This window comes from Lactuca sativa, chromosome 9 (assembly GCF_002870075.4).
Source record: "Lactuca sativa cultivar Salinas chromosome 9, Lsat_Salinas_v11, whole genome shotgun sequence".
NCBI classification, from domain to species: domain Eukaryota; kingdom Viridiplantae; phylum Streptophyta; class Magnoliopsida; order Asterales; family Asteraceae; genus Lactuca; species Lactuca sativa.
The window spans coordinates 79,145,797-79,217,885 of NC_056631.2; the positions used below are offsets into that span (position 1 = coordinate 79,145,797).

The window sequence follows — 72,089 nt, forward strand, 5'->3', positions numbered from 1 at the left end:
CTTGTAGTGGCCCACCTCGCCACAACCGTAGCAAGTCTTCCCTACACCCGCACCGGGAACTTGAGTGATAGGTTTTGCAGGGTCTTTGCAGAAACGGGCTGTGTGTCCCTTCCTGTTGCAGTTGGCGCACTGCATTTCCCGACAAGGCCCATGGTGGTGGTAATTGCATTTGGTACACTTTGGGAGGTTACCTACATAAGGCTTTGTTGGGTAGGTATTTGTAGGAGCTGCAGTAGGTACAGTGGCAGCATTCACTGAAACCAGTTGTTTCTTTGCGGATTCTTGGGAAGACCCACCCTTCCCTTTATTCCACACTCTCTTTCTGCCATTGTTGTTGTTGTTGTTGTTGTTGTTGTTGTTGTTTCCTTTCTGTGGTGCTGGTGCAGAAGTGGTTGAGTTCTGATGACCTCCGTAGTCAATCAAAGATTGTGCCAGTTCTTTAGCACTTTCAAAGGTGTCAGGTTTAGAAGCTAACACGCTTGATCGCATTTGGGGCGTCAGTCCCCAGATGTACCTTTCTATTTTCTTGCTCTCGGGAGCAATCATATCTGGACAAAGGATTGCCAGCTCGCAGAATCTGTTGGTATAAGTAGCAATGTCGGTACCAACCATTCCGAGAGTCCATAGCTCGTGTTCAAGCTTTTGAATCTCTCCCCGTGGGCAGTATTCTCTCATCATCATGGCCTTCAGGCTCTCCCAGCTTATGGAGTTTGCCACGATTAGGGTAAGTACTTTAACGTGGCCATTCCACCAAGTTAAAGCTTTATCAAGAAGGGTGAAAGTTGCAAATTTGACTTTGCTGTGCTCGGGACAGGAGCAGATTTCAAAGACTGCCTCCGTCCTTTCAATCCACTGCCTCAGGGCCATTACACCACCAGTTCCATAAAACATCCGGGGCTTGGCATTAGTGAAGTCCTTATAGGTGCATTCTCGAGGTGGTCCATGACTCTCGCCATGGTTGGATAGGTGTGTGCCAGATCCCGAGCCATTAGTACTCGAGTTATTGATCTGTGACATGGCAGCTGCCACCGTTGCGGTGACTGCTGCTTGAAACATAACAGCATCAAATTGAGGTGGTGGTGGTACAGGTGCTTCCTCACCGTTGTTTCTCCTTGGATTCCTACGTGGAGGCATCCTTCAACTATAGGTTGAAAAGACAAGGATAAGAATTTCATAGAATAGAAAATGTATGTGTCTCATGAACTAAATCGCTATAGATCAACAACAGATGATAGTATGAGTCTTAAAATAGAAGAATGAAAGTTATTTGTAAGACTGAAGGTATGAAACAAGTATTTGGCTTCCCAAAGACCATTCAAGGTTTGAACGAAATACTTAACATAGTAGTAATAGTGTCACTTATATTAATATAAAAGTTGTTACAACGATCATGAAAATTTGACCCCTATAAGGGTCTCCGGTTACAAAGTTCGAGAAATTTAAAGACTTTTAGCCGAGGTCCTAAACTATAACAAAATTTGAGTCCTTGACAAGCACTACTTGCGTCGTAGGTTGCGCTTGGAGCTTGAATCCGCATCTGATTGCTTCGACTCCATTAGACGCCTATCAAAAGCGGCTTGTTGTTCCCTCAGTTCAGCGAGGGCTGCAATCATTTGCGCTTGAAATGCTTCGGTTTGGAGTTGAGCATTGTCTTGTATCTTGTCCAGCCTACGGATGTCAGAAGTGTGAACCTGCACTTCCACGTTGACATCCCGGAGTCGACTAGCTTGAACTCCAGACTGATAGGACTGATTGGCTAACTTACCCACTATTACCGGGAGTGCTCGATCAGCTGAACCTCCGCCTCGGACATCGTAGAAGTCCCGGCACATGCCGTAGGGAGGGCGTAGGTTTTGCTGTTGGCTCCAATGGTGGAGGTGACTTCCCCAGACGGGAGTTGGTCCTTGAAAGTTCCTTACGAAGACGGGAGGTTAAATGGGTGGTGGATCGATAACTTCCGGCTCTGAGTCGGTACCGGAGTCATCACCCACTTCTATAGGTTCCTCGTCCTCTTCGGGATCATCTTCGATCCATCCTCCGTTGCCTTGGTTGGGAAAGTAGGGGTCGCCAGGGTGGTGAAATCCAGCCATTTGACTGTACGAGAAATAGGGTTATAAGAATGGAATAAAGTTGAAACGTGCAAAACATGTAAGTTAAACTAGTTTAGATAGCAAATACTCCTATAGTATTTAAATTCTTGTGTTTGATTCTAGTAATGGTTTGGTAAGGTTTGACTTGTTGCTTACTACGATCATTCCTCGATATACGTTGGTCCAATCTCGGGCAAATATAGTTGATCACGCTATATTTGTCCAAAATCTGATTACATATATCGAGTCTCAATCGTAGTGTCAACTTGTCTATATACTTGTATAGTTGTATAACATGAAAATAATTTGTGGTATGCATGTAATTGTACTTAAATGAACTATCAATTTAAGTTGAACGCAAGGCTGCTTACGCGTAAAAAGAAAATTTGTTTTGTCAGAGAGTATTAGTCCCTTAAGCATTTATAGTTTGTATATCTTATGTGGTTCGATATACTTAGTTCACTATAAACATTGCTCTGATACCAATCTGTCACACCCCCAAACCTGAACGGCGGAAACGTTCGGGGGCGGATGACTTCATGTGGTAACGTAACAAATGAATACATAGTAAAGAAAGCAATACAACCATCACATATATAATTGAAAGTTTACATTTGTCAAAAGTTACATGTTCAAAACCAATTACAATATGATGTCAAAATACGAGATTAAACTGGCGCCGCAGCATCCCTTCATCAAAAGCAAAATGAATACCTGAAATTTACTGATTTCCTGGGACATACAAGTAATTTTGAAAGAGTAGATCAGCATTTAAGCTGGTGAGTTTCATAAGTATTTAAATGACAATGTTTGAATGAAATGAAATGTTTTGTCCTTGTTTGTTTGTGTTTAGAAAATCCTATATTTTCTACTAGTATAATAGTAGCCTTCACTCAAGACCAATGTTTGTTTCTAAAATGTATGTAAGTGTAAAATAACCAATGAGTTTGAAAACCTTGTAAATCAATGCATTTTTAATACCCCTTGTGAGTTTTATAACCATACTATCGACTCGGAATGCCTATACACAACGTTCTTCAGGCGTTGGAATGTTATGACGTTTGTCACCCCAAACGGTGGACTGCAGCTAACAGTCAGGGCGCGGGTTGTCAAGCCCGTATAGATCTATACACAAACACCACGCTCGCCCTCCAAGGGATTCTGGTATATAATACAGGACTTGAAATGTGTACTCGAACGTACATGAAGTTAGTGTCTCACAAAACCGTGGTATAAAAAACAGATCTACTTGTTAAAATGTTACGTTTTTTTTTCTTGTATACGAAAGTAAACTTCTTGAAATTCATGTTTCTAGTACATAAGAGTTAGAAATTTGTTCGTAAAACCATACCTATTATAGTTTTCTAAAAGTGTGTCTTGTTTGTTTAGAAATACCTAGAAAAGGAATCACTTGTTTATGAAAGCATAGATTTTTGGTGTAGAGTCCAAGATAGACAAGAATAATCTAAGAAAAGTTTAGTTTATACATGCATTACAACAAATTTATATTTCAAAAGATAGAATGCCATTTTAACATATGTTATATATATGAAAGTTCCTTAAAGGTTTATAAATCGCATGTGATTTGGATATATAACAGCATATAAAAGAGTTTCTTTATGTAACACACGATAATACTCGTGTGTTTTACTTGTAATCCCCCCCTTGAAAGCATATAAAAGAATTTATAAAATATTTAAAAGGTAAATTAAGGGGTATGAACTCACTTGAAAGTTTGAAGATAGCGAGATGGAAAACCGAGCAGAGTTTCGTCTCGGGAAACGGATTTTCCTCGGGATTCTCGGGAATCTCGCGAGTAAAATCGACCCTCGGGACTTGAGCAAAAAGACCAGAGCTTCGGGTTTGAACGGGCACGGAAAACGAGGCAAGATTGTGAGAGAGAGGAGAGAAATGAGCCCTTTTCTCGGAAGCCCTCGCATCCTATTTATAGGAAGGCTGAACTGCCTCGGTATGCGGGGCGTATACTCGTACGCAGCGCGTACGCGTACGTCATGCATGAACGAAGCCTCGACTGCCTCGGCTTCGGATGGGACGGATTGCTGGGGAGGCGGGTCGGATGGGACGGCGGGTCGGACGCTTCGGACGGGTCGGACGCCTCGGATAGGGCGACGTGGACGATCAGAGGCCAAGTCTCTTGGGTACGCAGGGCGTACAGGAGTAGGCAGCGCGTACCTCGGATGAGGACGCTGACTCCTCTTCGGATAAGGTCCGATTTTTGAATTAAATAAATATATAATTTATTTAATAAACTTCAAAAATTCATATCTTCTTCATACGAACTCCATTTTCGATGGTCTTTATATCCACGCGTAGGTGAGACTACGCTCTACAACTTTCATTTAGACTCCGTCGACAAATTCCGAAATTATTTTTTTTTATTATTTATTTTAAACTCATCGTGTTTAAGGAATTTCTTTGAAAATTCATAACTTCTTTATCTGATGTCGGTTTTTGCCAGACTTTTTACCGCTGGAATACCATTGTCGAGGCCTTCGATTCTCGTTTAGGTCATTCCGGCCAAAAGTCGCTCGATCTCCGATTCGAGTTTTTAGATGTCTGTTGCTAATCCGAACTTGGAAAAATCATAACTTCGCTATATGAAGTCGGATTTGGGCGTTCTTTTCACGTACAATCATGGTTCAAAGACATTTAAACATAGAAGGAAATTAAATAGAACTATTTGTACATTTTATTACTTAAAAGTGGTTACAATACTTGACCCTTTTTGGTCATTACAAAGAGTTGAAATATCGGGTTGTCACAACCATGAACTCCGAATTCCAAAAGTCCTATGAGGACATGTACCCGTACGAAATGCATCAAGACTTATTGGAGAGATACCACCAAAACGCGAGACAAGAGCGTTATGAGATTTTCACTAACATGATTTCCGCTAAGATGGGTCATGGAGAATCTCTTACCGTGCACCTGCAAAAGATGCAAAGGTATGTCGACCGCCTTCGCAAGTTAAATGTTGACTTTGGGGAAGACTTGGCGATCGACATGGTGCTTCATTCTTTGACTCCGATGTACAATCAATTTAGGATGACCTACCACATGAACAAAGAGGAGATCACCCTAAGCAAACTCCAAGGTCTCTTGAGGGTCGCTGAGAGCAACTTCAAAGACAAGTCTGTTGCACCAACTCCCAATCCACCCGCTGCTCCTGTCTTGGCTATTGGTCAAGGAAAGGGAAAGAAGATGAAAGCTTCGTCAAAGAACTATCGCAAGGTTAAAGCCCGAGATGGTGCCTCTTCTAGTGGGACCAAAGTTGATCCTGCTAAGCCCTACTCTAACCCTAAGGAGGCAGAGTGTCACCACTGCCATAAGATAGGACATTGGAAGAGAAGCTGCCCAGAGTACCTGCAAGCCATCAAGGAAGGAAAGATCAAGCCGTCTTTCGCAGGTATATACACAATTAAATCTAGCGATTCTAATCATGCTATTTCTTGGGTTCTTGACACCGATTGTGGTTATCACATTTGTTCTAATGTGCAGGGACTAAGAAGAAGTAGGGATGTGGAGCAAGGAAGGATCAATCTAATCACGGGGAACAGAAGATCGTCGCTTGTGACCAAGATTGGAGTGTATTCTTTAGTGCTTAGGAATAATTTATGTTTAGATTTGAACAATTGTTGCTATTCACCAGAAATGGCTAGAAACATCATTTCATTTCATGGTTTGTTTAGACAAGGTTTTAGATTTTCTTTTAATAACGAGAATGGTTCTATTTTGGCTTATCTAAATGGTGTCTTTTATTTTGAAGCTATACCATGTAATGAAATTTATGAAACTGTTATGATTGTTGATAACTTAGGAAATGATGTTTTAAACATAGATTCTTCCAATAGTATGGATAGAGCATCCTTGTGGCATTGTCGTCTTGGACATGTCAACAAGAAACGCATAGCCCAACTCCAAAAGGATGGAGTGTTGGAGTCATTCGACCTTAAGGAAGATGACACGTGCGAGTCTTGTTTGCTTGGAAAGATGACTAAATCACCCTTCACGAGTACGTACGAGAGGGGTGAGGGTCTATTGGACCTAATACATACCGATGTATGTGGACAGTTTAGATCAACCACGAAGGATGGGAACCGCTTCTACGTGACTTTTACCGATGATTATAGTAGATATGGGTATATCTATTTAATCAAGCAAAAGTCAGAAACCTTTGAAAAGTTCAAAGAGTTCAAGAATGAAGTGGAGAATCAATTGGGCAGGAAAATCAAGATGCTTCGATCCGATCGAGGAGGAGAGTACCTAAGTCTTGAATTCCACGATTATCTCAAGGAGTGTGGAATAGTTTCACAAATGACGCCACCTAGGACACCACAATTGAATGATGTGGAAGAAAGGCGAAATTGAACCTTGTTGGACATGGTTCGCTCTATGATGAGTCGTGCTTCACTATCAATCTCTTTTTGGGGGTATGCCTTGGAGACTGCGGCCCATATCCTTAACCGAGTCCCTACTAAGAAGGTTGCCAAAACACCTCACGAAATGTGGACATGGAAAGCTCCCTCGTTGGCACATATCAAGGTTTGGGGTTGCGAGGCTTTCATAAGACGAGATACTCACGACAAGCTCGAACCTCGAAGTGAGCGATGTATTTTCATCGGCTACCCACAGAAATCCTTTGGATATCTCTTCTGTAGATCAAAGGACAATGTTGTCTTCGTTGCGAGGAGAGGAGTTTTCCGAGAGCGAGACCTCATAGGCCAAGGAGACAGTGGGAGGCAAATCAAGCTTGAAGAGATTCAAGAGTCGATGGATGAAGGAACCTCTACCGCTGGCGCTCAACCCGAGGAGGAAACTCCGGTTGAACCGATTGACGAGTCCTTACCTCTTAGACGTTCCGATAAAGTTAGAGTTCAACACCAGTTTTATGGTTTTCATATTACTACCGATGGGGACACGTATATTAGTGACGGTATACTAATAAACCTTGATGAACCTAACAGCTATAAGGAAACCATGGCAGGCCCGAAGTCTGCAAAATGGAAAGAGGCAATGGATAGCGAGATCCAATCCATGTATGATAACCAAGTTTGGAATTTGGTTGATAATGTGCCCGGACGTAAGACCGTTGGGTGCAAATGGATCTTCAAGAAGAAGACCGACGTGGATGGAAACGTACACACATATAAAGCGCGATTAGTTGCGAAGGGCTTTACTCAAACTCCCGGAGTTGACTATGATGAGACCTTCTCACCAGTTGCGAAGATAAAATCTATTAGAGTGATGCTAGCGATAGCCGCAATTCATGATTATGAGATTTGGCAAATGGATGTCAAGACCGCTTTCCTTAATGGGAAGTTGGTTGAGGATGTTTACATGGCTCAGCCAGAGGGGTTTGTGGATCCGAAGTATTCAAATAGAGTGTGTAAGCTTGAGAAGTCTATTTATGGACTTAAGTAAGCGTCTCGCAGATGAAATCTTTGTTTCGATGAGAAAGTCAAAGAGTTTGGATTTGTACGAAGCGAAGATGAATCATGTGTATATGTCAAAGCCAGTGGGAGTATTGTTAGCTTCCTCGTTCTATATGTCGATGACATATTACTCATAGGAAACGACATCCCGACTCTACAGGAAGTTAAGTCCTGGCTCGGGAATTGCTTCGCTATGAAGGACCTCGGAGAGGCTTCTTATATTTTGGGAATAAGGATAGTAAGAGAAAGAAGTAAGAGACTAATAGGACTTAGTCAGAACACTTACTTAGAAAAGGTACTAAAACGTTTTAGTATGGAAAACTCAAAGAAGGGAGAATTACCGATACAAAGTAATGCCAAGTTGAGTAAGACTCAAAGTCCGAGTACCGAAGCTGAAATAGCATAAATGAGCCGAGTACCATACGCTTCCGCAGTTGGCTCAATCATGTACGCTATGACTTGTACTCGCCCTGATGTAGCCTTCGCTTTGAGCATGGTTAGCAGATATCAAGGGAATCCTGGCAGAGCCCATTGGATTGCGGTGAAGAATATCCTTAAGTACCTTCGGAGGACGAAGGAATGGTTCCTAGTCCTCGGAGGGAGTGATGACTTGAAGGTGCGAGGGTATAGTGACGCCAACTTTCAGACCGACAGGGACAACTACCGTTCGTAGTCGGGCTGGGTCTTTACCCTGAATGGAGGAGCAGTGACATGGAAGAGTTCCAAGCAGGAAACCGTAGCTGATTCAACGTGCAAATCAGAGTACATTGCAGCGAGCGAAGTGTCGAAGGAGGCAATATGGCTGAAGAACTTCATCAGTGATCTTGGAGTCGTACCTGCCATAAAGGAGCCCATGGAGATTTTTTGTGATAATAAAGGAGCGGTTGCCTTGACCAAGGAAACGAGGGATCATGGTAGATCACGACATATCGACAGAAAATATCATTTTATCAGACATCGTGTAGAAGAAGGACAACTCGTAGTGAAGAGGATATCATCAGAAGATAACCCAGCAGATCCGCTTACGAAGGGACTGAGTAGGGTTAAGCACTTGCAGCATGCTAGGAGTATTGGGCTGAAGGATGATATTAGCATAGATTAGATAGATAGTATTAGAAACGTGTAATAGATAAATGTAATTAACATTTGATGATTAAATAAAGGAGTTTTATTTATGAGTAATGTTACTATCTTATGTTAATTGTTTAACTATTGTTTCATTTTGCATGTTTTGACTTCCAGAATAATTGAATTTATTAAGAATAATCGAATTATTCAAATTGTCCACAATCGTTCATATGTTGGAAGTAGATATGAATGAAGATTGTCATGAATTGGTATGTAGATTGTCTAAATGGTGTTAGACATAGCAAAGGGTTGTTGCAACGTTCATGAGTGCTTATGAATTGGTTTTGAGCATTGGAACAAACCCACGCTTGCTAGAATCACCTTATGGAATATGATATAAAAGGGTGATCGCAAGACGATAATATCATATAGTCTTAAAACCTAGATATACGGTTTGTTATTTATTAATTGATTGTACATTGATAATGTGAAAACGCATCAGTAACTCGGTGTTATAAAACACATTGTTGTGTAGAGTTGGTTAATGAATAAGTAAATGCATATAAGTCGAAGTTTATCTGTAACTTTTATCCTAAGAAGGTAAAAGCGATATCTCGGCCGCTCGATGATTTGATTTGACTTATGTGTCGGGCCCGGTCAGAACTGAATTGATGTGTTCGATTAAGTTCTATGTCGAATAAATCAGAGATCGAGAAACCTAAATGCTTGACTAATCATTCCATTGAATTGTCAGCATGATATCTAACAGAGGACTGTACGATCCCTTATCTAAAGGACAAGATTGATTAGATCAGAGTTTGACAGCGTCTTTGAGAGCTACGATTGCAAATCGAATTGTACTTGTGCATATAGTTACTAGACTTATCCAAGTGGGAGATTGTTGGAATAATGTCTAAGGCTGCAACTATATTAGGCAAGTATTTGACCCGGTTGTGCATGGTCCTTTTGGGTTGCCTTCACCATAGCAACTTGATAGGATGATTTATTAAGAGAGAATAAATATTATTAATATATTATGAGAATAATATAAAGAATAATAATATTGTTATTTGATTAATATAAGTCATAGAATTAATTAGGTGACTTAAAGAGATTAATTAAATAAGAGGGTATAAACTGTCAATTGTTTGATAGTTAAACTTTAGACTGTAAATCCATATTGGATAGGGATGGACGGATTCTAGAAGCTAGAGATAGCTTCAAATCGTCCAAAGGCTATCTAAGGAATGGATTTGGATTGCTTTAAGAGAAGATTATCCAACTAGGGTTTAAGCTGTAACCCTTAAGGAGTCTACAAGTATAAATAGACCCTATGGCAAAGGGAAATCGGCACTTCAACTAAAGTAGAGAACCCCTGGCCGAATTCCCTCCCCTCTCCTATCTCTCAAATCATCCTCCTTGCTATTTGGTGTTTGTAAGCCATTAGAGGAGTGACAATTGTGACTCTAGAGCTCCAAGACAACAAGATCAAACAAGAGATTCAAAGGTATGATTCTAGATCTGATTTAGTATTGTTATTACACCTAATTAGTCATTAGAAGTCTTGGATTCAAAGCATGTTTAATTAGAAATCCTAGATCCAAGCAATAGAGTTTTGCATGCGCACATAGGAAAGTTCTTATGGCTAAAACCCATCAAACAACATCCTAACCAGGATACCGACCTAACCGGTCACTAACATAGCATCATCCTATATACCAGGATACCGACTTTAACCAAGTCTCTAACATACACCATCCTAATAACCAGGATACAGATATAGCAAGCAATAACATATCAAACAGATACCCGGATTTCAATCCGATAAAGGGCCAGCCTTGGTGCCTTAGACCCTGTTGATATAGTGAAGATAACTCACCTGCAACCGCCGACTGAAGAATAAGATCACGCTGCTCCGACCACCGACCCGAACTCCACCACTGAACATTACCAAATAACCAAATCCAATAAATACCAATAATTACCAAAATACCCCTGGAAGTCAACTGGTCAACACTTGGTCAAAGTCAAAGTCAACCTTCCTGGTTGACCCTACTCGCTGAGTCAACGCGTTGACTTGTCAAGTCCCTATACTCAGAATCTCCAAATCACGACTCAACTCGCCGAGTCGCCCCAAGACTCGTCGAGTTCAACAAGCTCTGAGTCCCTTCTTGCTCAACTCACCGAGTCATCCCTCGACTCACCGATTCACAGCTCAACCAGAAAAGGCTAGGGTTCCACGACCAGACTCACCGAGTCCAAGCACAGACTCGCCGAGTTCAAGACAATCTTTAACAGACTCGCTGAGTTGTTCTTCAAACTCACCGAGTCCATGCACATATTCATACAACTCGTCGAGCACACCCATGTGACCCGCCGAGTCTCTTCAGTTCTCATTCCATACAGAGGCTTTTCAAGCCATGCAGGGACTCCAATCCATAGATCCACTCTTCTACAGCCTAACCTTCACATAAAGTTGCAAACTTTACGTGAAAGCAAGGAGATATAAGCCCAAAACACTTCTAGGGATAGGGTTTAAGACAAAGGGCTTCACCAATGACTCTTAGACAAGAACTTTATGACCTTTTGGGCCATCACAAGTCTAGATCTGAAGTAGCAACTTCATATCTAAGCCTCAAACTCGAGATAGCTCCCAAACAAGCTAATGAATCCCAAATCAACCACCATTCATGAATCAATAATGAGATAGCTTAAGGAGGAGGTTCCTTACCCCTGAAATGTGCCCAAACAGAAGTAGATTCCAGATCTACCCAAGCCCCTTGATGATGGTCTCCAAATCCCCAAGTTTCTTACACCAATTTTCTCTTCCAAGCTCTAATTCTTCATCAATGGAGTCACACACATGAGATGAGAGTTTCTGGATCTCAAATGGGTAGCCAAGAGGCTGAAGGTGGGTTATAATGTGCTTTATATAGGGCATAATCCCCGGATTAGGGTTTTTCTCCCTTCAGCACCAACTCGTCGAGTCCAACTGCCGACTCGCCGAGTTGGTCACTTAACACTTGACCAGAACCGCGACTCGACTCGCCGATTCTATCCATCGACTCTCCGAGTCGAACTTCCTTATTTACACTAAGAACCCTGAACTTGCACTTCTGAACTCGGGGTGTTACATGGTGAAGGTTTCTTAGCCCCATATAGAGGTCAAAGATATCATTTTAATGATTGGTGTGCAGGAAACCAACCAACTATACCGAAGGAATTATTCAACATGAGACATTCTTCTGCGAGAAATGTTATAGAAAGATGTTTTGGTATTTTGAAGGCGAGATGGAGAATTTTAAGGGACAACTCATATTATCCTATTGATCTAAAAAATAAGATCATAATGGCATGTTGTCTTCTTCATAACAAGTATTTACTATTAGACATAAAGTAGTCATACAACAGTCACCATAAGATAAGTATAGTTACAAGTTGTTTATTTTTGCATAAATATTGTGTATCTTGTATACACACTAAAACAAGTTAATTATGTATCATGATTGTTGTTTACATTTAATGAGATGTTTAATCCGTTGTCATGATTCTTGTTTACTTTTGGTCACACATATGAAATTCAACCATCACCATTCACCACAAATTATTTATAATAACATTGATATTTTACAACTTGTATCGGCAAATTATAATTTATTTTTATTGACTATTGTTTACTTTTAGTCACTAATCAAATATTAAATCGTGATAATAACCCTTTGGTCATTCAAATAAATTTCCTCGGATATATACCTTACCTTTTGGTCATCGTTTTTTCATGTGACAAATTCTAATATAAGATTTAGTCATTTAAAATTAAACTTTGCCACCTTACATTCTTTACGTCTCATTTAAAAACTATCATTATTCTTATGTAAAACTGTTGCTAAGATATGAATTCATATTTGCCATTGTGACGTATTTTGAGTAAACCACGACAAAAAGAATTTTGGAAAATAATATAGGACCTTAAGTGACAAAAAATATGAAAACCGTCACCACCCTATTTTATAAAACTATCATCAAAAGTCATTTTTATACTAGTGGCATAAGTTAAATTGTTTCTTAGTTTGCTTACTACTCGAACATCCAAAATTTGCATAACATAAAATAACGACCAAGCACAAGAAATAGTTACTAAGAAAATATAAAAGTTCCTAAGAATGTGAATTTAGAATCATTGTTTGTGGGATATGAAATATGAAACAGAAGTTAGGAATCAAATTGACAGAAAATTGAAAAAAAAAATGATAATAAAAATTTGATTTATATAACGAAACCGTAAAATAACAATGTTTTTGATGATTTCGCAGGTCAAACAGTACTTTACTCATTTTTCAAGTTGACCTGCGAAATTTGTGTTTGTAAAAAAACTTTAATATTTTAGGTTGTATTTGGCGCGCCACAGCTAGCTGATAAACTAGCTTATTTTTCGAGCTTTTTTATGTTGTCGTGTTTGGTAAGTCAAAAAGTAGATTTTAAGCTAGTTTTTTGAAAAGCTACTTAGACTAGCTTTTCAGGAGTTTTTTTAAAAATTTTCAAATACACCCCTTAATTAATTATAGAAACACATACTTCCACATGTCCTTTTATGTAATTTTATATATTTCAGCTAGTTTTACCAAACGTTGTTTTTTATCAGTTAGCTTTTCAGCTATCAGCTAGTTTTTTATTTAACAGCTAGCTTTTCAACTAGTATGCCAAACATAGCCTTAGATTGGTTTTGTTATTTCTATTATTTTATTTCTCATTTTTAGCAAGCAAAATTAAAGCTAATTATTGTATTTACTAAGTCAACGACTCAAAGTCAAACCCAAAATTGATTTTCTTTTTTTTTTTTTTGAACAACAAGGCAAGAAATATATTAATAGGGGAAACTAGCAAGAACTTAGGAGTACATTACAGAAAGATCATTGAAAATAGCCTTGTTGCCGAATATCCATATAACCCAAATAAATATCAATAATTCACCTCATATAAATACGATGGGCCTCAAGTATCTCCTTAGTTGATGTGGGGTTGCGATTTTGATAGTGCCAAAGCTTTGCTGCTCTTTCCACACCTCTTTAGCTAATGGACAAAGAAATAAATAAGTGATTCTCATCTAAATGCATTACCCAAATTTTGATTATTTTGGTGATTAGAATTATGTTAATAAAATACAATAAAGTACGAGCAACTTGTAAATCAGTAAATGTACACAACTTCAACGGGGCATAAACTACTCTGGATGCTATCACAACTTGTGAATTAATAATGGATTTGTTTTCTTGCTTAGTCTTCTTTATAAGTCTAATCATACACTGCTTCTGTACATTATGAAACAAATTCTACCTTTTGTCTTCATCTTTATGGATTTGTAATCAATATTCAACGTGCAATCGTGCATGTGTCTGTGTATTCAGAGAAGAAACTAACCTGAAACTCTGAAAGAGAAGCTCCAACTGATCACTGATGGTTTCATACGGGGAAATTTTTGATGTTTCAGGACCTGTACACCTGCTAACTTCTTTCGATTGGTACGTATTGCAGTTTCTAATATGAAAATTTTGCTTCGATTAATCAACCCAATAACCAGTTGGATTCTGCTTTACAGGAGAAACACGTTTCATCGAAGATCCCTTGCTGCAAGCCTTGTTGAAGGTGTTTACCTTCTGGAAAGGGATCGTCAACGAGGAAGCATTCAACAGGATGCTCATGCTCCTCCATGGTGGGAACGATTTCAGTTTCAGTTGAATCGCGTTCTAGTAGACGATAGTGATTTATCCTACTTTGGGGCAATTTTCGAGCTCAAATATGCACATCCGTTCTTCTATCAATCAACTCCGCACCCTCCGAGATATGTCGTAGCGTTTCGAGGCACAATCCTGAATTCTTCAAGCAGATCTGACGATATGAAGCTAAATGCTAGGTGTATTTTTGATACACTCGAAGAAAGCTCTCGATTTCGTACAGCTTTTGATGCAGTTTGGAACACGGTGGCGATGGTTGGAGCAGCAAACGTTTGGATAGCCGGACATTCGTTAGGTGCGTCGATTGCAATGCTCGCAGGGAGGAACATGGCGAAGTCTCGATATCAATTGGAAACATATCTGTTCAATCCGCCGATCATATCGCTTCCAATCGAGAAGATAATCCCAAACGAAACGTTGAAACACGGCGTCCGTGTAGCTGGTAGTTTCTTAACGGCCGGAATTGCGGCGGCGATGAACCGGCGCCGTGAGGATCCAGAAGAAGATCCGTTTGTTGTGTTGTCCGAATGGACGCCGTATCTGTTTGTGAATCCATCAGATACGATCTGTGCGGAGTATATAGGATATTTTGAACACAGGGAGAAGATGGAGGAGATGGGAGTCGGAAGAATCGAAAATGTGGCGACGAGATATTCGATCGGAAGTCTGGTTTACGGCACAATTGGGAGGGAATCGGAGCCGTTGCATCTGTTACCGTCGGCTTATATGACGGTGAATATTAGACCGTCGGAGGATTTCAATAAAGCTCATGGACTTGACCAATGGTGGCAAGATCATTGTCAATGGCGATCGAAACTATACAAATTCAAGTAGTTTATTTTTTATAATTACTCTGTCAAATGCAGCGGTTGCAAGTTATCCTTTGTTTAATTATTTGTTTGTTTCATCGAAGTATCAATCATCATCTACTAATTTCCCTTTTGCATGTATGGTGAATTTGTAATTTGGCAAATCAACCACGTAAAGCCGTAAACCGTAAATTTGGTCCTTCTGGTTTACCGACTTATATGCTTATAGTCCCTGCTGCTTTATAATTACAAATTTTACACTTTTCAGCAATTTTAGTTCGATTTGGTCCTTCCATTTAACGGAATTTACATCCGTTACCATTGTCCCTCCATCCCAATGGTTATGAAATTTGATTTTTTTTTAACAAAAAAAGGGATAATTTCATATATGCTCTAAATAAACAATAAAATATCATCTTTGCCCTACCTAATATTTAATTATCATATATACCTTAAATAATTTTTTAAACTATCATATCTGCTCAAATCATATTTTTAAAAATTTTAACACATTTTTATAATCAATTTATTATTTAAAATCATTTTAATTATAAAAAGGAATTAAATTGGCCAAAATACACTTTTTGTAAAATATATTCTCCATTTGTATCTCCTTTAAGTAATGTTGCTACGTGGGCTTCGGGATGCTTGATAACTGGATGAAATGATCATCCTCTAATGTGCAATCTAGAAGACATGTTGCAAATGTGTACAACACTAGGTTAGAAAGCGATACCGATGGATGGACCCCGATATTGCTCTTCGATGTCTAGTTAGACGTCGTTTATAAGAGGTAGTAAATTTACTTGGGTTGTTCGAACTCTACCTTGTTGATGCGTATCAAGGGTATTATATATAAACGATATGGTCTTTTTTCTTGATTTCCTAAATAGGTGTTGCAGATGTCCCGGGGTTGCAAGGGTAGTACCCTTCAATACCATCATGTTGTCTTTTCCGTGTTTTATGGGATATATATTGCCTTGAAATCCATACGGATGATCTATTTTTCTTTTAATACGTTGTTGGCCTTTTTTTCAAGCTTGTTGACTTGATAGGAGAACTCTTGGCCTGCTAAGTATTTGGGCCTTTTGCTTGTTAATAGACCGATCTTAATATGTGATGTTCTTTCTTTGTGTGTGGGTTGATCCCTATACACCATTAAGCCCCCAACCTAATTGTTAGAGACAGTTGCTAAATCATTTGTAACGATTAGGGTTAAATGTGTTCTTGGGGGGGGGGGGGGGGGCTGGGTATCAAGGCGTTCAACGTTTGGGTATACGCGCTTGAGTACCTACATGGTTATTTAAGTCATCGATTGGTATACGCGCCTTGTTGCTCTTATAAATGTATGTCACATCAGTTGTTTCACTTCCACTACATTGTTAGTTACTTTCCTCTGGTATTCCTTGCTTCTTGTTACTGGTGATAATGTCGTACTCCATTATGCCTATCCTTTCATCTACCGTTACTCGCAAAATGTTTAGCCTGAGTGATGGAGAAGTATTATCTTATTGATGAAGATGGTGCTTCTATTCTTGGTCTGACTGCTACTATTGATCATCCTACCTCCAGTAAGGTTGGTTTTTATCTTTACTACTTCGAAGTCGGTTTGAGAGTTCCCTTTTCGCCCTTTTTTGGGCAGATTATTTAGGCTTATATTATTCATACATGCCAACTGAAACCAAACTCAATCTCAAAAATAATTGTTTCAAATTGATGTGCCATGATTCCCTTGTTATTCCTACTGTCGCATTGTTCCAGTACTTTTTTTTGGATTTGTAGCAGTGATTCATGGTTTTATTTTCGTTCTCGGGGAAAGAGTTTCATCGAGGGCTTGCCTGAATCCATCAAAGGATGAAAAAATGATTTTACCTGGCTTAATGCTTCTCGTTTTCCCTTTCGTAATGTCTTCCATCCCCGGATACGATTTCTGACTAGAGACCTCCTAGGACTTCAGACTTGGCACAAGACATAGGAAAAATGTAATGCCCGTTTTCCAGGATGGATTAATTTAGGGTTTCAAGGAGTCAAAAAGTTCGAATTTTGGAAGAAATGGAGCCTCACGACATGAGATTTTAGTGGTCACGACGTGAGATGGGTTCTTAAGGAAATTTTGTTCGGGACTGGCCTCACGACGTGACATATAGAGGCTCACGACGTGAGAACTGATGCAGCCCAAGCCCATGATCATTTAAGGTTTCCTTCGTATTTAAGTCCCTCTAAACCCATTTTAGGGTTCATTATCAACCTCCAAACCCTCTTTCATCTTAGAAAACCCTATCCTTCACTCCTTGCTTGATTCTTGGTCATTTTGGGAACATTTCTTGGTTTGAACAAGAAGAGAAATAGAAGAAGAAGAAGGTGAACTTTTGAAGAGGCTTGCAAGGAATCATCATCATCATCACCTCAAATTGTTCTCGGACACTTATAAGCGTCAAGTTTCCACCTATATTGGTTTTTGTGGCTAGATCCAAGTTTTTTCCCACTTTTCTCCTTGGTTGAGAAGTTTGAATGAATGTAAACCATAAAGTTGATGACTTTGTGGGTTATATGGGTCTTTAGAGTGTCATGAAGTTCAGATCTAGTGAGTGATTGGGTTTTCAACCTTTGCATGAAAGTTGGATGATCTCTTCTTCAATTTTGGTTCCAAATGAGAGCTTGACATGTATTGGAAATACATGCCCATAAAGCATCGAATTTTAAGTGTATTATGGAGTAATAAGACCTTGTTGAAAGTTAGAGTAAAAGGCTTAACAGATTAAGGACTTAAATTGTTGGATTTTAACTTCAGACTGTGCTCATAACGTTAGGGTTGAATGACAAATTTTTTTGTTAAGCTCATTGGAGTTCATGAGGTAAGAGAAGGTTGCTCATGTCGTGAGGACAACTCAAGTGATTTCCTTTGACTGGTTTAGGTTAAGATGAGTTGGAATCGGACCGCGTGGTGTCATACCCCAAACCAGAACGGCAGAAACGTTTGAGGGCGGATGACGTCATGTACAGTATCACAACAATTGTATAATAGTAATCAAAGTAACAACAACCATTGTATTGATAATATATAATTTACATTGTGTTCAAAAAATTGTTTACCTAATAAAAAAATTATAACAAAAGCTAAGACGTGATGCTACCATGCTCCGTCTTTGTAACGTCTGTTCCTTGAAAATGTGTCAACATTTAAGTTGGTGAGTTCATAAGCATTTTGTTTTAGAAAATAAGTTCTTTGTTCCTTGAAAATGTTTGTGTGTTCCTCCAGAAAATCCTATATTTTCTTAATAAGTAATGATAAGTAATGTGACCATACCAGTTCATTCTACGATCACTTAGTGAATACAAGCTATATATAATCCAGATCGAATGGACAGTTGAATGTATGGATCTACTCTAAGCCCACAACCAAACAAGGAATAGGAAATAAGGCAGAAATCACACATTCCACTATCTACAAGATCTTCATTATATACAACCCTAACATATTCACTAGGTAATCATAGAGTTAACAATAATGGTCCTTTTAGATGTGATGAGTGTGTTCCTTCAGAAAATCCTATATTATCTTAGTAAAATGGAATGTAGTCTTAGGCCTTAAGACCAATATATATATATATATATATATATATATATATATATATATATATATATATATATATATATATATATATTTCTTATGCTTAAAGAATAAAATATGACGCTTTGAATTTATATAAGTAATCGTATTTGTTTCCAGAAAGTTGAATTGTAAACTGTTTGCTTGTAAAATAATGATGTTTATCCTGGAAAATCCTATATTTTGCATAAAACCAAATTATAGTCTTAAACGTTCCAAGACCGAAAAGTATAAGTATAATTGTCATACTTAATTTAATGATACGTAGTTTTATTCATAAGTACAACTAGTTGAAGATGTGTTTGACCTGTAAACTAGATGTGATGTTAATACCCTCCAATGATCACTTAGTACATACGAGTTGTATATAATCGAGATCGAATAGACAGTCGAATGAGTGATTCTGCCCTAATCCCACAACCAAACAAGGAACAGGAAATAAGGCGGAAATCACACATTCCACTGTCTACCGGACATTAATTTTATATAACAATGATGTATATACTAAGCAATCACAAAGTTACTACCCCTTTAAGACTGTTTGAAAATATATCATTACGTAAATATTTAGTTAATGCTTATTATGAGAGTTCATTATAACCATACTAATATGACTAATGGCTTGCACGACGTTCTTCAGGCGTCGGAAAGTTTATGACATTTGTCATCCCAGAACTTCCGTTCCAACTGTAGCTAATAGTCAGGGCGCGGGATTGTGAGTCCCATATAGATCTATACACAAATTCACGCTCTCCCTCAAGGAGACTTTGGGTATAATTCAGGATTTTCACGGGTACCATGTTCGGTACATCGAAGTAAGTGGATCACAATCTCGTATTAACTAGTATATTTATATGAAATGAATAACCCTTTTTCTTATAACTGAAAACACAACTTTTTCCATAGAAATTGTTTATGATGATAAATATTGTAAAACATCCCAGAACTATACCTATTATAGTTTTAAGAATATATTTTCTATTGAAATAAAATAACCTTTGTCTTTTAACAACTTTAAGAGTTATAAGTTTAGTAGTAACATTATTTAACATTTTTACATAAGGTTGTTTATAAAGTATAAAAGAACGTAATAAATGATTTATATTTTTAAACACAATATTTCTTGTGTTTTACTTGTATCCCCCCTTAAAATATAGAAAAAGCTTGAAAAAGTGTGGGGGTATGAACTCACCTTATGTGCGTTTTTTACTAGATATCGAGATGAAAGCGGTGACCTTCGATTTAGAGTACATAATGATAACCGTATCCTAACATTTTTAAACACACAATAGTGTGTGAATAAGATGGTCTAATGGTTTAAAGTGTTGAATAACTACTAGATAAAAAGAAAAGAACTTACGATCCAATATGCAAGACTTTTGAAGAACTTGGTCTGTGGGAAATGTTTGAAGGGAAATGGGTTCGAATATTTGAGAGAGAAATATGAGATGAAGGTTTACTGAATGAGAGAAATGAAAATGATCAATATGTTGTATCTTAATTAGGAAGTAAAGGACAAGAGGTGAGGTGATGGTTATGTCGGTTACTAGAATTATCACATTGGGAAGTTAAATTGGCAAAATATCTAGATATTTGAAGGGGGTTTGCGGCCACGTTTACACCAAAAGAATTTGAGATTTCGATCCTATACCTATAGTGTTTTCTCCCCTAATGGGCTTAGCTTTAGAGATTTCGGTCATGTGTGACCAAAAACCCATGATTCCTTGATTTAAAACCGAAAACTCATCTTGGTTTAGATTCCTTAAACCGAAAATATCATGTTTCTTGAATTCTTGGACCGAAAACTAATATATGGTGGGTTATTTCATGGTTTTAAGTTTAATCTTTTGACTTATATTGATTTATACTAACCTAAATCAACTTAGGTTTAAATCCATGCTTAGTTACTAGCTTATAAACAAGCCTTCAAGGCTATAGAGGATACAATGCAACAAGGATTGCAATGTGGTTTCACTTGTACTAGGTTAGGGTTTAGACTTTTCTAGGTCTAAAATTTCCCATTTGTGACATTATCCTCCCATTAGAGGAAATTTCGTCCCGAAATTTGAATTTTGAGTGGTTACTAAGGAACTAGGGAAAGAGGTGGGTACTTCTGTTCCATTTGATATTCTCGTTTCCATGTGAATTTAGGCCATCGCTTGGTGTTCCAACGGACCTTTATTATTAGTATGTGACTTTGTTTCGTTCAATATAACTGTCTGTGCAGGGATGGTAAACTATACTTAAGACGAGGGAGGGTGTGGGTTTGGTTTACTTGTCTACATTCACTCGAATGGTAGCATGTTCACTCGTAGTCTTGGGCAGCCTTGTCCTGAAGTTCATGGTAGGACTCATACTTGGTTCATCTATCATCACTTCGTGTATACAGGTCGTATATAATTAAGATTGAAAAGACGGTCAGGTGGGTGGCTCTGCCCCAAGTCCACAACCAGATAATGAACAGGAGGTAGGGCGGAATCACACATCCTAAGTCTGTAGAATCTTAATTATATACCACCCTCGTGTATACACTTAGCAGTGATAGGTTAACCGCATGGATCCTTAGTCTCTATTCTCAAACTTGACTTGCTGTACAAGTGGTATTCCTGGGAGGTCTGATGGGAATACTTCGGAAAGGTTACGGAAGGTATGGTACCCCTCGCATGGGTACTTCTGAGTTTTGAAGCGAAAAATGATCTGGAGGTTTATGTCGGGTTTGTCGTTATAGATTGAAAAGATTCCGTTAGTCGGTCAGTTAAGGCGAAGGGTCTTGTCGTAGCACATGGAATTGGTATGGTGAGGACCAAGCCAATCCATTACTAATGACAATGTCTGAACTTCTTATCGTAACGAATGTTAAGTCGATTAGGAAGAAGTGTTTGTTAGAGCGATAGTGCATTCTATGTGTACTTTCTAGTGCTTTCAGTTTTCTCCTTTTTATTACTACTGTGAACATTTTTGTACTGCGTTTAGCGAGTACTAGCAATACAAGTGCTCCGATAATTGAAAATGATGAAATTTCATAATATAATCCCTACTAGGCCCCTCTATAATCACATGGTGTATACAAGTCATGTATAATTAAGATTGAGAAGACATCCGACTAAGTGACTCTGCCTTAAATCCACAACCAGATGAGGAACAGGAAATAAGGCGAAATCACGCACTCTAAGCCTTTAAAATCTCAATTATATATGACCCTAATGTATACACTAAGCCATCATAGTTCACTTGCAAGGATCCTTAGTTTTCATATGAATGATGTGTTTTGTTCGGACGAGAGAGTAATTTATAATTATTCATAAAAATTTAAGCTTTAAGTATTTTTATTGGGAAAACATATCGTTGTTCACAGGTGGTTCTGGGTGAGTCTCTCTTGCAGTGATCATAAGTTCCTTCCATTACCACCAGCATTCCTTGCTTTTGGACAATCTCTCTTGAAGTGTCCAGTTTCACTACATCCAAAACATGCCTGACTTACACCAACACTAGGGACCTGGGAGATTGTTTGTGCCGGTGCCCTACAGAAACGGACAGTGTGCCCCTTCTTGTTGCAATTTTTACAGTGCAACTCTCGGCAAGATCCATAGTGATGAAAATTGCACTCATTGCATTTTGGACGAATCCCAACATATTGTCTTACTAGGGTTGGAACAACAAGGGTAGTGGCAGCATGAACAACAACAATTTGTTGTTTCTTCGAGGGCTCTTGTGTTATTTGTCCCTTTTTCTTACTCCAATACTTTCGCTTATAATCACTCCCTTTGGTTGGCTCAGGAATGAAGGTCATCATACCTTGGCAGACTCCATGCTCCACAAGTGTCTGTGTCAGACGCTTGGCATTGTCAAAAGTAAGTGGGTTGGCAGCTATCACGTTCCCTTGGACCGGGGGAGTTAGTCCCCAAATTTACCGTTCCACTTTCTTACTTTCTGGGGTGGCCATCCCGGGACATAGAATTGCCAGATCACTAAATATGGCAGTGTAAGCTGCAACGTCGGAGTCCTTCATCGCTAGACCCTAGAGCTCTTGCTCTAGCTTTTGTACTTCGCCCCTTGGGCTAACCATTGTAAGGTTTAGTGACTTGACATGGCCATTCCACCACGTAAGGGCCCTGTCAGAGAAGGTGTAGGCAACAAACTTCACTTTACTCCCTTCTCGGCATGCGCATATTTCAAAAATCGATTTCGTTTTCTCAAACCATTGCATTAGAGTAATGACTCCCTCATTTACATTAAAGGATTTGGGTTTACAATTGGTGAAGTCTTTGTAGGAACACTCCATTGGGTGTCCATCGTTGTCTCCATGGTTCGATGGGTTGGCACTACTTCTCGCCCCATTGGTACCACTTGCATGGATATGAGTCATGGCGGCTGTTACAGCAGCCTGAAAGACAGCATGATCGTACCGTGGTGGTGGCGGCGGTGATGGATTTGTTGTCGTGTTGTTATTACGCCTAATATATCTACGAGGCAACATCTTTATGTCATAGAGTTGTAAAGATGAAAGGTTGGTAAGGTATTGGTATTGGTTATAAATCGAATGTAATAAGAATTAGGTTATTGTAGTTTTGTGTGTATCATGCTCCGAAAGTGTTTTGTAAAAAATTCATAACATAAGTCTATGTGAAAATAACCTTATGAATTTTTAATAGTGACCACACTCACTGACATTCCGTGACTTAATTTGCAAGTACTAATTGTGACGAAAGACGTTATAAACCTAACACATAGTGTGAGTAGTGTAATCACTGACTCACTAGATTATATTAGTTTCTTAGTTATTAGTGTGATTTATACGGTGCTCAGCCACCTTGCATGACTTACGAGTGATTCTCTCTGTCTGATTCCCTCTTGAAATCCTCATCCTGTACTCCTTCTGGTTCTTGGTTGTTTGCGATGTCTAGGTGTCGTTTGTGCGAGAATGAGAGTGTCTAAAGAATCTATGAGATTAAATAAAACATTTCTATTTTTACGAGGTGATCCTTACCGGTTCCTCCTATAATCACGCAGTGTATACAAGTTGTATATAAGCAAGATCGAATAGACCTTCGAATAAGTGATCCTACTCTAAGACTACAACCAAACAAGGAACAGGAAGTAGAGTGAAATTCACAAATTCTAAGTCTATAAAATATCCATTATACACAATCCATGGAGTATACACTTCGCAATTATAGGCCTACCAGTAAGGGTCTTTTTAATTTTCACATAAGTTAGTTCTAGTGCCTAAAATACTCCTATATTATTTTAATTATATGTTTGATTCTAGAGCTTCTTGGTATATGAAGTTGGTAAGTTTTTAGACTTGTTGTTATTGTATAGTGTCATAAAATACTCCTATACTATTTTAAACTTTATGTTTGGTTCTAGTGTTCCTTTATATATAAAGATGGTAAGTTTTAGACTTGTTGCAACACTACCTTCACTCCCAAACACGTGTCGGTTGTATCTCAAATAAATATAGTTGACCAGGCTATATTTATCCCAAATATGATTACATAATTGTCTAGGTTTGACTATAGTGTCCAACATCTAAATACTTTTATTTTGTTCTTCTTGTGATACTTGTTCTAGTATATATATATATATATATATATATATATATATATATATATACTTTTATAAAAATACTGTTATATTTTAAAAGTATTTCTCTTGGTCAGAGTGTTTTTATCCCATTGTATTTATAGTTGTGTATAAAGATGTTGTGTTTGACCAACACAATGGTATACTCGATTGACCGAGCTACAGTTATAGAATAATTGCTTTCTTTGCTAAGCGGGTAGTCATGGTCAAGACATTACGTTTTACCAACACATTGGTGTAATCGGCTGATCGAGCTACACTTATAGATTAAACACAATCTTGGCTAAGCAGGTAGTCGTGGTCAAGATGTTGTGTTAAACTAACCCATTGGTATAGTCGGATGACTGAGCTACACTTATAAAATAATTGCATTCTTGGATAAGTGAGTAGCCTTGGTTAAGATGTTGCGTTTGACCAACACATTTGTGTAGTCGGCTAACCGAGCTACACTTCTATAATAATTACATTCTTAGCTAAGTGGATAGCCATGGTCAAGATGTTGCGTTTGACCAACACAATGGTATAGTTGACTGACCGAGCTACACGTATAGAAAAACTGGATTCTTGGATAAGCGAGTAGCCACAGTCAAGATGTTGCGTTTGACCAACACATTGGTGTAGTCGGCTAACCGAGCAATAATTATAGAATAAAAACCTTCCTTGCTAAGCAGGCAGCCGTGGTCAAGATGTTGTGTTTTGACCTACACATTGGTGTAGTCGGCTGACTGGGCTACACTTATAGAATAATTGCATTCTTGGATAAACGGGTAGACGTGGTCAAGATATTGCATTTCACCAACACATTGGTGTAGTCGGCTGACCGGGCTATACTTAAAGAATAATTGCATTCTTGGCTAAGTGAGTAGCCGTGGTCAAGATGTTGTGTTTGACCAACACATTAGTATAGTCGGCTGATCTAGCTACACATATAGAATAATTGCATTCTTGGATAAGTAGGTAGATGTGGTCAAGATGTTGTGTTCGACCAACACATTGGTGTAGTCGATTGAATGAGCTACACTTATAGAATTATTACATTCTAGGCTAGCGGGTAGCCGTGCTCAAGATGTTGCGTTTGACCCACACATTGGTGTAGTTGACTGGGCCACACTTATAAAATAATTTCATTCTTGGCTAAGCGGGTAGACGTGGTTAAGATGTTGCACTTGACCAAGACATTTGTGTAGTTGGCTGACCGAGCTATACCTACAGAATAATTGCATTCTTGGCTAAGCGGGTAGCCGTGGTCAAGATGTTGCATTTGACCAACACATTGGTGTAGTCGGCTGACCGAGTTACACTTATAAAATAATTGTATTCTTTTTTCCATTCTTCCATGAAACCATCATTTCATTAATTCACGAAAAATGGCTACTTCTTTCCTGTCGAACATGATCGTGCAATGTGTAGAATGCCCTTCTTGATTCGTCGTGATGCCTTCCTGAACTGTTATGGTTAGCCCTTACTGACATTGTGGTGAGTTCATTCTTCGTTCAGATGCTCACTAGGATTTGATTTCGTTATTTCCTTCTTTTCGGGTGCCTTTTCTTACTTACCCATAGGATGAAGTAACTTGGTGGTGATGTGTTAGCTTTGTTGTCTTTGTTCGCAGTGCCTACGACTACCTACAATTTGTTCTTCCTGGCGTAGATCCCTCTCAAGCTTTTAATTGTTCCTTTCCTTTTTCATTGGTTCCCCTTCCATTTCACTCTAATTTCCCTTTTTCTTTTCGTTGTTCGTAAATCACCCTTGCTTGCATTTCCTTTCCCTTCCTGTCCATCTTTCACATTGGGTGATCATGGCTCTTCTTTGGTTCGTATTCATGTCTCCTCATTCTGCTCCCCTTTCACAATTCTAATGCCCTCTTGATCGTTGTTTTTCGTTATCATTATTGTCCATGTGATTTTTTTCTTAACCATCGAGACATCCTGCTCTCTCACTTTCCATGTTGCCACCTCTGCGAGCGCCCCTACCGATTCCTTCAAACTGTTGCTTGATTCTAGGCTTATTGCTTTAAGCTATACAGTCTTGTTCTTTTCCTTCTCGCTTTCGTTTTTGTCTGTTGTGGTTGTGGATGTCGTGTTTTCTTCTTGGAATGCAGAGTTGCTAAAACGACTAATTGTTCGTTCTTGTTTGGAACCTACTCTATTTTTCCCGCTCTTTTCTTCGTGGGTATTGTGTCGACTCCCGACATGGTATGAAACTTGACTAAATTATGAATAGTTGATGCTATGACCCTGAACTTATGTATTTCTATTCTTCCAAATATTATGTTGTAGATAATAACAAACCTGATTAGTTTAGTGCCGTTCTTGCCGTTATTGTACCTTATTAATTGTGTTTCAGGTGGTTCTATTTTCTTTTGCACCTGGCTTGGGAGATGCTTGTAGAAATGTTTGTACATGACATCTATCAAGCTGATAATGTCCACATAAATATCATTCACATAGTTTTTCCTATGAATCCTCCAATCACGATGCGTTTATCTCCTTTATGATTATTTTTGTAGTCCCATTCATGAAATGTGAACTTGTAATAATCTCACTCATGATCTGCTTCAGATTGCTCTAGATGTATGAACATGATGATTTCGTTCTTCACTGAATGCTTTACTTTGGGCTCTATTGGTACAATGCTTTCTAGTTGTTTGGATCGAAGTCCCTTTATCAAATCAGTGAGTTGTTCGGACTGCATCTTGTTTTCCTATTCTCGTCGCAACATGGTGCACTCGATGGTGTCATGCCCAATAGATTCATATAACTCATAATACTTTCCATGGTTCTTGCTTCCTAACCTTTCTCCTGTTCTTTCTCCGCTATTCCTCTTGCTTTCTCCGATTGTCGCCATATTATTCCTTCCTCCATTTCTTTCTATTTGATTATTATGATATTGGTGCGGGAAACAGGTTGGTCGCAGTGCCCTTATATTGTTGTATTTTTGGTTTTCTTGAGCTTAACCTCTCACATAAGGTGTGCAGTAATCTTTTTGAACGTAGGCTCTCTCTCCCTAGTTTTCTTCTTCTGTTTCATGTAGTGGTGAACCCTTTCCATCATATCCTTCCTTGACTTGGGTGGTTTACCAACCTGTTTTTTGAATAGGACTCCTGGATGTAATCCATAAGTGAACACAACTATAACCATGTTGGCTACACTTTCCGGGGAATTAATACTAGATGTGTTAAAATGATGCACAATAGCATGTAACGTCTCGTCTTCACGTTGTTTGCATCCTAAGATGGCATGGGCATCCGTCGTGTATCTTCTTTGTTGTACGAAATGACCGATAAACTCTTCTCTTAAATAGTTGAAATAATGTATGCTTTCTACCGGTAAACTTTGGTACCATAACCGTGCTGGCCCTAACATGTTGGTTGGGAAGAAAATACACCTGTATTTTTCCTCCAGGTAGTAAGCATCCATCGTCCATTCGTAGTTTTTGATATGATTTTTTGGATCACCTGAACCATCATACTTCGAAATTTATGGTATGTTCACTCCTAGATGGTAACTGATATATGCATATGCTTATAATGAGTGGCGATTTGTCTGACCTCAGGAGTCAACAATTATTAGTCTTTTTGTTTGAGTCCCTGAGTCCATTGTTGTTCGTCGCTTGCAGTGCCCGTTGAATTTTTGGTGTTTCTTGGTTTCCAATATGGTTTATGGAACGTAGGTTAATTTTCTGGGACTGAGGCGGCCATAACTCTTGATAATGTGCATATGGAAATAGAGGAGGTAGCGGTATGTGTGGTCGTACATTTTGTCGCGTTGGGGTTACCATGGTTGTTAAGTTTTGGAAGAATAATATTGGTAAGACTTGTATTGTCAGCTTATTGTTTATAGTAGTGGTCTTAGGAGGTCTTGTGGACATGTTTGGCCTTCCTGTACTAGAACTACTATCTGATGCTACCGTAGACTGTTTGTCTTGTTTTCTTCCCCTTACTTGGTGATTTTCATTGTGGTTCTCCTTCCTGTGTATGTCGGGGATGACAGTGGTTCTGCTAATTGGGAATAAACTATCATTGGTAGCACTATACTTGGTGTTGTCGTCGTAATGGGGGTGAATGATGGGATTAAGTTAATGGGACTGAAACTTAAGTCCACTATAAGATGTAAAACATGTGTTTTTTCCTGCATATTTATATACAAATGGAGCAAATGTTGTTACATGGGCTTCCGCATGCTTGATAGTTGGATGAAATGATCATCCTCTAATGTGAAATCTATAAGGCATGTTGCAAAGGTAGACAACACTAGGGTTAGAAAGCGATATCGATGGATGGACCTCGATGTTACTCTTTGATTCCTACTTAGACATCGTTCAGAAGGGGTAGTAAAATTGTTTGGGTTGTTCGAATTCTACCTTGTTGATGCGTATTGAGGGTCTTATATAAAAACGAGATGGTCTGTTTTCTTGCTTTCCTAAACATGTGTTGTAGATGTCTAGGGGTTGCAAGGGTAGTACCCTTCAATACAATCATGTTGCCTTTTCTGTGTTTTTGGGGATATTGCCTTGAAATCCATACAAACTATTTCTTTTACGTTTAATATATTTTTGGCCGTTTTTTTTCCTGGGCGATTGACTTGATAGGAAAACTCCCCGACCTGCTAAGTATTTAGGCCTGCTGCTTGTTAGTGGACTGATCTTAATATGTGTTGTTCTTTCTTTGTATGTGTGGTCTGATCCCCATACAATATTAAGTAACAATTTACGAGCCTAGAAACACAATCGTCACATGCATCTACGTGGAAGGCGATTTTGATATTGCTCATCCACCTATCTCGACTTAGACTCAACCATTGTGTCGCTTGATCCTCCTTTCCCGACTAGGAGACTTCGATTTTATCATCATCCATTTCGATTTCATCACTAACAACGTCTAGAATTTCGTCACCAAGTGCGTTTTTTGCTCATCAACAAATATTGTTTGACGATTTCAACACCAGGTGTGAGTTGCAATTTATGATTAGCATTTTATATAAAGAGAAATTATTATGGACCGAGAAAAAAAATGCTTGTTTCGTGTTCCTTTCTGCTACAGTTCCAAATGCTAAAGAATTTGTTGACTGGGTTGAAAAGGCTCACAAACAACAATGTCATATGGTTTATCCGAATTGTAAGTCATCACCCTTTCAACATTATCTTTTCCTTCCTGGTGGTCATGAGTTATACTTAGTGGTGGACGAAATCAAAAATTTTCATGAAGATAATTTCCAAAAACTGTAAATGCTCTTGTTCCTGCTAATGATTGTGATAAACAGAAAGATAATGGAAAATTGTAGAAAGAGTTGCTTAACGGTAGGCGTGGCGAAGATAATGATATATTGTAAATGACGAATATGATTATTCAATGCCAATATGATCTACATATAATCTTTAGTTTTAGCCAATATGAGCAAGTGTCAAATATTTTTAATTTTTTTGTTAGTTAAACTATTCACTTTTGAAGGTTTTAACTGATTTTAAAATGATTTCTTGTTAGGGAAGTGTCAACACCAGTGCCTTATATAATTTATGTCTTAGAACCTCAAACTTTGCCTGTTGCTCAAGCCTTCAATGAAAGGTAACACTTTTCTTCGTCAGACGGGTCAGAAGTACTGCCATCCTCGAAAAATCCTGGATGAACCTCCTATAATAACCCGCTAACGCAAGGAAAATCGAAATCTTGGATGGAGACCTCGAAACCTCCCACTGCAACACTGCCTCAATCTTAGCCGGATCGACCAAGATACTATCTTGGTTGACAAGGTTCCCAAAGAGCTAAACACCGCACAATTAAAACTCACATTTGGAGAAGTTCACGTAGAACCTCTTTTGTCTAAAACCCTCGAGGACCTCCTGCAGATGCTCTACACACTGCTCTTTGGTCATAGAGTAGAACATGGTATCATCAATGAATATAATCCAAGACCAATCGAGCATGGGTCTACACACTCGATTCAGCAAATCCATGAATGTTTTTAGTGCATTGGTGAGCCCGAATGGCATCACCACGAACACATAATGTCCATAACTATTATTGAAAGTCATCTTCTACACGTCCTCATCCCTGACCCTTATATGATGAAAACTCGACCTCAAATCAATCTTGGAAAACCAAGATTTACCTTGAAGCTGATCAAATAAATTGTCGATCCTAGGTAGTGTTGCATTATGAGGGTCCCTAGACAATGAAAGGGAAAACAGAAGCAACAAACATATAATAATTAGTCTCATAAAACAGTCACCAGATCTGTGTTCAACCTATATATGCAACTCAACTGAAAATAGGCCTGGCAATCGTGTCGTGTTCGGGTTGGCGTGTCGCGGGTTGGCAGGTTGGCGGGTCAAAATGTGCCAACCCAAACACGACCCATTTAAATATACAGGTCACGGGTTAGCGGGTCACGGGTTGGCGGGTTTGGAACATAAACCCATATATGACCCACCAACCCATTTATTTATACGGGTTCACAAGTTGGCGGGTTCGTGGGTCTAAATTTTAGATATTTAAGTCTTAAACATCCAAATGAAAATTAAAAACATTCGTAGAAACATGTTACAGACTTAGCCTTATAGGTTACGACTTATGACCTTAGACCATCCACCACGAGTAATAATGTTAAAACAATCGAATGGTCTATGAATAAATGGTATATATTATATAATACTTATTAAATATTAATACTTGATACATAAATACATTTAAAAATATAATAATTTTTTTTATTAAGAATATAAACGGGTTGGCGGGTCAACCCGTTTATTTTTTGAGAAACCCATATATGACCCGTTTAATAAACGGGTTGGCGGGTTGACGGGTTAGCGGGTTGAAAAACTCAACCCAAACCCATTTATTTCGTGTCGTGTCGCGGGTCGTGTCGAGAATTGCCGGCCCTAACTGAAAAGAAGGAAGAATAAGAATACATATTTGTTGTAATCGTTGAGGACTCCTTTATATTGATCGTATAATGAGTGTAAAGAGTCTAACGCATGACTCCTCTTTCATAGTCGCACCTAAGGAGCAAATCAACAACATTTGACAATAACCTAATCAAAGAACACCTTGAATGCGATGCAAAAAAGCCGAACACAACTTTTGGGTTATGAGCAAAACAATAATCATATGCTGCACATGCAAACCCTAATGCTTTGGATCTAGGTTTTTCTAATTGTACATGCAATAATCATCCAAAGCTTGTAAACCCTAAATCTAGCATACAGAAATCGAATACTATGACTAAAAACAATTTAGAAACATACCTTTCAATTGTAGCTTGATAACCTTGAACCTTTTAGAAACATACCTTTCAGTTGTAGCTTGATAACCTTGAACCTTTGAGATCATAAACACCAAAAGCAATTGGAGAATATTAGGGAGAGGAGGAGGAGGCTTAAAATCGTCTCAAGGGTTTTTGGTAGTTGATTTTAGGTGCCCAAGGAGTCCTTTATATAGCTGAAGAATTAGGGTTTCAGTTAAAGACCTAATCCGATTGCTTAGGCTCTAAGCAGCCTATAGGATCTTTTCTAGAATACCCTATAGACAAAATCTAGTGGGCTTCCACAAGGATTTCGTCCATCCCTTAACCTAGGGATCCACAACCCATTTAACAATTATCACATAATTGCAATATCACTCCCTTAATTCAGTTAACCTCTTTTGACCACAAAACAAATTCTAAATTAATTCTTGACAAATTTTCATTAAATAATATGATTTCTCTTTTAATATATTATTCACATAGTATATTAATAAATCACATTTATCCTCTTTCTCCATTGTTCATCCAGTCAAGTAATGAAGGCTGATGAGATTAAAACTTTAATCTTTGAAGATCGATTAGATCTTAAACAGGTAAGTAAATATAAAACAGCAAGAACACGAAAATAAGAACAAGCCAAGAGTGAATCAAACGTGTCGAATGATTAAAACAAAATCCTCAGAAGAGCTTGATTAAGAACATCAACTGTAGAGGATTGGTAGGTTTACAAGAAGGATCAAAGAAATCTGTAAAAATTATCGTTATGCTCTAGATCAATCCTTTACCTAATATGCATGCAAGCATATACTTATATAATAAACATAATGGGCTCTCGGTTGGACAGGCCCAAACCGGAATACAAATTAAATAAACAAATAGCTGAGCCCAAAGACGCAACCCTTGAACAAATCTTCAACCCAACAATCTCCCTCTTTGCGTCAATTGGAGCGAGATCTTCACTTGTTACTTGGGCCAGCAGCGGAGGCAGGTACCTTCTTCTTCACGGTGTTAAACAGACGAGAGATAAGAGCCAGAATCGTCTGCCTAAACCTGATGTACCACTGGATCATGTCATTGAAGTACTTAACATCATCCGCTGTATTCTCTTTACACCTTTGGATGATCGACAACACGTGCTCTAGACAAGCAGTGGTGTAAAGATGTTTGTCAGCTAAAGCAAAGAGACATTTCTGTCCTTCTGCTCTAGTGAACATAACCGAATTGCGTCTCGGGTCGATCTTGCCCATTTTCATCTGATTGAGATCACTTGCCGATCCCACAGGAGCTATCTTCGGTTTCTTCTTGAAGACAGTGGCTACCTCCTGATCCATAAGGGCTACCTCCATGATATAACAGACAATCATCCTCTTGAGATGGTCTATGATCGGACCATATTCAGCTTCATTTGTCAAGAGGATGTTATGCAAAACAATCCAATCATGAGGATTTAAGTTCGGTAGATATGCCAGGGAGATATGATGTGCAGTTCTTGCAGATCCTCGAATCACCTTGAACCGAACATTAATGAATCTACCTTCGGTGTAAGGCTTCAGTACCCGGACGTTCACTATCTTCTGGGCGCTCCAAGTTAGATACTGAGGACGAGCAGCCTTCAGATAGAAGTCGATGAGCTCCCTATCAACCTCAGGGTTCGGATGAGGGACTTCATAAATATTTGAGAAGGCGTGGAAGATAAACGCCTTTCGAGTCAACGGCATGTCGAACTGCGAATCGACAGAATTATTGCAGTCGAACGAAATCACCGGCTCGAGCCATAAGATGCTGGGAGTGTCTATGGCCTCTTTGATCATTCGCTCCCGAGTCCAGGCAGGGAAGAGAGTCTTCCTGCTCTCGAGTAGATCGTTGGCTTCCTTCTGCTTGCGTTCGGCTTCTTCAGCCTCTCGCGCCACACGATTAACATCTTCATCAGCATTGCGACTGTTCTTTCGTTTCAACATGTCAGCAATGGTTTCTTTATCTTCATCTTCATCTTCTTCCTCAGCTATGTTTTTCCCTTTGTCTTTCACACCCGAACCCGAAGCTTGACCAGTCGGAGGTGGTTCGGTTGTGTGAGTAGCTTTGGAGGAAGGAGGTGGTTTCGATCCAGTCTTCTTCTCTTCTCCCCCTTGTTTCGGATTGGACACGAAACTAGGTAAGCCTTCGATTTTGCTGAGAAGGTCCATGGCAGGAGAAAGCTTTTCAGCAAGGGTTCGCCTCACCGAATGGTTTAGAATTGGATCGTGTGCTTCTAGGATGTTTGATAAGGCAGCGTGTACATCCGAAACACATGTCTTGATGACCTCCCTTTCGGATCGAAGAGCTTCAAGCTGTTGTTGAGAGTTTGATAGCTGAGTGCTCTTGACCTTTAGGGCGGTGGTTTTGCTTGCCAGAACGTCCATCAATGAGTTCTCAGCTGCGAGATCCTCCTGAAGCTTAGCTAGGCGCTCATCAATGGAGGCACGAAGGGCCGAGTTGTCGTCGCATATTGATTGGCGAAGGTTGGCGAACGACGTCAACTCCGTTGAGACGAACTTTGCCAATTGCTGAACAATCGGTTCCAAAGTTGTCTTGGTAGAAACCGCACTCTCCTGTAACGACTTAAACAGGGATGAGGCGTCGTTGAATAGTTTATCGACTTTTGCGGTCGCAGCCTCACAGGCTTTGGTAGAGGCGTCGATGGCGGCAGTGGTTGAGGCTACCGAATCATGCTGAGCCCTGGAGAAGGCATCAACAATCTTCTGAAGTGCAGCTTCAGATAGAGAGGACTGTTGGTTGGAAGATGAGGCGAGAAGTAAGTCAACCTTCTCGTTGAGCTCCTTAAGATGCTTCTTTGTCACTGGAGCATCATCCTCTTCATCACTCTGAACCTGAAACGGACTAAAATAGACCGAATCGAAGGTCATGTTATCACCGCCAAGGAACGGGTTATCTCCATCAGAGGCGTGATCTGGAGATGGTTGGGGTGGTGAAGCTGGGGGTGTTGTGGGTTTTGTGGATTCAGGTTGAGTGTGGGGTGGGGTAGTTTCGGGTGGTGGTTGAGTGTGGGTAGGTTCGGTTGTATGGGTTTCGGTTTGAGGTGGTTTGGTTACGGGTGGGGTTTCGATTACAGGTGGTGTTTCGGTTGCAGTTGTGAAAATGGGTGGTGGTATAGGGAAAGAGGTTGGAGGAATAGTGGCAGTGGGGTTTATGGTGGGAATGGAAGTAGGAATGGTTTGAGTGGGTGAAGGAATGGGTGAGTTGTGGATTTCCATATCTGGGGTAGGAGATCGGGGTGGGGTGTTGCCTCCTGGAGGGGTTTCGCCTCTTTGAGAGCCATCCGAGTCCGAACTCTCGCCTTCAGAGTCACTCGAAGAAGAGGAAATAACAAGCTTGCGCTTCGGTTGAGTCTTCCTCCTCTTCGGCTGTGGGGACTGTGCAGCTTTTGTCTGTTTCCTCTTCTTGAGAGAAGGACCCTTAGGAGCTTTGGTCGCTTGCTTCCCTTTGTCCGCCTTTTTGCCCCTGGGCACCGGTTTGTCAGCATCATGGATGGACTTTAGCATTTCCGGTGTAAGTTCCCTAGGACCAGATGCCTTGAACTCTTTGATCGTCCGGATGATCCTGCTGTCGGATGGGATGTTGCCATACATTGTCTCCGGAATAGAGCCAATGAAAGAGAACCTGGATGCATCAGAAACGATTATCTTGGTGGTATGAAAAGTACCGACCGAAGACATCACCGCACCAGTAGCAGTAGGTATATCCAGCTTATCCATCGCCCATTTGGTGATAAGAATCCAGAACCGGGCAAGCGACACCTCAGAATGTCGTGATGAAGAAGAAAGGCTCTGGATGAGCTGTTGCCAGAGGACCAACCCAAAGTCGAGGTTGACGCCGTTGTAAACTGCGTACATAACCGACAAGAACAGTCGACTAGCACCATCAGATCCTGAGCTCCGTTCAGACAAGCCCTTGAAGAGAACTGTGAACATGCCGTTCCACTGCGGTGGCAAGCAGGACTTCTTGAACTTTGCGACGGAGACGAGCGCCTCCGTGTACCCCATGTTATAGAACATGTTGTAAAGATGCCCAATCGGAATCGTCTCCGGATTAATTCGCGATGGGTCAGCAGCCAAACCAATCAAAGTGCCAAATCGTTGTCGAGAAATAGAGGTTTTGTGATCAGCAACCTCGAAGAACACCCGCTTGACTGCTTTGTCGTAATAGGCAGTCGCATACACCTACGAGAGAACCACCATTGGCACAGACTCAATCCTGGAGAGAGCTGGAGCGATTTGGGAGTACTTCAGGCACTCGATGATCGGCGACATGTAAGAGTCGTACGCCAGAGGGTTTAGGTCGATCACCAGGCATTGTTGTGGACGAATAGGAAGGATTTGTGAGGTACCATGGACGGAAGATGATTCTGCCATTGTTGAAGGTAGGAAGAAGAAGATGAACAGTGAAGCTTTTTCGAGTTTTGGCTCTCTTGTAAATTTTGAAGCAGTAAAGAGGTAAATCGTGGTGAAGACTGCCTTTTATAGTGGGTGAAAGGAGAGAGAAAAATCGTTTCAAATCTTCTATGGAAATACGAAAAGGTTTCCTGAATGACAGATGCGTGACAGTTGAGGCGTGCGATGATCACGTAGGAGAGAGAGTGTCAGATTCCTAGGATCACGCCGCCCAACAAGCGCCGTTTCAGAAGAAAACCGTCTCAAATCCTCACGCGCCTTTAAGTGCCAGAGGGATGTCGCTTGGATTTCGCACACGCGTCCACTTTGTCAGTAAAAGACTGGATCGAAACCACCTCCTTCCTCCAAAGCTACTCACACAACCGAACCACCTCCGACTGGTCAAGCTTCGGGTTCGGGTGTGAAAGACAAAGGGAAAAACATAGCTGAGGAAGAAGATGAAGATGAAGATGAAGATAAAGAAACCATTGCTGACATGTTGAAACGAAAGAACAGTCGCAATGCTGATGAAGATGTTAGTCGTGTGGCGCGAGAGGCTGAAGAAGCTGAACGCAAGCAGAAGGAAGCCAACGATCTACTCGAGAGCAGGAAGACTCTCTTCCCTGCCTGGACTCGGGAGTGAATGATCAAAGAGGCCATAGACACTCCCAGCATCTTATCGCTCGAGCCGGTGATTTCGTTCGACTGCAATAATTCTGTCGATTCGCAGTTCGACATGCCGTTGACTCGAAAGGCGTTTATCTTCCACGCCTTCTCAAATATTTATGAAGTCCCTCATCCGAACCCTGAGGTTGATAGGGAGCTCATCGACTTCTATCTGAAGGCTGCTCGTCCTCAGTATCTAACTTGGAGCGCCCAGAAGATAGTGAACGTCTGGGTACTGAAGCCTTACACCGAAGGTAGATTCATTAATGTTCGGTTCAAGGTGATTCGAGGATCTGCAAGAACTGCACATCATATCTCCCTGGCATATCTACCGAACTTAAATCCTCATGATTGGATTGTTTTGCATAACATCCTCTTGACAAATGAAGCTGAATATGGTCCGATCATAGACCATCTCAAGAGGATGATTGTCTGTTATATCATGGAGGTAGCCCTTATGGATCAGGAGGTAGCCACTGTCTTCAAGAAGAAACCGAAGATAGCTCCTGTGGGATCGGCAAGTGATCTCAATCAGATGAAAATGGGCAAGATCGACCCGAGACGCAATTCGGTTATGTTCACTAGAGCAGAAGGACAAAAATGTATCTTTGCTTTAGCTGACAAACATCTTTACACCACTGCTTGTCTAGAGCACGTGTTGTCGATCATCCAAAGGTGTAAAGAGAATACAACGGATGATGTTAAGTACTTCAATGACATGATCCAGTGGTACATCAGGTTTAGGCAGACGATTCTGGCTCTTATCTCTCGTCTGTTTAACACCGTGAAGAAGAAGGTACCTGTCTCCGCTGCTGGCCCAAGTAACAAGCGAAGATCTCGCTCCAATTGACGCAAAGGGGGAGATTGTTGGGTTGAAGATTTGTTCAAGGGTTGCGTCTTTGGGCTCAACTATTTGTTTATTTAATTTGTATTCCGGTTTGGGCCTGTCCAACCGAGAGCCCATTATGTTTATTATATAATTATATGCTTGCATGCATATTAGGTAAAGGATTGATCTAGAGCATAACGATAATTTTTACAGATTTCTTTGATCCTTCTTGTAAACCTACCAATCCTCTATAGTTGATGTTCTTAATCGAGCTCTTTTGAGGATTTTGTTTTAATCATTCAACACGTTTGATTCACTCTTGCCTTGTCCTTATTTTCGTGTTCTTGCTGTTTTATATTTACTTACCTGTTTAAGATCTAATCGATCTTCAAAGATTAAAGTTTTAATCTCATCAATTGGTATCAGAGCAGGAGGCTGTGTAATCGATACACATCTTTTCTGTGAAAAGATTTCAATTAGGGTTTTTCCGCAACTACCGATATTTATTGAGCCGTCATCTCATTATTGACGTATCTTGATATTTATTGTTTTGCCCTAATCTGCTTTATTACAAGTCTGATCTTTGAACAGGTTTTTCGATCATAATGGATGAGTCGCAATCAAATCCTATCAATATTTCCAACAGCATCGGTTCAACCACGAAGATTCCAATCCTATATACCCATGACTGTGAAGTCTGGGCGCATCACTTCGAAGACTACGTGATAGGATCTGAGGATAATGGATACCTCATATGGGAAGCTATCATTAATGGACCTTTTTCTCATTCTGCAACGTCCAGGATTGTCAAAACTCAAAAGGAGTAGAATGATCTGCTGAAGGATGTTAAAGATATTGCACAAGATGAAAAGGATAAATTCCAGTGTAATATCAAGGCGTTAAGATTGATAAGATTCGCCCTTCAGTCCGACACCTTCAGGTTGGTCAGCTCATGCACGACGGCAAAGGAAGTTTGGGATAGACTTCGCGAACTGTACTCTACAGACGAGGATCTTGAACATTCTATCCAAACCTTGCTCTTATCTGAGTTTGGAGAATTCAGGCAAGGAGCAGAAGAAACAGTGACCCAGACGTTCGATCGCTTTAATCATCTTCTCAGCAAGATGATCAAACATGACATCTAAAGGAAGCTTATCGAGCAGAATGTTACATTCTTAAATGGTCTGAGGTCTGAATGGAGAGCAGTGGTGTCTACAGTCAAAGCCCATGAGCAGTTTAAATCATATTTGTTGAAAAATGTTCTTATGTAACCTTGTATGTGACCATAACTGAAATAAGATGAACTGTTTTTATACAATCTAACAAATATTATCAGTTATTTCAGGTTGCATGAATGCGTGATAAAACGGAAAATACGAAAGCACGCGCATAGACGAGAAAATTAGCTGTGTGACTAAAAAGTTTCACCAATATATATATATATATATATATATATATATATATATATATATATATATATATATATATATATATACACGTATGTATATATATGTATTATATATATGTATGTGTTATATATATATGTATTATATATATAGATATGTATATGTGTTGAATAAGTCAAACAAAGGAGGAAGTCAAGAAAAGTCAAGGATGAAGAAGCCTAAAACCTTCCCACGTTCTTTGCTCCTAGCTCTACATCAACTTGCATCTTTCAACTTACACTCAAGTGTACTACTACTAGATATTTGTTTCTCATATATATACATGTGTATGTAGTGTATGTTTAGAGTTAGTGAGAATATAAGAGACTAAGAGAGATTCATATGTTATAGTGAATTTTCCTTTGTAAAACCACACCCTCTCAATCTTCATCCCTGGAGATAACCAAGAACATCAAGATCAACAACAACCAAAAATGAAGAACATCATCAACTATCTTCATCTTCTTCATTCAAACTCAAGGTGTTCATCTTCAACCCATCAAACATCATCATGTTCATAAACTTTCACCACCTTATATCAACCTCATTCCAACCTCCAAACAACCTCAAAATACTCTCCTAACACCCTCCAAATACCATCCTTAAACCTCCTCCAAAAAAACCCCTTTCAAATAACCACAACCATCACCACTTGCTGTTTTTCGACAGCAGAATCTTCAAGTCAGAAACGAAGACAACTGGGCTCGGTACAAGCACAAAAAGACTAGGGAGATTTTCACCATCAATTCTTCAGGACCTTACCTACATCTAGAAATTTTCGTGGACGATTTTGACCACGGGAAACCCCAAAGAGACGCGAGAGAGAATTGGCTATCCAGAGAGATTTCTGTTTTTGAGTTCAGAATCTTCATGTTAGAAAACAAAAAAGCGAGAACAACACAGCCAAAATACTACTAGGGAGATTTTCACCATCAATTCTTCAGGACCTTACCTACATCTAGAAATTTTCGTGGACGATTTTGACCACGGGAAACCCCAAAGAGACGCGAGAGAGAATTGGCTATCCAGAGAGATTTCTGTTTTTGAGTTCAGAATCTTCATGTTAGAAAACAAAAAAGCGAGAACAACACAGCCAAAATACTACTAGGGAGATTTTCACCATCAATTCTTCAGGACATTACCTACATCTAGAAATTTTCGTGGACGATTTTGACCACGGGAAACCCCAAAGAGACGCGAGAGAGAATTGGCTATCCAGAGAGATTTACTCCGAAAATCTACATCCATCACCACCCAAAGCTCCTTCAACTTCACCATCTTTGCTGCCTTACACCACCAAAATTACAACCTTATTCCACCTCCTAACACCCTCCAAATACCCACTCCAACCTCATCAAATCTCCTCAAAACACCCGATACCCGTATACAAATACATGACTCGTGTACTTTGCACTGTTTTGTAAACAATCCATTTTACATGAAAATGAACTTTTTACTACTTATCAAATACCGGATTGATCTTTGAACAAATATCGACCAGTCGTTCCAAGAGTCCCAATATCGACCGGTCCTTCCAAGAGAACAAATATCGACCAGTCGTTCCACGAGTCCAGTTCAGTCAATTTATTGACGAACCTACTTGATATATATTTATATACTTATATATATATATATATATATATATATATATATATATATATATATATATATATATATTTTATTATAGCTTTATGTCATTTAAATACAGTCATTTATATTATTTATAGCTTTACGTCATTTAAATATAGTCATTTATATTATTATAGCTTTCAGTCATTTATAGCTTTCATATTTATACTTATTCCGCAATTATTATTCTTTATATATATTTACATCTTATATCTTAAACTTATATATCTATCACACAGTGACCGGTAACCGAGCCTTTTGTCGCAGTGATCAAATTTTTATATTTCCAACAATCGGTATCTGAGCTGATATATAAAAGGAATAATATCCAACAATTGGTATCAGAGCTTGTGTGATTTACCTTGAAATTTTTGTCGAAAAACTTTTGGTTATAGCGTTTATAAACCTTCCATAAGCTTTTCTTTAAAAATTTCATTTTAATATCACTTGTTCAAAATCCTTTCAAAAAATGTCTTTGGCAAATTACTCCAACATGAACTCTGTCTCCATTGCAAATAGCTTAGGATCTGGTTCACGGGCACCCATACTTATTCCTGAAGAGTATAATTCGTGGGTTGGCCGTATGAATCTTCATCTTAATGCTATAAATGAAGATGTCTGGAAGTGTGTAGAAGGAACATATGTTACTCCAGAAAATATGGCTACTCTTGCTACAAATCAAGCCACTCAAGTTGAAATTACAAAAAAGTTGGAACTCCAAGCCAAAAAGGAACTTGTTTCTGGAATACCTCACAGTATTCTAAGTCAAATGGATGACATTATACTGTTAACCGCAAATCAAATTTGGGAGAATTTGAAAAATCGTTTTTGTGGAAATAAAAGAATCATCGGAAACAAAAGAACATCTGTTTTGAATGAATTTGATAATTTCAAAATGCTTTCATCAGAAACCATCCATGATGCTCATGATAGGTTCAATTTGATTATGGTTAAAATGAACAATTTGGGTATCAAAAAGACACAACACGAGATAAATCTCAAGTTTTTAAACAATCTGTTCGAAAGCTGGAAAATGGTTAAACTCATTATTCAGGGAAATCCAGCTATTCATACCGAATCTTTGTACAATTTGTATGGAGAACTTCAATCGTATGAATCCTCGATTGACCCACCAACCATTGCAGCTTTTGGAGGACCACTTGCACTTGTGTCCACAACTTCTCAAAACCAAACACCTTTCAATGATCAAAACTTTAATCATTTTAATCAGACTACATCTTTTCAAAACCAAGCCTTCCAGTCTGATTCAAATGATGAAGCAGATTATCAACAACTGTGTGCGTTGGTTGCAAACACAAATCTCCAGAGATTTATCCCAAATCATGGTCAATCAAATTTTAGACCAAATTTTCAACCAAGACCATCTTTTGGACAAAATAACTCAAGTTTTCAACCAAGACCATCTTTTGGTCAAAACAACTCAGGTTTTCAACCTAGACCTTACTTTGGACAAAATTCTCAAAGACCTTCTTTCCAAAATAACTCAAACCAAGGTTTTCAAAACCAGGGATTTCAAAACGATCCCAACTCAGGTCATAATCACAATCCAAACAATAGTTTTCAAAATCAAAATAGAGGTTTCCAAAATCAAGGTTACAACAATCAAAACAATGGTTTTCAAAACAACCAAAATTTTAGATTCCAACAAAACCATTCTCAACCTTCCCAACAAGCCCAAACTCAAACACCTGAAAGACTTCCGATTAAAAGTCAAAAGGATGATAGTGATGAAGAAGTGATCATTTGTCACAACTGCAAAGGAACAAATCACTATGCCAGAGAATGTCGAGCCAAAAACAAAACCAAAATCAAAGACTCAGCATACTATGCTCAAAGAGCCGATGAATTGAAGAAACTGGAAAACCAAGAAAAGCAAAGAGCATTGATGGCAATCCATGAACCAAGTGTGGAATACTGGCCAACTTCTGATGACGAAGCTGAACACGAACCAACACAATCAAACTTCTGCTTCGTAGCTGGTGTTGAAATACCTTCAAGAGCTCCAAACATCATAGAACAGGTATGGTCTATGATCTCTGAACTTGGTTTTTCCAAAACAATTTTTGAGTCCCACATAACCAAAATTGAGACTAGTCTGGAAGTTGATCTCAAAACATATCATGACACAATGGTCAATTATGATATTTGCAAATCTGAGTTACAAACCTTGCAACTCAAATTTGGAGAATTAACAAGAACGAAAAGCAAATTGGAAAGAGACGTTGAAAGAAAATCAGAAGATTATAATCACGTCTTGGAACAATTAAATCAGTCCCTAATTCAGAAAAGGGATTTGGAACTAAAAAATCAGTCAGTCATTTCTTCTGAAATAAAAGATGTTTTAGAAATGGAAATCCTTCAGTTGAAACAAGACTTTCAAGAATCAACTGACAAATACAATGTTTTAAATGAAAAGCTGACTGATTCTTTAAAACAAATCAATTCTCTTGAAACCGAGAATAAAAGACTGATATGGAATATGGATTCTATCAAAGTTGCCAGAAAACTAAGTGATGATATTTTCACCAAGGCAAACACCTTGGGAACTGGCAAAATTGATACGAATTATAGACCAGGAATTGGAAGAGAATCCTTTGAAATTGAACAAGCAAAACAGAAAAACATGACGAATTGTGAAAACTCTGAATCTACTCTACATAATCTTTTCACATCTGTTAATGAGGAAGATTCAGATGACGAAACAGTTATCAACTGTAGTCCAGATGATACTGCTTTCAGTGTTTCCAAAAAGTCTTTCAAAAGAGTTGTAAATTCTAAAACAGACTCTGCAAGTTCTTTAACTCACCAAATCAAAAATACTGATGGAACCACTAAACTCAAAAACTTTTTGAATGGAGAAAATTCCTCTTATAAGGATGGTAGTACTTCTATACCAACTGCTTTTCCTACAATGACTTCATCAATTGTTGGAAAAACTAGTCTGGGACAAAAATACTCCAAGAAACAACAAACAAGCAAAAAATCCATTCAAGTCACCAAAACCCCACTAATCAAACCAAACCTTTTTGAAAAACAACCAAAGAAACCAAACGTCATACCTCATAAACAGGTTTCCAAACAAAAACCAAAATCTTTTCAAAAACCTTTTGAAAACCGCTTTCAAGATATTACTTTTAATCATTCAAGGAACTTTCAAAAACCATCACATCCGAAAGTTTCAAACCATCATCCTCAAAAAGCTTTTCAAAACCGCCCATCACATCCCAGATATGAAGAAAACTTTTCAAACAAACCTTCACATCTAGGATATCTTTCACCAAATCACAGATCTTATCAACCCACAGGTTTTCAAAAACAAATCGCATTTTGGGTAAAATTGATAGATCAAATCAAACCTCAACCATTCCATCGTTATAAACCAAACCATTACAATAATGTGAAGTCAAATGATAAAAGAAATTCATTAAGAAAAGCACCCAAAATAACAACTGACAAACCAGGACCCATTCAGATTTGGGTACCTAAAGTTTCTGTCTGATTGTAGGTACTTAATGCTGGAGAACCCAATGATGATACATGGTATATTGATAGTGGCTGCTCCAAGCATATGACAGGAAACCGGAACTACTTACGTGACTTCAAACCTATACAAACCAATCAAGATGTTACCTTCGGCAACAACATGAAAGCAAAAATCAAAGGTTATGGAAACATAACAAATGGTAATTTTACCATAAAGAAAGTTGCCTTCGTCGATGACCTGAAACACAACCTCATCAGTGTTTCTCAACTGTGTGATAACAATCTTGAAGTTCTTTTCACCAAACAACGAAGCTTGATCATGGACGCCAAAACCAAAGATGTTATAGTTGATTCTGACCGTGCCGGAAATATGTATCCACTTGACATGGATCTTATCTATGGTAAACCCGATATATGTCTGCTATCTAAAGCCCCAGCAGATATTAGTTGGTTATGGCACCGCCGCCTTTCCCATCTAAACTTTGGGTACATCAACAAATTAATCGGCGATGATCTTGTTCGAGGGCTACCACTTCTGAAGCTTGATAACGAAACTCTTTGTGCCGCATGTGAAAAAGGAAAACTTTCCAAATCCACTCACAAAAGCATCTCAGAATCTAGTGTGTCCGAACCACTAGAGTTGTTGCACATAGACCTTTGTGGCCCTGCCAAAACCCAAACCATTCAAGGGAAGAAGTACATTCTTGTTGTCGTTGATGGTTTCTCGCGCTTTACTTGGGTCTTTTTCTTAAGACTAAAATCAGAAGCACCTGAAGAGATGATCAACTTCATCAAACAAATCGAGCTGAAGTTGAAACGACCTGTTCGAAGAATCCGAAGTGATAATGGTTTAGAGTTCAAAAACAATACTCTAGATTCATTTCTCAAAGACAAAGGAATTGAACATAACTTCTCAGCCCCATACACTCCACAACAGAACGGTGTTGTCGAAAGAAGGAACCGAACTCTATGTGAAGCTGCAAGATCAATGCTTATCTTCGCTGATCTGCCACAATACTTCTGGGCAGAAGCAATAGCCACAGCTTGCTATACTCAAAATCGTTCCTTAATCCATAAACATCTTCATAAAACACCATATGAAGTCATTAACAACCGAAAACCAAACATCAAATTTTTCCATATTTTCGGTTGTCGATGCTTCGTAAAGAATAATAAAGATCACCTTTCAAAATTTGAATCAAGGTCGGACGAAGGAATTTTCCTTGGTTACTCTTTTTCTTCAGCTGCTTATCGAGTACTGAATAAACGTACTAGAGTAATTGAAGAAAGTACCGATGTTCATTTCGATGAATTTTATGTTAGGAAATTGGATCGTGAACATTTTGGTTCAAAAATGATTGAAAATATTTTTCAAAATCCAATTCAACAAACACCTTCTCCTGACATAGACATTGAAATCGATCTTGATTTGCTTTTTGAACAACCAAAAACCGCTTACAATTCTGAACTTCTAACTACTTTAATTGACCCTACAGGAACACCCAGTGAAGTAATTCCACAAACAAACCAAAATGATGCAAATCAATTCGAGGGGGAACCACCAACACATACTTCCTCTTTGGAACAAACACCAAATCCTCCTTTAAACACCCGAACCCCAAATAGCCAAAACAATCCCGATGCATCATTTATGGGGGAACCTTCAAACCTATTCCAAGATGAAACGCCCGGAGAAGAACAATGGGATACTGAAACTCCAATTATTATAGCGGAAGAGAATCGCTTAATAAAGTGGACCAGAAATCATCCAACAGACCAAATCATCGGAGATCCCAACATAGGCATTCAGACTAGAGGCGCATCCACAAATGAATGTTTATTTGGAGCCTTCTTATCCACGACCGAACCCAAAACCATACATTCTGCTATAAAAGATCCAGATTGGGTAAAAGCTATGCAAGAAGAGCTAGCAGAATTTGAAAGAAACGACGTATGGAATCTTGTTCCTACTCCACCCGATGTTACTGTTATAGGTTCAAGATGGGTATACAGAAACAAGACTGACGATCAAGGAATCATTTGTCGAAACAAGGCACGTCTTGTAGTCAAAGGATATTCACAACAAGAGGGAATCGACTACGATGAAACATATGCTCCAGTTGCCCGAATTGAAGCAATTCGCATCTTTCTTGCATATGCTGCACATAAGAATTTCAAAGTATTCCAAATGGATGTTAAATGTGCATTCCTACATGGAGAGATAGATCGCGAAGTATACATCCAACAACCACCAGGTTTCGAAGATCCCAAATTTCCAGATCACAGCTTTAAATTGCAGAAAGCTGTCTACGGCTTGAAACAAGCACCTCGAGCTTGGTATGCCACGTTGTCAACCTTTCTCGAAGAATCAGGTTTTAAAAGAGGTTCAATTGATCAAACACTCTTTCGTAAAATCTTTAATAAACATCTGTTAATCGTACAAATATATGTTGATGACATTATTTTCGGTTCTACTGATGAATCTTTAAGTGTTAAGTTTGCAGATCTAATGAAGAGCAAATTTGAAATGAGCATGATTGGGGAGATGACTACTTTTCTCGGACTTCAAATCAAACAGTCAACTGATGGCATTTTCATCAACCAAGAGAATTATGTCAAAAACCTACTCACTCGTTTTTCAATGGAAAAATCCAATACCGCAAAAACCCCAATGGCTTTTGGATACAAAATTGATGCAGACTTAAATGGCAAACCCGTTGACCAGAAAAGATATCGTGGAATGATCGGATCACTCTTGTACCTCATTGCCAGCAGACCTGACATCATGTTTTCTACATGTGTTTGTGCTAGATACCAAGCAAATCCTATGGAATCCCATGTAGTTGCTGTGAAACGCATCTTCAAATACCTTAAAGGCACTCCCAAACTTGGCCTTTGGTATCCAGCTAAATCCGATTTTCAGCTGAACGCTTTCACCGACTCAGACTACGGAGGATGCAAGCTAGATAGGAAGAGTACATCTGGTAGCTGTCAATTCCTAGGAGGTAGACTAGTGAGTTGGACTTCAAAGAAACAGACGTGTGTATCCACATCAACAGCAGAAGCTGAATATGTCGCTGCCGCCAGCTGTTGTTCACAAGTCATATGGATGCAAACTCAACTGCGTGACTATGGCTTCAAAATCTCACAAATTCCCATATTTTGTGACTCAACTAGTGCAATTGCCATTTCTCACAATCCCGTTCACCATTCCATGACAAAGCACATCGACATTCGATATCACTTTATCAAAGACAACATTCAAAAGGGTCATATCGAACTACACTTCATCAACTCCGAAGATCAAATTGCCGATGTCTTCACTAAGGCTCTCGATGAAACGAAGTTTCAATACTTCCTAGGCCGTCTAGGAATGTTAAATCCAGATAACATCCATCCTTAAACTTTTACTTTTTGTTTGTACAAAAGTGTGTTTACTTTCATTCAAAAAGAAAATTCAAAAACATTTGAAAACTGCTTTCTTTTCAAAAAAACCAAAAACATTGAAATAACCAATATTTCCAAAAACATTCAGAAAAACAAATCTTCAAAAATATTATAAAAGACTTGCCATAATAAGCTTTTATAGAACCTTGTGATTAATCGTCTTTTGACTTAATTTTCAGATGCTTATGCTCGATGAAGATATTAAGTCATATTGATTCTCAATTGGAGTGAAGGTTCAAATCTCCTACTTTTCATAATGTACATAACTTTATTTCCTTCAATTTTATTTCATTATTGATGATTTCAAAAAGGGACATAAGGTTAGGAGGTTCAGATGAAAACAAAAACCCATGTGAGAATTTGTGCCTCATCAATCTGAATCATTGTGGAATTCATTTCTTGTGAGCTTAGGTGTGTCACTATTGCTTATAAGGTATATCCGATTATACCTTGTCACGGTCTCATTTTTGCTTAGATATCAAAATGACCAGGGACGATACATTCATTTCATACATACTAGACAAACTGTCTTTTATGCCACTAATCCCTACCTAGATATAAGCCAACCAAAAATGATGTCTTGAGATCCCGTGATCCATCAACAAGAAAAGACGAAACAAGATAAAAAGGAATCAACAAGAAAGCCAAATCATTCACTGAAGAAATACCAAACAAAACAAAAAAAACTCTACATTTGGTATTTTCAAACAAAGTTCAATCAAATGGTTATTTCAAAGCAAACATCAAAAGATCTCGTGATCTGTTTTTAACCATTTTTCACAAAAAGGGATATCTTAATCCCGCAAGATAGATACTCTCAAAAATCCCAATTTTCTCAAATGTAGCAAATTCTCGATGCTAAAACAAAATATCCTTTTACAACAAAAAGGATATTGATCAACAAAAAGGATACCATCAAAGAAAAAGCTGCAACAACAAAGGATTTCCCGGGATACTGTAGCCTTCATCAATGAAAGTTCTTAGTTGCAAACTGCACTATGAAAATTGCTAAACCCCTCTACATGTATTTCCCGACGGAGAGAGAGAGAAAGTTAATGGCATGAATGAAGAAACCCGCTGAGTAATGCCGAAACCAGTCTTATGTGATTGATTATCTAATAATGAGACTAAGTGACCTTTCAAGAAAAGCATAGTTGAACACCTCCAATATGAGTGTGAGTCGTCAGAGAGAGATATCACTCATTTTTAGTGATCATTAACTTGTTCTGCTGCCAGAACAACTAAACACCCAAGTGAAGTGTGAGCTATACCAATGAGCGTTCATCTGAATCGACCTGTTAAACCACTTGTCGTCATTAATAATGCTATAAAATCTTAAGAAATTTCTTTAGATACATATATGGCTACCCTTTGATAACCGAACCTGAGACTTTGATTCGGAAACAAATTTCTGAAAATCTTTTACATAAGATATGTTAAACCAAGTCACAAACTTTCAAATCAATTGCTATGGTTTTATATATATCTTATCTATTGACAAATCTTTTATCTCGAATCTTCAAAAGTTAAATTGTCAATATGATTATATCATACCTGTCCTTATTTCAGCAATGATCACATAGGGGGAAATTGTTGAAAAATGTTCTTATGTAAGCTTGTATGTGACCATCATTGAAATAAGATGAACTGTTTTTATACAATCTAATAAATATTATCAGTTATTTCAGGTTGCATGAATGCGTGATCAAAACGGAAAATACGAAAACACGCGAATGACGAAAACACAAATGTGTGACTAAACAGTTTCAACAATATATATATATATATATATATATATATATATATATATATATATATATATATATATATATATGTATTATATATATGTATGTATTATATATGTATATATGTATTATATATCTATATATATATATATATATATATATATATATATATATATATATATATATATATATGTTGTATATTGAAAAGTCAAGAAATGGAAGTAGTCAACAAGGAATAGTCAACAAAGTAACGGAAATGTGAAGCAAAACCCACACCCACGTTTTTTACCTCCTACTCTACATCAACTTGAAGCCAACTCTTTCAAAAACCACTCAAGTGCACTACTACAAGATATTTGTTTCTCATATATATATACATGTGTATGTAATGTGTGTTAAACAGTGAGAATATAAGAGACTAAGAGAGATTCATATGTTATAGTGAATTTTCCTTTGTAAAACCACACCCTCTCAATCTTCATCCCTGGAGATAACCAAGAACATCAAGATCAACAACAACCAAAAATGAAGAACATCATCAACTATCTTCATCTTCTTCATTCAAACTCAAGGTGTTCATCTTCAACCCATCAAACATCATCATGTTCATAAACTTTCACCACCTTATATCAACCTCATTCCAACCTCCAAACAACCTCAAAATACTCTCCTAACACCCTCCAAATACCATCCTTAAACCTCCTCCAAAAAAACCCCTTTCAAATAACCACAACCATCACCACTTGCTGTTTTTCGACAGCAGAATCTTCAAGTCAGAAACGAAGACAACTGGGCTCGGTACAAGCACAAAAAGACTAGGGAGATTTTCACCATCAATTCTTCAGGACCTTACCTACATCTAGAAATTTTCGTGGACGATTTTGACCACGGGAAACCCCAAAGAGACGCGAGAGAGAATTGGCTATCCAGAGAGATTTCTGTTTTTGAGTTCAGAATCTTCATGTTAGAAAACAAAAAAGCGAGAACAACACAGCCAAAATACTACTAGGGAGATTTTCACCATCAATTCTTCAGGACCTTACCTACATCTAGAAATTTTCGTGGACGATTTTGACCACGGGAAACCCCAAAGAGACGCGAGAGAGAATTGGCTATCCAGAGAGATTTCTGTTTTTGAGTTCAGAATCTTCATGTTAGAAAACAAAAAAGCGAGAACAACACAGCCAAAATACTACTAGGGAGATTTTCACCATCAATTCTTCAGGACATTACCTACATCTAGAAATTTTCGTGGACGATTTTGACCACGGGAAACCCCAAAGAGACGCGAGAGAGAATTGGCTATCCAGAGAGATTTACTCCGAAAATCTACATCCATCACCACCCAAAGCTCCTTCAACTTCACCATCTTTGCTGCCTTACACCACCAAAATTACAACCTTATTCCACCTCCTAACACCCTCCAAATACCCACTCCAACCTCATCAAATCTCCTCAAAACACCCGATACCCGTATACAAATACATGACTCGTGTACTTTGCACTGTTTTGTAAACAATCCATTTTACATGAAAATGAACTTTTTACTACTTATCAAATACCGGATTGATCTTTGAACAAATATCGACCAGTCGTTCCAAGAGTCCCAATATCGACCGGTCCTTCCAAGAGAACAAATATCGACCAGTCGTTCCACGAGTCCAGTTCAGTCAATTTATTGACGAACCTACTTGATATATATTTATATACTTATATATATATATATATATATATATATATATATATATATATATATATATTTTATTATAGCTTTATGTCATTTAAATACAGTCATTTATATTATTTATAGCTTTACGTCATTTAAATATAGTCATTTATATTATTATAGCTTTCAGTCATTTATAGCTTTCATATTTATACTTATTCCGCAATTATTATTCTTTATATATATTTACATCTTATATCTTAAACTTATATATCTATCACACAGTGACCGGTAACCGAGCCTTTTGTCGCAGTGATCAGATTTTTATATTTCCAACAATCGGTATCTGAGCTGATATATAAAAGGAATAATATCCAACAATATTCTTTGGCGAAACTGGTGGGTATTCTCAAGTCCCAGGAGAAGATTGTACTGCAGGAGAAGAACGTTGTTTCAAGCCTTGGTTCGCTGGCCCTCCTGTCAAAAAGTAAAGTTGTGATGGAGGATGAAGACCTTAACTTGGAGGAGTATGACCTCACGTCTGAGGATTATGCTATGATGGTGTCTAACCCCAAGAGGTTCATAAAGAAGAGATTCCCCAGCAATAAAAACCGAAACTGGCAGGGGAGTTATAGTTAAGAAAAAGTTAACAATGAACCGAAGGTTGAAGAGCCCAAGAAGGAACCGAAGGTGGATGGTGATTCTGGAGTAAGCTGTTACTACTATGGTGGGAAAAACCACTATGCTAAAGATTGTGTCCTTAAAAAGATGGCTGAAAAGGATGATGAAAAGGATGAGGAAGCTGTGCTGCAGAAAAGGCTCGATGAGATGAGAAAGAAGAAGTCTATCGCTAACCCTTCCATGAATGCTCTTATTGTGCAGGGTTCGGTTGCTGATGACGAGTTCGGTAGCGTGGAAGTTTGGTCTACCGACTCAGAAGACGATGAAGTGAGGAAGCCTACTCATGGAAAGACTTATGTGGCAAAGGAGGAGAGCAGTGGAGGAAGATGCTTCATGGTGTCTGATGTATCTCAGATGAGGGGATACAACACTGATGGTGGAAGCAATGAACCGAAGGGGCAGGAGGACATGTGCTTTACGGCCAAACCACTCAGCCAGCAGTTCAATGAGCTTGATGAACTGATAAAGAAGGTACAATCGGTTTTCATTTCATTTAAAGTACCACAATCCTCATATGAGAAAGAACTAAAAAATGTTAATACAAGAATTTCTCATCTAGATAGTAGCTTAACTCAAACTCGAGTCACCAATTCTAACCTAACTGATCAATTAAGCAGGGTGTCTTCGAAGAGTGAGGAGCGGCGCATGTGGATCGAGTTGAAGGAGTTTGAATTAGTTAAAATTAAAGACGAAAACATTTATTTACAAAGAGACAATTTAAAGTTGTTAAAACAACGGAATGTTTTTTGTTTAATTGCAAAACGTCTTTATTCTAATATTACTCAGCTTCACTTGGACTGTGAAATAGGCCAAAAGATCCATCGCATGATTTTGCCCTTCCTTGAGTTTAAGGAGGATGAAATTGATGTCGAAGCTTATAACTGTGAGAGTGTGATATCATCTGACGATGTCAATCCGACCTACATGTATGGACTGGACAAAATTGAGTCCTTCATTAAATCCAAGGACCACAAGGACATGCTTAAAAACCTTTTGGATGAAAATGATAGACTTAAACTGAGAACCGAAACCATACAAAAATTTGACTCTTTAAACGCCAACGTAAGCTCAGAAAACAAAATTGATGTTGAAAATGCATCTGAGCTTAACGAGGACGACAACATGAGTGAAATTTCTGTAGAGGACATGGTTGACTGCTCAGAATTTGTAAAAAGCGAACCTGAAAACCACAAGAATCTAATTTCTGAAAATTCAGTGGAGTTCGCTCGATTGTCCCAACAAAAGTCCCCGATCTTAGCAGAGAAAGCAGTTGTGTATCAAAAGGTCAGGACCACTCCAAATCAAGTATACAAGGTCACTGGAGTAACCGAACATCAGACGGCTGAACTCACAGCTATTGTAAACGAAGACAATGCTGATGGCTGTGATGAGTACTTCTGGTCAGCTCCAATAGATAATGCAAACGAAACGGTAGGCTTATCAGAAAGAACCTCTTGGATGAGTAAAGGTAGATACATACCTGAACCCTTGAACAAGCCAGATAATTTCGATGAGCCAAGCACCAGTGGTACGAAAGACATTCCTCAGGAGAATGAAAGTTCGGCAAAAGAAGACGTTCCCTCTACTTCCTCAGTTCAAAGTGAAACTCCTACAGTTCAAAATGAACCAGCCAAGGAGAAACCGAAAATGAAAGCTAATATTCATCATCAACCGAAGCAGACGAGGAATAAGAAACGTGAAAGGAACCAAAGATACAGGAAGAATCTCTCTGAAAGGAGGCAATTCTGGCAATCCCAGAATGCATACTTCTCACATCAAGACAAGAATCTGAAGTATGAAAACAATCCTGTCGGAAAGCCTGAGAGCCACAACAACCGAAAGCAAAGGTTCGGTTCTGAGAATGACTTCAACCGAAAGCAAAGGTTCGGTTCAAAGAACGATTCCAACCGAAAGCAAAGGTTCGGTTCTGAAGTCAAAAGAGATCAAAACTCTAAGGTCAGTCCCTCCAATGATCAAAAGCAAAAGGGTCACCTAGAGTCTCCAGCCAAGAAGTCCTCTCAATCGAAACCCACTCCTTCTAGTTCATCTAATTCTTCTACTTCCACCAATTCATCTCCATTTTGCTCTAAAGCTCATTCTGTTCATTCTCAAAAATCTCATTCATCGGCTGAACAAAAGGGCAAACAGAAGGTTTCTACATCCACACCAGAGTCTAAACCGACCGCACCCAATCCTAATAAAATAAAAGTTTTTACCATTAAAAAGAAAGATGAAACAACACTTATAAAACGAACATATCTTGTTGACATCTCTCTTACTGTTCCTGTTCCCATGAAAAGCTCACGTGGACCCAAGAAACTTTGGGTTCCTAAATCTGCTTAACTTTTGCAGGTTATAAGTGACGAGCAGTTTGACGAAGAATGGTACATCGATAGTGGCTGCTCACGTCACATGACAGGGAGGAAAGAGGAGCTCAGGGAATACAGATCTCTTACAAATGGTGGCAATGTCAAGTTTGGAAACAATTCTTTCGGCACCATAAAGGGATACGGAATGATAACTAATGGTGATTTCACTATAAGGAAGGTGGCTTATGTGGAAGGACTCCAACACAACCTCATCAGTGTATCTCAGCTTGTTGGAGGTACAGGTCTCAAAGTCTCATTCGATGATGAAGGTTCTGAAATTATTGAGAAAAAGACAAAGAAAGTAATTCTCAAGTCAGAGCGAAAGGGTGAAATGTTTCCTCTAAACCTTAAACCCATCAAAGGAAACCCAGCTATATGCTTGTTATCAAAAGCTCAATCTGACGAAAGCTGGTTGTGGCACCGAAGACTCTCTCATCTCAACATTAAAGATATCAACCGACTTGTTACTGGAGGTCATGTTAGGGGTCTTCCATTGCTCAAGTTCGATAGAGATCATTTGTGTGCTGCATGCGAAATGGGGAAGCAGAGTCGTCAAAGTCATCCATCTATAATTAACACAAAAGTTGTTGAACCACTCGAATTACTTCATATTGATTTGTGTGGTCCTTCATCTATCGAAAGCATCGGTGGTAGCAAGTATATTCTTGTTATTGTTGATGACTTTTCGCGATTTACATGGGTGTTCTTTCTAAAGATCAAATCTGAAGCGACTCATAAGCTGAAAATGTTTATCAAGCAAATTAAAGTACAACTCAAGAAGGTCGTTCGCAACATCAGGAGCGACAATGGTCTGGAATTCAAAAACGGGGAATTTGAAGAATTTCTAGCAGAAAAGGGAATAAGTCACAACTTCTCAGCGCCTTACACACCTCAACAGAACGGAATAGTCGAAAGACGAAACCGATCTTTGTGTGAAGCTGCCCGAACTATGCTAAGTTTCGCTTCCTTACCTCTTTATTTTTGGACTGATGCTATTTCTGCTGCTTGTTTTACACAGAACAGGTCCTATCTCAACAAGCGATTCACGCTCACACCTTATGAGATACTAAACAACAGAAAGCCCAATGTGAAATTTTTCCATGTATTCGGCTCACGGTGTTTCATCTTTAACTCTAAAGAACACCGCAACAAGTTCGATGTCAAAGCCGACGAGGGAATCTTTCTGGGCTACTCTCTCACATCCAAAGCATACAGAGTCCTAAACAAGCGTTCGAGAAAAATTGAAGAGACATATTACGTGACCTTTGACGATAGCTATGTCAAAAAGCTACAAGCCAAATAAGACACCGCTGGGGAAATCTTTCCTCAAACTGGCCAAGTCACAGTCTCGATCGCTAATCTATACGAGAAATTTCTGGAGCTCGTTGACGAACCAGAGAAAGCTTCTCTCTCAGAAGCAGGTGCAGCAGACAACAAGGTAGACCACATGAAGCAAATTGTCGAAGAAGCTGCCAGGAGAATGAATGAAGGAGGATCGACTTCTGATGAACCTCCATCCAACGATGCTTCAGTCGAGGGGGAGCCAAGCTCACAAGTCGAGGGGGAGCCAAGCTCACATGTCGAGGGGGAGCCAAGCTCTACAACTGCAACCGAAAGTGCTTCTCCAACTGAAAGTGCTTCTCCAACCGAAAGTGCTTCTCCAACCGAAGGTGCATCAACGCCTGCAAGTCCAGCATCACAAGAAACCTCTGAACCTCAAGTTTCTCAAAGCTCATCAATCGAGGGGGAGCATGATGATATGACGCTTGACTACGATAGCCAGTACGAGCCAGAAGAAATGATCAATGCTGAACTAGACCCAACCTTTGATCCAAATTATCCTCCTCTTACCAAATGGACCAGAGATCATCCTATCTCTCAAGTGGTTGGTGATGTCTCTGAAAAGGTTCTGACCCGATCACAACTGAAGGCAAAACAGACATCCTTATTTTCAAAGGTTGAGTTTTGTATGTTTAACTCATTCGTATCAAAAGTTAAACCGAAGACAGTTTACACTGCCCTTGATCACTCTGATTGGGTTCAAGCAATGCAAGACGAACTGAACGAATTTGAAAGGAACAAAGTCTGGCGCCTCATTCCAACTCCTCCAGATGCTTCAGTTGTTGGTCTCAAATGGGTCTTTAGGAACAAATTGGACAAGGAAGGGAATGTTATAAGGAACAAAGCTCGTCTGGTAGTAAAGGGATACTGTCAGGAGGAAGGGATTGATTATGAAGAGACTTTCGCTCCTGTAGCTAGGCTGGAATCTGTAAGAATATTTCTTGCTTATGCTGCCCACAAAAACTTTGAAGTTTTCCAAATGGACGTCAAGTGTGCATTTCTTAATGGAGAACTCGAAGAAACCGTGTATGTGGAGCAACCTCCTGGGCTCGTGAACGAAAAGTATCCAAACCATTGTTATATTCTGGATAAAGCTGTGTATGGCCTTAAACAAGCTCCGAGAGCCTGGTATGAAACGCTAACTAAATTCTTAAAGATGTCTAAATTCAAACAAGGTTCGGTTGACCCAACCTTCTTTCGCAAAAAGGAAGGTAACCACCTTATGATAGTTCAAATTTATGTCGATGACATTATCTTTGGCTCTACGAATCCCAACTTAACAGCTGAATTCAGAAAGTTGATGGAGACTAAATTTGAAATGAACTCAATGGGTCCTATTAACTTTTTCCTTGGTTTAAATATTAGACAGGGACCCGAAGGCATCTTTATCAATCAGGAAGCTTACACGAAGACTCTCCTAGCAAAATTTGGTATGATGGGAGACTCCAAAGTCAAAGTCCCAATGGCATTCGGCACCAAGCTAACTCCATCCCTAGACAAACCGGCTATCGATATCACGCTCTATCGTCAAATGATAGGCTCACTAATGTAACCTTCCAACTCAGGCTTCTTTATCAATCAGGAGGCTTACATTAGTGAGCCTATCATTTGACGATAGAGCGTGATATCGACAGCCGGTTTGTCTAGGGATGGAGTTAGCTTGGTGCCGAATGCCATTGGGACTTTGACTTTGGAGTCTCCCATCATACCAAATTTTGCTAGGAGAGTCTTCGTGTAAGCCTCCTGATTGATAAAGATGCCTTCGGGTCCCTGTCTAATATTTAAACAAAGGAAAAAGTTAATAGGACCCATTGAGCTCATTTCAAATTTAGTCTCCATCAACTTTCTGAATTCAGCTGTTAAGCTGAGATTCGTAGAGCCAAAGATAATGTCATCGACATAAATTTGAACTATCATAAGGTGGTTACCTTCCTTTTTGCGAAAGAAGGTTGGGTCAACCGAACCTTGTTTGAATTTAGACATCTTTAAGAATTTAGTTAGCGTTTCATACCAGGCTCTCGGAGCTTGTTTAAGGCCATACACAGCTTTATCCAGAATATAGCAATGGTTTGGATACTTTTCGTTCACGAGCCCAGGAGGTTGCTCCACATACACGGTTTCTTCGAGTTCTCCATTAAGAAATGCACACTTGACGTCCATTTGGAAAACTTCAAAGTTTTTGTGGGCAGCATAAGCAAGAAATATTCTTACAGATTCAAGCCTAGCTACAGGAGCGAAAGTCTCTTCATAATCAATCCCTTCCTCCTGACAGTATCCCTTTACTACCAGACGAGCTTTGTTCCTTATAACATTCCCTTCCTTGTCCAATTTGTTCCTAAAGACCCATTTGAGACCAACAACCGAAGCATCTGGAGGAGTTGGAATGAGGCGCCAGACTTTGTTCCTTTCAAATTCGTTCAGTTCGTCTTGCATTGCTTGAACCCAATCAGAGTGATCAAGGGCAGTGTTAACTGTCTTCGGTTCAACTTTTGATACGAATGAGTTAAACATACAAAACTCAACCTTTGAAAATAAGGATGTCTGTTTTGCCTTCAGTTGTGATCGAGTCAGAACCTTTTCAGAGACATCACCAACCACTTGAGAGATAGGATGATCTCTGGTCCATTTGGTATGAGGAGGATAATTTGGATCAAAGGTTGGGTCTAGTTCAGCATTGATCATTTCTTCTGGCTCGTACTGGCTATCGTAGTCAAGCGTCATATCATCATGCTCCCCCTCGATTGATGAGCTTTGAGAAACTTGAGGTTCAGAGGTTTCTTGTGATGCTGGACTAGCAGGCGTTGATGCACCTTCGGTTGGAGAAGCACTTTCGGTTGGAGAAGCACTTTCAGTTGGAGAAGCACTTTCGGTTGCAGTTGTAGAGCTTGGCTCCCCCTCGACATGTGAGCTTGGCTCCCCCTCGACTTGTGAGCTTGGATCCCCCTCGACTGAAGCATCGTTGGATGGAGGTTCATCAGAAGTCGATCCTCCTTCATTCATTCTCCTGGCAGCTTCTTCGACAATTTGCTTCATGTGGTCTACCTTGTTGTCTGCTGCACCTGCTTCTGAGAGAGAAGCTTTCTCTGGTTCGTCAACGAGCTCCAGAAATTTCTCGTATAGATTAGCGATCGAGACTGTGACTTGGCCAGTTTGAGGAAAGATTTCCCCAGCGGTGTCTTCTTTGGCTTGTAGCTTTTTGACATAGCTATCATCAAAGGTCACGTAATATGTCTCTTCAATTTTTCTCGAACGCTTGTTTAGGACTCTGTATGCTTTGGATGTGAGAGAGTAGCCCAGAAAGATTCCCTCGTCGGCTTTGACATCGAACTTGTTGCGGTGTTCTTTAGAATTAAAGATGAAACACCGTGAGCCGAATACATGGAAAAATTTCACATTGGGCTTTCTGTTGTTTAGTATCTCATAAGGTGTGAGCGTGAATCGCTTGTTGAGATAGGACCTGTTCTGTGTAAAACAAGCAGCAGAAATAGCATCAGTCCAAAAATAAAGAGGTAAGGAAGCGAAACTTAGCATAGTTCGGGCAGCTTCACACAAAGATCGGTTTCGTCTTTCGACTATTCCGTTCTGTTGAGGTGTGTAAGGAGCTGAGAAGTTGTGACTTATTCCCTTTTCTGCTAGAAATTCTTCAAATTCCCTGTTTTTGAATTCCAGACCATTGTCGCTCCTGATGTTGCGAATGACCTTCTTGAGCTGTACTTCAATTTGCTTGATAAACATTTTCAGCTTATGAGTCGCTTCAAATTTGAGCTTTAGAAAGAACACCCATGTAAATCGTGAAAAGTCATCAACAATAACAAGAATAAACTTGCTACCACCGATGCTTTCGATAGATGAAGGACCACACAAATCAATATGAAGTAATTCGAGTGGTTCAACAACTTTTGTGTTAATTACAGATGGATGACTTTGACGACTCTGCTTCCCCATTTCGCATGCAGCACACAAATGATCTCTATCGAACTTGAGCAATGGAAGACCCCTAACATGACCTCCAGTAACAAGTCGGTTGATATCTTTAAAGTTGAGATGAGAGAGTCTTCGGTGCCACAACCAGCTTTCGTCAGATTGAGCTTTTGATAACAAGCATATAGCTGGGTTTCCTTTGATGGGTTTAAGGTTTAGAGGAAACATTTCACCCTTTCGCTCTGACTTGAGAATTACTTTCTTTGTCTTTTTCTCAATAATTTCAAAACCTTCATCATCGAATGAGACTTTGAGACCTGTACCTCCAACAAACTGAGATACACTGATGAGGTTGTGTTGGAGTCCTTCCACATAAGCCACCTTCCTTATAGTGAAATCACCATTAGTTATCATTCCGTATCCCTCTATGGTGCCGAAAGAATTGTTTCCAAACTTGACATTGCCACCATTTGTAAGAGATCTGTATTCCCTGAGCTCCTCTTTCCTCCATGTCATGTGACGTGAGCAGCCACTATCGATGTACCATTCTTCGTCAAACTGCTCGTCACTTATAACCTGCAAAAATTAAGCAGATTTAGGAACCCAAAGTTTCTTGGGTCCACGTGAGCTTTTCATGGGAACAGGAACAGTAAGAGAGATGTCAACAAGATATGTTCGTTTTATAAGTGTTGTTTCATCTTTTTTTTTAATGGTAAAAACTTTTATTTTATTAGGATTGGGTGCGGTCGGTTTAGACTCTGGTGTGGATGTAGAAACCTTCTGTTTGCCCTTTTGTTCAGCCGATGAATGAGATTTTTGAGAATGAACAGAATGAGCTTTAGAGCAAAATGGAGATGAATTGGTGGAAGTAGAAGAATTAGATGAACTAGAAGGAGTGGGTTTCGATTGAGAGGACTTCTTGGCTGGAGACTCTAGGTGACCCTTTTGCTTTTGATCATTGGAGGGACTGACCTTAGAGTTTTGATCTCTTTTGACTTCAGAACCGAACCTTTGCTTTCGGTTGGAATCGTTCTTTGAACCGAACCTTTGCTTTCGGTTGAAGTCATTCTCAGAACCGAACCTTTGCTTTCGGTTGTTGTGGCTCTCAGGCTTTCCGACAGGATTGTTTTCATACTTCAGATTCTTGTCTTGATGTGAGAAGTATGCATTCCGGGATTGCCAGAATTGCCTCCTTTCAGAGAGATTCTTCCTGTATCTTTGGTTCCTTTCATGTTTCTTATTCCTCCTCTGCTTCGGTTGATGATGAATATTAGCTTTCATTTTCGGTTTCTCCTTAGCTGGTTCATTTTGAACTGTAGGAGTTTCACTTTGAACTGAGGAAGTAGCGGGAACGTCTTCTTTTGCCGAACTTTCATTCTCCTGAGGAATGTCTTTCGTACCACTGGTGCTTGGCTCATCGAAATTATATGGCTTGTTCAAGGGTTCAGGTATGTATCTACCTTTACTCATCCAAGAGGTTCTTTATGATAAGCCTACCGTTTCGTTTGCATTATCTATTGGAGCTGACCAGAAGTACTCATCATAGCCATCAGCATTGTCTTCGTTTACAATAGCTGTGAGTTCAGCCGTCTGATGTTCGGTTACTCCAGTGACCTTGTATACTTGATTTGGAGTGGTCCTGACCTTTTGATACACAACTGCTTTCTCTGCTAAGATCGGGGACTTTTGTTGGGACAATCGAGCGAACTCCACTGAATTTTCAGAAATTAGATTCTTGTGGTTTTCAGGTTCGCTTTTTACAAATTCTGAGCAGTCAACCATGTCCTCTACAGAAATTTCACTCATGTTGTCGTCCTCGTTAAGCTCAGATGCATTTTCAACATCAATTTTGTTTTCTGAGCTTACGTTGGCGTTTAAAGAGTCAAATTTTTGTATGGTTTCGGTTCTCAGTTTAAGTCTATCATTTTCATCCAAAAGGTTTTTAAGCATGTCCTTGTGGTCCTTGGATTTAATGAAGGACTCAATTTTGTCCAGTCCATACATGTAGGTCGGATTGACATCGTCAGATGATATCACACTCTCACAGTTATAAGCTTCGGCATCAATTTCATCCTCCTTAAACTCAAGGAAGGGCAAAATCATGCGATGGATCTTTTGGCCTATTTCACAGTCCAAGTGAAGCTGAGTAATATTAGAATAAAGACGTTTTGCAATTAAACAAAAAACATTCCGCTGTTTTAACAACTTTAAATTGTCTCTTTGTAAATAAATGTTTTCGTCTTTAATTTTAACTAATTCAAACTCCTTCAACTCGATCCACATGCGCCGCTCCTCACTCTTCGAAGACACCCTGCTTAATTGATCAGTTAGGTTAGAATTGGTGACTCGAGTTTGAGTTAAGCTACTATCTAGATGAGAAATTCTTGTATTAACATTTTTTAGTTCTTTCTCATATGAGGATTGTGGTACTTTAAATGAAATGAAAACCGATTGTACCTTCTTTATCAGTTCATCAAGCTCATTGAACTGCTGGCTGAGTGGTTTGGCCGTAAAGCACATGTCCTCCTGCCCCTTCGGTTCATTGCTTCCACCATCAGTGTTGTATCCCCTCATCTGAGATACATCAGACACCATGAAGCATCTTCCTCCACTGCTCTCCTCCTTTGCCACATAAGTCTTTCCATGAGTAGGCTTCCTCACTTCATCGTCTTCTGAGTCGGTAGACCAAACTTCCACGCTACCGAACTCGTCATCAGCAACCGAACCCTGCACAATAAGAGCATTCATGGAAGGGTTAGCGGTAGACTTCTTCTTTCTCATCTCATCGAGCCTTTTCTGCAGCACAGCTTCCTCATCCTTTTCATCATCCTTTTCAGCCATCTTTTTAAGGACACAATCTTTAGCATAGTGGTTTTTCCCACCACAGTAGTAACAGCTTACTCCAGAATCACCATCCACCTTCGGTTCCTTCTTGGGCTCTTCAACCTTCAGTTCATTGTTAACTTTTTCTTAACTATAACTCCCCTGCCAGTTTCGGTTTTTATTGCTGGGGAATCTCTTCTTTATGAACCTCTTGGGGTTAGACACCATCATAGCATAATCCTCAGACGTGAGGTCATACTCCTCCAAGTTAAGGTCTTCATCCTCCATCACAACTTTACTTTTTGACAGGAGGGCCAGCGAACCAAGGCTTGAAACAACGTTCTTCTCCTGCAGTACAATCTTCTCCTGGGACTTGAGAATACCCACCAGTTTCGCCAAAGAATATGATTTAAACTGCTCATGGGCTTTGACTGTAGACACCACTGCTCTCCATTCAGACCTCAGACCATTTAAGAATGTAACCTTCTGCTCGATAAGCTTCCTTTCGATGTCATGTTTGATCATCTTGCTGAGAAGATGATTAAAGCGATCGAACGTCTGGGTCACTGTTTCTTCTGCTCCTTGCCTGAATTCTCCAAACTCAGATAAGAGCAAGGTTTGGATAGAATGTTCAAGATCCTCGTCTGTAGAGTACAGTTCGCGAAGTCTATCCCAAACTTCCTTTGCCGTCGTGCATGAGCTGACCAACCTGAAGGTGTCGGACTGAAGGGCGAATCTTATCAATCTTAACGCCTTGATATTACACTGGAATTTATCCTTTTCATCTTGTGCAATATCTTTAACATCCTTCAGCAGATCATTCTACTCCTTTTGAGTTTTGACAATCCTGGACGTTGCAGAATGAGAAAAAGGTCCATTAATGATAGCTTCCCATATGAGGTATCCATTATCCTCAGATCCTATCACGTAGTCTTCGAAGTGATGCGCCCAGACTTCATAGTCATGGGTATATAGGATTGGAATCTTCGTGGTTGAACCGATGCTGTTGGAAATATTGATAGGATTTGATTGCGACTCATCCATTATGATCGAAAAACCTGTTCAAAGATCAGACTTGTAATAAAGCAGATTAGGGCAAAACAATAAATATCAAGATACGTCAATAATGAGATGACGGCTCAATAAATATCGGTAGTTGCGGAAAAACCCTAATTGAAATCTTTTCACAGAAAAGATGTGTATCGATTACACAGCCTCCTGCTCTGATACCAATTGATGAGATTAAAACTTTAATCTTTGAAGATCGATTAGATCTTAAACAGGTAAGTAAATATAAAACAGCAACACGAAAATAAGAACAAGGCAAGAGTGAATCAAACGTGTCGAATGATTAAAACAAAATCCTCAGAAGAGCTCGATTAAGAACATCAACTGTAGAGGATTGGTAGGTTTACAAGAAGGATCAAAGAAATCTGTAAAAATTATCGTTATGCTCTAGATCAATCATTTACCTAATATGCATGCAAGCATATACTTATATAATAAACATAATGGGCTCTCGGTTGGACAGGCCCAAACCGGAATACAAATTAAATAAACAAATAGCTGAGCCCAAAGACGCAACCCTTGAACAAATCTTCAACCCAACAAAGGCAACCCAAAAGGACCATGCTACCATTGGGTCAAGTACATACCAATTATAGTTATGGGCTTAGACACCTAATCCAACAACAACGACATCACATCGTGCTCATCTGATGGCCACACCACGACCTATGGGATTTGGTGGGTTTCGAGTTTGAGAAAGGCTTCCAAATTCTAGGCTAGGGTTTGTGTAAAACTCTCTTCATTTCGGGGTTTAGTGGGTTTCGTTTTCTAATGTTGATGTCATAATTCTTGAAAAGATGCTTTCATATCCAACTTTTTAAATAAAGAACATGGCTTTTGCATCCTTTTTCCGTGCCTCCTTACTTGCATCATCTTGGATCGTGTCATTGACTCTATGTTTAACAAGACCACAAGTCTTATGACATGAACAATGCCTTCTTTTTGACGTTCCAAAATCAATATACATCCCTTTTGAATATAACGAAATCTAGGATTGTGTGATGCTTACTATAGAGGTATTGGTTGTCATTTTGATGTTGAGTTAAACGCTAAGACCGAGTCATTAACATAGGCTCTGATACCAAAATGTTCGGAAAATTAGCAGAGCAAAGTATTTATGAATATATGTATGAAGAACCCATACATGTATTTAGAAGAAGAGCAACTATAAATAAATTACATGGAAACAAATAAATCCTAATAGCTTACATAAAAATAGGAAACAACTTTATTATTTGGATATACTTTTTAAATGAGTACCAACACTATGAATCATTCTTCAAACACATAGTACAACAAAAAAAAACTCAAACATAGCATACCCCATTTGATTTGTTTATCGTAAAATGATATGTTAAATATTTATTTTTATATATTTTTTAAACTATGTATTGTTGATTGAATAATTAATCAATCGATGAAATTACACTTCTTATATTGTAAAATATTTTTGATAAAATCTGACATTACATTTCTTATATTGTAAAATATTTTTGATAAAATCTGACGATCACGATCTCGCAAAACAAAAAACAATCTTATATAAATCCCGATGTTACGAATCTTGTCAAATACTTTTGATAAAATCTGACGATCACGATCTCGCAGAACAAAAAACAAATCTTATATAAATCCCGATGTTAATAATCTTGTCATCCATTTTGGTTACTTCTTTATCATCTAACCTAATAAACGGAAATGTTTTTTGCCACATGTCATGTTCTCCATACATTTGACACATGTAATTTTCTTAGATATTGTTGATTTTTTATTTTCCACGAGTCATTTTCTGATTTTTTCTATTTTTCTTAAATTAAAAATTCTAGAATTAAATACATTGTTTATATATGTAAAGTATTTAATTATATTAAACTCTTAGAATAATTGTGATACAAACCTTAATTTCCTTCCTTTTTAATTCCCTAATAATATGCATATGTCAGCCAATTTCCAACTATTAACAATTCCAAAATCAACTATAATAAATGAAGATCCATTTTCTCACATGTCAATCTCTTATGAGTTTTGATACTTGTCATTTTATGATAATTTTGAAATTAAATAATATCCAGATGTCAATTTTTAGGTTTTTCCCATTTTTAAAATTAAAAAGTCACAAAATACTTATATATACAAAATATTAAATATAATAAATATGATAGTAATTCTAATTAACACATTTTTTTTCCTTATTTTAAAATTTTATTTAAAAAAACACTTAATATTTATATTTTAATATTTAATTTTTTTAATCAATCCGTAAAATAAACTTATCAAGGTTTTAGATACTTTACCAAACCATTATTGTAGTTTTAATATTATAAAATAAATTCCAAAATTAGTTGAGGCGAATGATTGTCGATTGGTGTTTGCAAATGGGAACCACTTTACAAGTTTGCGTGTGAATATACAAAGTCAATGACTCAAAGTCAAACCCATATTTTGAAAAAAAATTAAAAATATTTTTAGAAGACACAAAATACGATATACACGAAATTTCAATGGGTAATAGACTACTTTGGCTTCTATCCCAACTTGGATTTGTTTGATTTATCTTTATCCTTATCGATTTTTGATCAATATTCAATAGGTATGTGCACGTAAGTATGTATTGCAACAGCATTATGCAAATTCACAGAAGAAACTCACCTGAAAGAGAAGCTTGAATTGACTAATGGCATCACAGCGAGAAATTTTTCATGTTTCAGGACCTCTCCACCTGCTAAATTCTTTCGATTGGTATGTAAAAGACATTGTTGTTTTCAACACGAAAGATTTGCTTCGATTTATCCAGTAACTGATTCGATTCTGTTTTATAGGAGAAACACATTTCATCGAAGATCCCTTGCTGCAAGCCTTGTTCAAGGAGTTTACATTCTGGAAAGGGATCGTCAACGTGGAAGCATTCAACAGGATGCTAATGCACCTCCATGGTGGGAACAATTTCAATTTCAGTTGAATCATGTTCTAGTAGACGATAGTGATTTATCCTACTTTGGAGCAGTTTACGAGCTCAAATATGCACATCCCTTCTTCTATCAATCAACCCCATGCCCTCCGAGATATGTGATAGCGTTTCGAGGCACAATCACCAGATCTGTAACAAGATCTGACGATATGAAACTAAACATGAAGTGTATTTTTGATAAACTCGAAGAAAGCTCACGATTTCGTAAAGCTTTTGAAGCCGTTTGGAACACGGTAATGGCGGTGGGGCCAACAAACGTCTGGTTAGCCGGACATTCGTTAGGTGCGTCTATGGCATTGTTGGCAGGGAGGAACATGGCGAAGTCTCGATATCAACTCGAAACGTATCTCTTCAATCCGCCGTTCATCTCGGTTCCAATCGAGAAGATGATAAAAAACCAAACGTTGAAACACGGCGTCCGTATCACCGGCAGTCTCTTAACGGCCGGAATTGCGACGGCGATGAATCGTCACCGTAAGGATCCAGAAGAAGATCCGTTTGTTGTGTTGTCTGAATGGACGCCGTATATATTTGCGAATCCATTAGACCCGATCTGTGCGGAATACATTGGGTATTTTGAACATAGGGAGATGATGGACAGGATCAGAGTCGGAAAAATCGAAAGGATCGCAACGAGATATTCGATCGGAAGTCTGGTTTCCGGCGCAATGGGGAGGGATTCCGAACCGTTGCATCTGCTACCGACGGCTTATATGACGGTGAATATTAGTCCATCGGAGAATTTCAAACAAGCTCATGGAATTCATCAATGGTGGCAACAACATTTTCAATGGCAATCGAAGCTATACAAATTTAAGTAGCGATTTTGCAGTGATTGCGAGATCTAAAACGGAATTAATTGATTTTTCCTTTGAGGGACTTGAGGTTTTTGACAATTTATGTGTTATGTTTAATATGACTGCTAATAAATGCCCTTTTGCATGAAGGGTAAAACTGTAAATCCATGTGACAAATTAAACAGATCTGGTGATTTATTTTGATAGTATAATAGTTTTAAGAACTATAAATTCATAATACCAATTAAAAAATTATTAAAATTAAGTTCTTTTTAAATAGTAATTATTTTGTAGAATTATATTTTACTTTTTATATTATTCTAACTTTATTGTAATGTTACAATAATCATTAATCCAAGCAAAATAATATTAGAATTTTATTATAGTTTTTACGTGTTGAGTATAAGGGTTGCGTCATTGTATTTATTTATTTAGTGCATTTTGTAACTAGACTGGGCCTGTCCACCCGTTATCTATTATTAGGGTTATAGTATTTTTAAGTTGCATGCATTCATCATATTTTGCATCATTGGAAAATATCTTGTAACCATACACGCCTCTACAGTAGCAATTCTTAATCGAGTTCTTCTGAGGTTGTGGCTTATAATCATTCAACATATTTTGATCTACTTGTCGTGTTCTTATTCATTACTTGTTTGAATCTATTCGATCTAACTAGGATTCAATCCTAACAATTGCTATCAAAGCAGGAGACTGTGTAATCTATACACATCTCTTATATTGAAAGAATCATTTTATGGTTTCCGCTATTATTGGATCTTGTGACAGCCGTCATCGTGTTTTGTTCATCTGTTGACGCTGATCTTACTCTTAATATTACCCTAATCTTGTTTACACATCTGGTTCATACAGGTTTTGTTCGATATACAAACATGTATTCAGAAGATTCTCACGTTAATTCAATAAATCTCTCAAGTGGCATTGGATCCACAACAAGGATTCCTATCTTATTCCCCAGTGAATATGAAGTGTGGGTGTTGCATTTTGAAGACTACGTCATTGGCCTAGAAGACAATGGCTATCTAATCTGGGATGCCATTATAGTTGGGGTGTTTGTTCGTACTGGAACAAGGAGAGTAATTAAAACTCAAGCCGACTATAACAACCTTATTATTGAAGTAAAGGATGTTCCACAAGATGAGAAGGAAAAGTTAATTAGCAATGTCAGGGCAAGATGAGAAGGAAAAGTTAATTAGCAATGCAGGATCGAGATATACATTATTATCACCTTGTTTGAACTAAGAGCTTTCGTACTCTGTGTTCCTTTGGTGATTGAGTTCACTAGGGATATTCGAACTAAGTGTTCACTAGATGTTTTGAACTATGTGTTCACCAGGGATATTTGAACTAAGTGTTCATTAGGTATTATTGAACGGAGTGTGTTCACTGGGTGTTCTTGAACTAGGTGTTCATTAATTATTTTGAACTGCGTGTTCACCAGAGGTAATCTAAGAACCTTGGCAGCACTAAACTTTGTGCCAATTCCTTAGGGCAATCCTTAGGAATTAATGGGAGAAGGGTAATCGGTTGTTAGGGTAAATCTTTAAGAAATAAATGAAGATAATGGGGGCGGGTAATTGGATTGATTGTTTGATAAGTGAATATAATAATTATATTATTGTGGGTTGAAAACCCTATATGCTCACTAGGCTCCCAAACCTAACCCTCTCAGTTTTCTTTATATTACAAATTATGGCACGAGAGCATAAGTTGGCTGACATAACGAGAGATTTTGGATTATAGGCCAGTAGGTAAGGTCTATTTTGTTCTGTTTATACTTTTGGTTTGTATTGAACATAACATCCCGAGATTTTGTTATATAATGAAAAAAAACATTTCTTTAAAGGAATGCTTTGATAAATTCTTATCATATTTTTGTTTTGGGAACAAATTCCGCAACTGTTTTCTTTAAAAGATTACTCCAATTTTAAAAACAAAGCATAAACAAATCGGTCTTTTCTGGCCATGAAATTAGGGATGTCACAGTTGGTATCAGGGCATTAGTTTAAGCGAACTAGGAATTTGTAGGAAATTTCTAGACTTAAACTTAGAATGGTAAGTGATGATCGTGAGGAGTGTATCTAAAATATCTTAGGTAGTACACCTAAATTGACGCAAGCACTAGTTTATTTTAGGAATGATGCGTAAAATGCTTTTATGTGCTAAATGTTTTGTGTGATAACTATTTTGATGTTATTATTTGTTCGGATCTATGGTCTGTTGCCGACCGGATCTGTAAACCTTATGTGTTCAGGATTCTAAGCGTATGACTACGATATTAGAACTAGCATGTAAATGTTTCGGAGCGATAAGGAGATTTATACATTTATCGTAATTAAAGCTTTTGTATCTTAAATTCTCGCTTGGTACACTGAATGTCTGCTTGGGTGTACAAAGGGTCATGGTGAAGACTCGTATAGAAATTGAGTAAATGGAGGAAATGAAAAAGGCTTATGATAGTGAGTGACACATATCGGAAGATATCGTAAGAGTGGTATCTTGCCTTTAGAATACGCCTTATGAAATAACAATACATTTAGAGGAGTACGGTATGACTGAAGTACACCTTTGATTCGAAGGATGATGGAGAGATTGATGTAATTCTTGAGGTTGTCTCATCACCTGGCATTTCCATCACCAATCGAGTTGAAGTAGAATTGATGATTGAAGATACACAATAAAGAAGTCCTAGTAGAGTCTAGGGAAATTGTTTATGATTATTTGGACACATTCGTATGTGTTAAATTGTTTTATGATATTAGGACTTGGGGACTGCGAGACAATACTTGGGACGAGTATGAGTAGGTGTGAAAGGTAGTAGATGCATATACTACCGGAAGCACAGGACTTGCACTTGGATCAACGAAAGTCACAAGGTTACCAAGAAGCTAGTGATTGATTTCGTTATATTCTGGTATGTCATTACCATTGTTTTGGTAGTGACTAGTAAGATGGTTGTTGTTCCGAACCTAGTGGTCATATCCAATTGGAGTCCGACTACGATGAGTACGTTACGTGGTTCGAAGAACCAAGTTTAAAGTAACATCTGACGTAAGTCAGAAGATTGAAGTCAATGCGATCATTGCGATGATACTCGTTGTTCATAAAGTTTGTAGCTAGAAATGCTATATGCTGAAATGTGATTAGATCACATTAGAATATGAAGGAAGGTATATTCCATTCTGGAATTTAACTTTAAAAAGACCGAGGGAAGCCTAACATTTTCCTACTGACGAAAGTTTCGTTTGACGATGAGGGTTCTGAAATCATCGAAAAGAAATCAAAGAATGTTCTCTTAAAATCAAAACGCAAAGGTGAAATGTACCCACTAAAAATGAATCCTATCCAAGGGAAGCCTAACATTTTCCTACTGACGAAAGCACGTTCAGATGATACTTGGCTATGACATCGAAGACTTTCGCACCTCAACTTCAAAGATATCAACAAGCTTGTTCTTGGTGATCATGTGCGAGGGCTTCCACTCTTAAAATACGACAAGGACCACCTCTATGCTACATGCGAAATGGGGAAGCAAAGCAGTAGGAGTCATTCAAATGTAGTGAGTATGAAAGTCATTGAACCACTCGAACTTTTACACATCGACCTTTGTGGTCCTTCTGTGATTGAAAGTATTGGTGGTAATAAATATATTCTAGTTATTGTAGATGATTTTTCTCGTTTCACTTGGGTGTATTTTCTTAAGCAGAAATCTGAAGCCATTCCCAAGCTCATAGATTTTATAAAGCAGATAGAGCTTCAACTACAAAAGCTGGTTCGCAACATTCGCAACGACAATAGGTTGGAATTCAAAAACCAAGTGGTTAAAGAATTTATGACTGTGAAAAGATTTTCAAACACATTTCGGCTCCTTATACTCCATAATCGAACGGGGTTGTTAAAAGGCGTAACCGGTCTTTATGTGAGGCTGCAAGAACCATGCTCTCCTTTGCGAATCTGCCTCTTTACTTCTCGGCTGATGCGATCGGGACAGCTTGTTTCACACAAAACAGACCAATCCTCAATAAGCGATTCTCTGTCACCCCATATGAAATCATAATTAAACGAAAACCTAATGTCAAGTTTTTCCATGTTTTTGGTTCCAGGTGCTTTATCTTCAACTCAAAGGAGCAACGGAACAAATTCGATGTGAAGGCTGACGAAGGTATCTTCCAGGGGTATTTTTCTAACTTCTAAAGCATATAAGGTTCTCAACAAAAGGTCCAAAAAGTTTAAAGAAACCTACTATGCTACATCCGACGACAATTACATGAAGAAGTTTCAGAAGAATGACGGTCCAACAAGGGAGATCTTTCCTAAACCGAATCCTGCTACCAATCCACTCTCTAATCTTTACGAGGAGTTCCTGAATCTTTTCGATGAACCAAAAAAAGCAATCTCCTTAGAGTCCAAAGCAGCATACAATAAGGAAGACGAATTAAAGAAGATCATTGACTATGCTGCGAAAGAAATGGAACAGGAACACGCCACTACGAAAGATCCTGAAGTTCCGATTTAATCCATAGATGCCAATGTTCCATCACAGGGGAGGGTTCTACCTCAACCACCTCATCTGGTACACCTCTTCAGAGGGAGAACGAAACCCCTGAAGTCAACTTAAAGCCATCTTTCCAGGGGGAGAATCCGAATCCAGAAGAATACATTTATACATCATTCGAGGGGGAGAATGGAAATGCGAATGATGATTCGGATATTTAATCAGAATTTGAAGAAGTGAATATGGAGTTGGACCCATCATATGATCCAAATTACCACCCATTAGCTAAATGGACCAAAGATCATTTGAAAACTCAAGTAATTGGAGATTCATCCTCAGTTGTTCTTATGAGAGCTCAACAAAAGGTGAAGGGAACTGCATTATTCTCCAAAGTGGAATTTTGCATGTTCAATTCGTTCATCTCAAAAATTGAACATAAAAATGTTCAAATTGCTCTTGATCATTCTGATTGGGTGCAAGTAATGCAGGAGGAGCATAATGGATTTGAACGAAACAAACTCTAGAGACTCATTCCTAGTCCGAAGGATGCTTCTGTTGTTGGTCTCAAATGGGTATTTCGCAACAAGTTAGACAAAGAAGGCAACGTCATACGAAACAAGGCATGACTGGTTGTCAAAGGGTATTTCCAGGAAGAAGG

General features: G+C 38.7%; 4 protein-coding genes across 4 annotated transcripts; 3 read left to right on the forward strand and 1 right to left on the reverse strand.

The window, feature by feature from the left end:
* The first annotated feature begins 13,883 nt into the window (after positions 1–13,883).
* On the forward strand, positions 13,884–15,293 carry LOC111905516 (GDSL esterase/lipase At4g10955). The gene is made up of 2 exons (XM_023901199.3): positions 13,884–14,130; positions 14,208–15,293. The coding sequence occupies exons 1-2, from the start codon at positions 14,066–14,068 to the stop codon at positions 15,175–15,177; spliced, it is 1,035 nt and encodes a 344-aa protein (XP_023756967.1). The 5' UTR covers positions 13,884–14,065; the 3' UTR covers positions 15,178–15,293.
* Positions 15,294–27,308: 12,015 nt separating this feature from the next.
* LOC111905507 (uncharacterized) lies at positions 27,309–27,767 on the reverse strand. Its single transcript, XM_023901189.1, has one exon. It carries the CDS (start codon positions 27,765–27,767, stop codon positions 27,309–27,311), a length of 459 nt encoding a protein of 152 aa, XP_023756957.1.
* A 13,287-nt stretch (positions 27,768–41,054) lies between these two features.
* On the forward strand, positions 41,055–46,155 carry LOC111907817 (uncharacterized). The gene is made up of 7 exons (XM_052767735.1): positions 41,055–41,534; positions 41,640–41,881; positions 42,245–42,626; positions 43,023–43,676; positions 44,112–44,937; positions 45,334–46,040; positions 46,084–46,155. Exons 1-7 carry the CDS (start codon positions 41,055–41,057, stop codon positions 46,153–46,155), a joined length of 3,363 nt encoding a protein of 1,120 aa, XP_052623695.1.
* Positions 46,156–65,673: 19,518 nt separating this feature from the next.
* LOC111905517 (GDSL esterase/lipase At4g10955) lies at positions 65,674–67,464 on the forward strand. Its single transcript, XM_023901200.3, has 2 exons — positions 65,674–65,889; positions 65,970–67,464. The coding sequence occupies exons 1-2, from the start codon at positions 65,825–65,827 to the stop codon at positions 66,937–66,939; spliced, it is 1,035 nt and encodes a 344-aa protein (XP_023756968.1). The 5' UTR covers positions 65,674–65,824; the 3' UTR covers positions 66,940–67,464.
* The last annotated feature ends 4,625 nt before the right edge of the window (positions 67,465–72,089 follow it).

Excerpts from the sequence above, each read along its gene's own strand:
- LOC111905516 (XM_023901199.3), top strand. The coding sequence starts at position 14,066 with ATGGTTTCATACGGGGAAATTTTTGATGTTTCAGGACCTGTACACCTG. Across the intron at positions 14,131-14,207 it reads CTGCTAACTTCTTTCGATTG|GAGAAACACGTTTCATCGAA; the intron begins GTACGTATTGCA and ends TCTGCTTTACAG.
- LOC111905507 (XM_023901189.1), bottom strand. The coding sequence starts at position 27,767 with ATGGATGCTTACTACCTGGAGGAAAAATACAGGTGTATTTTCTTCCCA.
- LOC111907817 (XM_052767735.1), top strand. The coding sequence starts at position 41,055 with ATGTCTTTGGCAAATTACTCCAACATGAACTCTGTCTCCATTGCAAAT. Across the intron at positions 42,627-43,022 it reads CTCCAAACATCATAGAACAG|CTGACTGATTCTTTAAAACA; the intron begins GTATGGTCTATG and ends TTAAATGAAAAG. Across the intron at positions 43,677-44,111 it reads ACGTCATACCTCATAAACAG|GTACTTAATGCTGGAGAACC; the intron begins GTTTCCAAACAA and ends GTCTGATTGTAG.
- LOC111905517 (XM_023901200.3), top strand. The coding sequence starts at position 65,825 with ATGGCATCACAGCGAGAAATTTTTCATGTTTCAGGACCTCTCCACCTG. Across the intron at positions 65,890-65,969 it reads CTGCTAAATTCTTTCGATTG|GAGAAACACATTTCATCGAA; the intron begins GTATGTAAAAGA and ends TCTGTTTTATAG.